We start from the raw sequence: 72,089 nt of genomic DNA on the forward strand, positions 1-72,089 counted from the left end.
GGTGGTGGGGGCGGGGGGGGGGGGGTGGTTGTTTGTGTTTGTGGGTTAGGGGCACTCAACAATGAGGTTATCATTGCCGTTGATGGTACTCGGAGCACTTGTAGGGCTCGCAACCTCTCGCGTATTCCGCTGCCAAAAAAATTTGAACATCCACCACCAGGAAAAACCGCTATTTACGGCACAGTAACAAGCCTAATTAATCATGATTACGTTATTGTTCTATAAAGAGCCACCGGTGACGGAAGTTCCCTTTGTACCAAAGCACTCATAACGTATCACTGAACAACCTCTGAAAGTTTTACGTTGGGGTTGTGGTTCACCGTGTACACTGCAGACATACCGAACATTCATTGAGCTACTGGTGCAGTCGCAACGCTAATACACATCGAAAGAGCTTGTCGCAAATTTATATCTGACTTGTTGTTTACCCATCCATAGCACAGGGCGTCCATCATTAAAAGTTCCAGTAGCAAGAGAACCACTAGCCAGAATGACGTCAAATTTGAACAAGATATTATTGACGCAGGGGGAAGCTTCATGGAACAAAAAGAAACACGAAAATTTGCCCAGCAGATGGCGCTATAATCGTCGGACACATCAAAGGGAGGGCGGCACACGCATTGTGATTGTCTCCATGAAGGATTTCGTATTGCTAGTAAAACTCTTTTACAATAATGGCCACTGTGTGTTAGTAGCCCTGCAGTTTCGGATACGCAGGGGTATGAGAAAGGGCACTGGCCCGATGTCTACTAAGGGTCTCAAAAAATGATTATTAAGTTCAAAAATACAGTTTCTTCTGAAGTGCAATGTGGCAGAGGGAGGAAAGCAGTTGATTCGAAGATGTGGCCACGGCACTGCATGAGGGGTCGAGCGGCGGTGTGCGAACATGCAGTGCACGGGGAGTTGCCCGGACGCTGGACGTGCCTAAAGAAATGAAATGAGCGTTTGGCGTCATTGGCCGGGAGGCCCCTTGCGGGGCAGGTCCGCCGCTTTGGTGCAAGTCTTATTACATTCGACGCCACATTGGGCGACCTGCGGGCGGGATGGGGATGAAATGATGATGAAGACAACACAATACCCAGTCCCTCAGCGGAGAAAATCCCCGACCCAGCCTGGAATCGAACCCGGGCCCTTACGACGACAGTCCGCTACTCTGACCATTAAGCTTTCGGGCCGGACCGACGTGCCTATGAGCACGTCTCATAAAATCCTAAGAAACATCTGGCATTACGAAATCACCCATGTTCAGTAGCTCCCTCCCTCTGACCTGCCAGCGAGACAAACAATGGCAATGGAATTTCTATTTGGCATGAAAGTGGACAGTGAATGGCCATGGAACATTCTGTGGACAGACGAAGCTACTTTCCATCCCCGAGGACATGTCAGTACGCAGAATGGGCAAGGGGAAGAACCGCATGCACTTCAGCCGGAACTATTAGTTTCTGTGGAGGCGTTTCTGTGGTGCGGGTTGACGGCATCGTTCCTCGCAGGGCAGTGTTTTTTCGAGGATATGAGTCCTGCGGGTCCTATTACCTCTACCGTCGCTTGTAAACACCATGTGAGTCTTTCGCGCACCAATGTCATTCCAGCAGCGCGGATGTGTGTGTAGGATCATTTTTATGCCATACGGCGCTCTCCCGCACACTACACAGCCCCTAAAACGATTGCTGCAGAGGTATTTCGGAAATGCTAGAATTATCAGCAGACATTTCCTTATAGTCTGGCTGTCCAGATCACGTGATCTTAATCCGCGTGACTTCTGACTGTGATGTTATCTGAAAAATGTTGCGTTACGTCCTCTAATTGAGCACGTAGCTGAATTGAAGGCACGTACTGAGCAGCGCGTTCTAAGGGTGATCCCCGAGACACTCCCATCTGTCGTCGAACATGCTGTTTCTCGATTTTACCTTGTGGCAGAAACCGGTGGACAACGTACTAAACATCTCTTCGTCCAGCCTCACTAAAATTAGAAACCGATGTCATTTTGCTTCTTATTCGTTCTTTCGCCTCGGGGCAGTTAAAAACTGATTTCACCCATCCGATGTGGTACGACCTTCCATGGTGAATGGGCTTATCTAACTAAAAGTGTCACAGTTGTTGACTACCGAAATTGTGCAATGATGTATGATGTACTGTGAAAGTGCGGATGGTGTAATGTGCAACTCAAACCATAGCCGTCATATTGTGATTCATCTGCTTTTTTCGCGTCGTTATGCCCTGTGCCAATAATATGCGTAAATAATATAAATTTGACGACCTTCGGAACAGTGGTTTCCTTCCTACTTGAAACTAGAACTTTAGTCATGGACATCCTGTATGTGTTCTAAGCAGATTCCATATAAATTAATGAGGCTGTACCGCAGAAGAACACGTGACAAGTTCGATGAGCAGAGACACTTTCGCCGATTTATGGAAGGTCATTCAAAATTATCTATACACTTAGTGATTATAAAAAATATACGTGTTGTGGTTAGGTACTGTATTAGTATATGAATGGAAATACCAACTCAAGAAGTTATTTGTGCCATGCTCACAAATGTCCAAGGTGTGAACCGTTAGTGACGCGTCCAGTCTGTTGTCCAATTCGGTACATGTTCGCCCAAAAGTTTCACAGATGGCCTGATATGTCCTTGAAAGTCAGCGATGTTGTGGGGAAGTGGATATATGAAACCAGTATCTCTGATGCAACCCACAGGTAAAAATTACACAGTGTCCGGTCCGGAGAACCTGAGAGCCACGCTAAAAACTAGTGTTTGTCAGCTGATACATGAACGATTCATCATCGTAGCAGGTCAATATACAAAAACTCATGAACATCATCCTACTGAAAAATGTAATTTTGTCTGTTCTTTTGCAGTGCAGTGCAGGGTGGTTCTTTTTAAAGCGCAGCTTCTCATGGAGGTCCAGTGTGGGCTCTAAGTGTCGTTTGACAGTAAAAACTGGTGATATACGTATGTGTTAACGGGGAACTGATTTACGCTCGAAAAAATTAGTTCCAGTTTTAGCCACCAGGTGCTAACCTGGCGCTGTGCAGCATCTCATCGGCGTCTCTGACGTTCATATCGACAAAAATGTATAAACGGTGGGTGATAATGAAATCAACCTATAAAGAAAATCAACATTATGCCTTAGTCACTTGTTTGTTCTTTTATAACTGGGTGCCATTCCTAACTCATTACATATGGGAGCGCTTCCAAAGGTCTTTCTAGCATTCATAGCTACAGATTTGCACCTGGTGGCCAAAATTGGAACAAATTTTTTTTCCAGCGTAAATGGGTTCTGCATTGATGTTTTGGAATACCTATCAAGTTTCTCTGTCTTACACTCCACACTTGACCTGTGCGAATAGCTTCACTTTAATTACAACCACCAAGTAGTTTTTGCTCTTCCTCTAATGAGCGTTTCTCTGTCTTGAAGTGTTTCGTTCAATCCAGGACACATCGGCGTTGCAGTTTCAAGCAGTTTAAACAATGAAACTGCTAATTCAGCACCTATTGCAATTAAACTATTTAATAAGGTGCTTTTGTGTATCTAGACATGCCTACAAGATGCTGCGACTCTTCATGGCGAAGGAACAGCGCATTCTCAATGGTTTCTGCCATCGATTCATTTTCGTAAATTGATCATACAGTTATTAGACTTCTCCTTCCACTAATATCACTTCCGAAAGGTCCGCACGGAGAATATACATAACTGGCCATTAAAATTGCTACACCAAGAAGAAATGCAGATGATAAACAGGTATTTATTGGACAAATATATTATACTAGAACTGACATGTCATTACATTGTCACGCAATTTGGAAACATAGATCCTGAGAAATCAGTATACAGAACAACCACCTCTGGCCGTAATAACGGCCTTGACCCGCCGGGGCATTAACTCAAACAGAGCTTGGATGGCGTGTACAGGTACAGCTGCCTATGAAGCTTCAACACGACACCACAGTTCATCAAGAGTAGTGACTGGAGTATTGTGACGAGCTAGTTGCTCGGCCACCATTGACCAGACGTTTTCAATTGGTGACACATCTGGAGAATGTGCTGGCCAGGACAGCAGTGGTACATTTTTTGTATCGAGAAAGGCCCGTACAATACTTGCAACATGCGGTCGTGCATTATCCTGCTCAAATGTAGGGTTTCGCAGGGATCGAATGAAGGGTAGAGCCACGGGCCGTAACAAATCTGAAATGTAACGTCCACTGTTCAAAGTGCCGCCAATGCCAATAAGAGGTGACCGAGACGTGTAACCAATGGCACACCATACCATCACGCCGGGTGATACACCAGTATGGCGATGACGAATACACACTTCCATTGTGCGATCACAGCGATGTCGCCAAACACGGATGCGACCATCATGATGCTGTAAAAGAACCTGGATTCATCCGAAAAAATGACGTTTTGCCATTCGTGCATCCAGGTTCGTCGTTGAGTACACCATCACAGGCGGTACTGTCTGTGATGCCGCGTGAAGGGTAACTGCAAACATGGTCTCCGAGCTGAGAGTCCATGCTGCTCCAAACGTCGTCGAACTGTTCGTGCAGATTGTTGTTGTCTTGCAAACATCCCCATCTGTTGACTCAGAGATCGAGACGTGGCTGCACGATGGGTTATAGCAATGAGGATAAGATGCCTGCTATCTCGACTGCTGGTGATACGAGGCCGTTGGGATCCAGCACAGCGTTGCGTATTAAACTCCTGAACGCACCGATTCCATATTCTGCTAACAGTCACCGCATCTCGACCAACGCGAGCAGCAATGTCGCGATACGATAAACCGAAATCGCGATAGGCTACAATCCGACCTTTGTGAAAGTCGTGATGGTACGCATTTCTCCTCCTTACACGAGGCATCACAACAACGCTTCGCCAGGCAACGCCGGTCAACTGCTGTTTGCGTATGAGAAATTGGTTGGAAACTTTCCTCATGTCAGCACGATGTAGGTGTCGCCACCGGCGACAACCTTGTGTGGATGCTCTGAAGAGCTAATCATTTGCATAACACAGCGTCTTCTTCCTGTGGGTTAAATTTCGCGTCTGTAGCACGTCATCTTAGTGGTGCAGCAATTTTAATTTTTTTATTTATTTACTTATTGTTCCATGGGACCAAATTAAGGAGAAATCTGCATGGTCATGGAACGAGCTAATACTTGAAATTATAATACGATAGTAGAAACTGATAAAATGAAATATAAAAAACATATTCAGGCGACAAGTTGTAAGTTTAAGTAAAGAGAATCAACAATGTAACGCTGGAATTTGCTTAATTTTTTAGCTCTTCCAGGAGCTCCTCGACAGAATAGAAGTAGTGAGCCATGAGGAAATTCTTCAGTTTAGACTTAAAAGACTTTTGGGTACTGCTAAGATTTTTGAGTTTTTGTGGTAGCTCATTGAAAATGGATGCAGCAGAATACTGCACTCCTTTCTGCACAAGAGTCAAGGAAGTGCATTCCAGATACAGATTTGATTTCTGCCTAGTATTATCTGAGTGAAAGCTGCTAACTCTTGGGAATAGGGTAATATTGCTAACAACATACGACACTAAAGAAATTATATACTGTGAGGGCAATGTCAGAATTCCCAGTTTATTGAATAGGAGTCGACAAGAGGTACTCAAACTTACACCACATACAGCTCGAACAGCCCGTTTTTGAGCCAAAATACCCTTTTTGAATCAGAATAATTACGCCAAAAAATAATACCATACGACATAAGCGTATGAAAATATGCGAAGTAGACTACTTTTCGTGTTGAACTGTCACTTATTTCAGATAATGGTAAATAGAGCAGCATTTAGTTCCTGAACAAGATCCTGCACATGGGCTTTCCACAACAGCTTACTATCTATCCGAACGCCTAGGAACTTGAACTCTTCTGTCTCGCTTATAATATGCCCATTCTGTCTGATCAAAATATCTGTTCTTGTTGAATTGTGAGTTAGGAACTGTAAAAACTGAGTCTTACTATGATTTAGCGTCAAATTGTTTTCCACAAGCCACGAACTTATTTCATGAACTAAATTATTTGATACTGTTTCAATATTACACACAAGATCCTTCACTACCAAGCTGGTGTCATCAGCAAACAAAAATATTTTTGAATTACCTGTAATAGTGGAAGGCATATCATTTATATAAATAAGAAACAGCAGTGGCCCCAGCACTGACCCTTAGGGAACGCCCCACTTAACAGTGCCCCATTGCGACTGAACATCACTACCACTCTCAATATTGCGGAGGATTATCTTCTGCTTTCTGTTCGTAATGTAAGAGGCGAACCAATTGTAAGCCACTCCCCTTACTCCATAATGGTCCAACTTTTGCAGTAATATTTTGTGGTCAACACAGTCAAAAGCCTTCGTTATATATATAAAAAAAGTGCAGTGTAAAACTGAACAAACAAAAAGCGTCTGTTCATAGGATTGTGATCGTCCCTGAGGCCGACACCGCTGCTAAGACGCTTCACAGCGGCAGTACGAGCCGTGGTTCCAGGCGCAGCTTGCAGGCCCGCCACGCGGGTCCCTCTCCGTCGGCGCCCACTCCACACCTCCGCCTCGTATCCTCGCCTCCTCCCATCTCCTGTCCGCCGTGCCCAGAGGCCACGCGGGCTGCGCGTGACGCGGCTTTGTATTGTAATGGTGGGTGCCTACAGTCCACCTGCCGGCACGCCAACTTTATGCCTTCCTGCGAGAGGCGTCCGCCAGTGTACCCCGCTGGTCCCGAGTGCCGGGCGTCGCGGTCATTGCCGTCAGCGCCCTAGTCACTCTCGGCGCTTTATTACTCCTCAGCAACTGAAATATCGCCGCCCGGCCCCTCGCTCAATTTTTCCGTCCCCGCTCAGAGTTTCCCCTCTCACCCCCACGTGTTCTAACAGGCACGGACAGGGTGTCACGCAGTTTACGGACGCCATTCTGTCGCACGACGCTACAGCCGTCTAGATTTACAGCGACAGATATCTCCTCTGTTAGGGTCGCATCTCTGCAGCGTGCCACGTTCGCAGGCAGATTGGGAGATGCGCAAGTCACGACTTCGTTTCACCCGTTGATGGTGTCTCTTATATTTTCAGATAATGTAAACTTTGACGGAAAGAGTGAGTGTTTATACTGTGCCGTACCTAAGATCTCGAACTAAAGCGATAGCAAATTATGTTTCGGAGACATATGTTGAAAGTCTCCTTGTCTCGTGTTTTCTACTGAAGATATCGTGCTTGTCCTCTTGTTAACTTTACTATTACAGAGATCGCCTAAACTTTTTTCTTTTTTAGTTGGTCATGCTGAGTGCAATGCATGTTCTGTATGGCGGCTCCTGCTGTTGCTGCGGCTGCAGCTGCTTACTACAACTACATATAATTCAAGAGAAAGGGTTTGGTCAAATCTGAACTCGATATATGATAACCCAAAGAAGTAATTCCTTTTTTCCAAAACTATATTCTGAAAGCGATTCTTTCTCATTCAGTTACCAAGATGCTAGAAGCTCTTTGAACAATCGCTTCGTATGTAAATCTGCCTCCAGTGGCATTAAAGCAATGTTACAAATCAATCAAACTCTTGAGATAGACTGAAATACTTCTCAATTAAATACGTAGTGAAACAATTCCCTGACAATTACAAAAGAAATCAATGACAAAAATCAATACTTAATCTATTGACGTAACAATGGTTTCTCTTAAGAATTCAACTCACATCAATATCAAAATTACCATGTGCTGCTACGCACATACACAAACCCTTAACATTAAATTAATAGCCGGCCGTAGTGGCCATGCTGTTCTAGGCGCTGCAGTCTGTAACCGCGAGACCGCTACGATCGCAGGTTCGAATCCTGCATCGGGCATGGACGTGTGTGATGGCCTTAGGTTAGTTAGGCTTAACTAGTTCGAAGTTCTAGCGGACTAATGATCTCAGAAGTTCAGTCCTATAGTGCTCCGACCCATTTTTTTTTTTAAATTAGTAAGTTGTTGTTGTTGTGGTCTTCAGTCCTGAGACTGGTTTGATGCAGCTCTCCATGCTACTCTATCCTGTGCAAGGTTCTTCATCTGCCAGTACCTACTGCAACCTACATCCTTCTGAATCTGCTTGGTATATACATCTCTTGGTCTCCTTATACGATTTTTACCCTCCACGCTGCCCTCCAATACTACATTGGTGATTCCTTGATGCCTCAGAACATGTCCCACCAACCGATCCCTTCTTCTGATTAAGTTGTTCCACAAACGTCTCTTTTCCTCAATCCTATTCAATACTTCCTCATTAGTTATGTGATCTACCCATTTAATCTTCAGCATTCTTCTGTAGCACCACATTTCGAAAGCTTCTATTCTCTTCTTGTCCAAACTATTTATCGTCCATGTTTCACTTCCATACATGCCAACACTCCATACAAATACTTTCAGAAAAGACTTCAAAAATGGTTCAAATGGCTCTGAGCACTATGGGACTCAACATCTTAGGTCATAAGTCCCCTAGAACTTAGAACTACTTAAACCTAACTAACCTAAGGACATCACACACACCCATGCCCGAGGCAGGATTCGAACCTGCGACCGTAGCAGTCCCGCGGTTCCGGACTGCAGCGCCAGAACCGCACGGCCACCGCGGCCGGCAGAAAAGGCTTCCTGACACTTAAATCTATACTCGATGTTAACAAATTTCTCTTCTTCAGAAACGCTTTCCTTGACATTGCTAATCTGCATTTCATATCATCTCTACTTCGACCATCATCAGTTATTTTGCTCCCCAAATAGCAAAACTCCTTTACTACTTTAAGTGTCTTATTTCCTAATCTAATTCCCTCGGCATCACCCGACTTAATTCGACTACATTCCATTATCCTCGTTTTGCTTTTGTTGATGTTCATCTTATATACTCCTTTCAAGACACTGTCCATTCCATTCAACTGCTCTTCCAAGTCCTTTGCTGTCTCTGACAGAATTACGATGTCATCGGCGAACCTCAAAGTTTTTATTTCTTCTCCATGGATTTTAACACCTACTCCGAGTTTTTCTTCTGTTTCCTTTACTGCTTGCTCAATATACAGATTGAATAACATCGGGGAGAGCCTACAACCCTGTCTTACTCCCTTCCCAACCACTGTTTCTCTTTCATGTCCCTCGACTCTTATAGCTGTCATCTGGTTTCTGTACAAATTGTAAATAGCCTTTCGCTCCCTGTATTTTACCCCTGCCACCTTTAAAATTTGAAAGAGAGTATTCCAGTCAACATTGTCAAAAGCTTTCTCTAAGTCTACAAATGCTAGAAACTTAGGTTTGCCTTTCCTTAATCTTTCTTCTAAGATAAGTCGTAAGGTCAGTATTGCCTCACGTGTTCCAGTATTTCTACGAAATCCAAACTGATCTTCTCCGAGGTCGGCTTCTACTAGTTCTTCCATTCGTCTGTAAAGAATTCGTGTTAGTATTTTGCAGCTATGGCTTATTGAACTGATTGTTCGGTAATTTTCACATCTGTCGACACCTGCTTTCTTTGAGATCGGAATTATTATTTTCTTCTTGAAGTCTGAGGGTATTTGGCCTGTTTTATACATCTTGCTCACCAAATGGTAGAGTTTTGTCAGGACTGGCTCTCCCAAGGCCGTCAGTAGTTCCAATGGAATGTTGTCTACTCCGGGGGCCTTCTTTCGACTCAGGTCTTTCAGTGCCCTTTCAAACTCTTCACGCAGTATCGTATCTCCCATTTCATCTTCATCTACCGCCTCCTGTCCTCAAGTACATCGCCCTTGTACAGACCCTCTATATACACCTTTCTGCTTTCCCTTCTTTGCTTAGAACTGGGTTTCCATCTGAGCTCTTGATGTTCATACAAGTGGTTCTCTTATCTCCAAAGGTCTCTTTAATTTTCCTGTAGGCAGTATCTATCTTACCCCTAGTGAGATAAGCCTCTACATTAGTAAGCGCGCTGCAAAATATAAAAAAATATCAACTCAATATCAAATCCTGTGTCGCTGCTGGCGGACACTGCAGTACGGCAGCTCGGCGACGACCCCACAGCAGGCGAACTCCTACACTGGCTTCCAAACTGCCACTAATAAATCTGTGCGTTGCGAAGCGCGACAACAATATCTTATATTACAGAGCTTGTGTATGCACGCTGTAACCAACCTTTAAATCCTAAGAGAGTATTGCCATCTCTCAATGTTCATGTCCTCGAAATAGGGTGCCTTTGATGCGCTACACTGCGCTGCCCAAGTTTACTTATGAATACGTCATTGTTTTTCTGACTTTACACCAGCGCAAGTGGCTACAATTTTCAAAAGTTAGTGTTCATCAGTGACGGCAAATTAGTCAAGCTCGCTGCCACAGATTACGTAACTCGTAGGCTTATGTACCAGTCGCGCTAACGTCCGAGGACTTTCCCGTAGTCATTACCTCTGCAGTTCTCCTCTTGCCACCTGTCACGGTCGCTCGCTGCTGCATGGGAATCGAGGATACGTTGACCCTGACACTTTCCTCATTCTTTTGAAGCTATTGTCCTGTTTGTGGATTTCTAAGGCTCCCCTGAACTACCTTGCATTGTAGCTCACCTCTACACCAAAAACTTCCGTGACGGGGAATTTTATTACTTGTTCGGTCTCTTATAGTGGGTGTATCCCCACTGCCGTTTTCTCGACTTGTCCTAACCTGCAACGCCGTTTTTGTTAGGCGATTTTGATACTGATTCACCGTTCGGTCATTCCAACATAGATTCTTCCACTTACAGGGAATGCAGTATAGCCTCAACATGGCAAGTCGGTCTCTCTTATCCTTTGCCCATCAAAGATAATGATCACCTTTGTCCGACTGAATTTGTAGGCCGTGTTTGCCCAACAGAGAAGCCCAATTCTAACCGTCGCTCTGGATATGCATGGCAGGAAGGCCGTACCAGACATTTCTTCTTCTGACGTATCGCTTCACCGAGTGCTAGATTTCGTGACACTTCTTAAGTAACTGGCAGTCTACCCAATGCAACTCAGAACGCTTTTCAGATATTACATCTCGCGCCCAAGGTACTTCAGCTCACATATTCATCTTGCGAGCGTCACGAGTATATTATTCATCTCTACTGGCTCTGGTGATTTGACAGCTTAAGCAGAACTCATTCTTCGTGTGTGGGTTTTGTGTCCCACGCGTAACCATCTATCGTAAACAACACATACAGAAAGGGTAGTAAATTTCATACTTGCATGGAGACTGTTCCTCACCATGGTTCCTCACAACAAATGTGTACTTGTACCAAACCTTAGGATTCTATGCTGCAACGTCCAGCACCCGTGTTTCGAAATGTTCCGTGAATAAATTCGCCACCACTGGTCTGTCTATGGCGACACCTTCCAGGTTTCGTAGAAGTCGCCATTCCACACGAAACAGTTCACGGTAAGACATGCATGAGAGAGCTTGGGTGTTTTATGCTGGAAAATGTAACCGATATGCTCCAGAGAATACTTTGGTAAACTAAAAGAAAACATTAAAGCGGACCATGGCGTCTTTTGATCCAAGTTTAGTTTCTTCCGGTCAGTCGCTGTAAGTCCCAGAAAAAGGCACTGTAGGTGAAGCGCAGCGCTCGACCTAGCAACAATTTGTCCAGAAAATTCATATCATCACAGAAATTGATAATCCATTATGGGTGATATCTGTTTTATGGACATTTGGTCATGATCCAAGGCATGGTTCTCTAAAATTTATCTTCCAATGCTGAAGACGTCATCAGAGGCCCTTAGCGACTCAAAAAACAGTATGAAGCAAGCTCAGCAAACCGAACTGTGTATATCTAATCAAGCAACAGCCGGTTCCTGACGTCGTGAGTGCGCTGCCTCAGGTCGCGGAGTGCAGCCGACGTTTGCTATGGAGCTTGTAGATGGGAAGAGTTGGCGCTGTTCGTTTTACTTTGCACTAAGGCGGAAAACTTGTTTAATTTCGGTCCTCCTCCTCTGTTAAAGCTTTTGTTTCTGTGGCCTCTATGTACTTTCTAGTATAGTGATGATTGAGTCTTGCTAAAACCACGGTAACGGAGAAACGAATTTGGTGCTTCTCTTGTAACTGCGCGTGATCTGCTATACTGATTTATCCGTACTGCCCAGGCTAAAATTGCTCTTGTGTTCTTTAAGGTGAGTGTTAATGCCTCTTTCTGTAGTTGCTGTTTTTTTACATGCAGCTGCCGTGGAAAGTAGCATGCTTAGGTATTTTGCGATGTTCAAATATTCGCGCATCTTTGTTGGTGGTTTGAACACCGTTGCGTGGTTGTGCATAAATATTTCGGTTTTCTGAGTTTGTTTGAGACTGCAACGGCTTTCTGAGTAGTTACAGCCTCTGATGATGTCTCCAGCATAGGAAGAACAAACGTTAGGCTAAGAATTATGCCTTGGACCACGGCTTTATGCCCATGAAAACGTATCGGCAATGACGGCCGTAAAAGCCTGCAGTCTGTAATTATGCATATATTTATTTATCATATGGCATACATAGTTATGTAACAGTCAGCGCTCCTCCATTGCTGAGTACTATTCCGCCGTACATATAATGATAGAACCAGGGCATTTACCTTACTTAATTACAAAACATAAAACTAAATGTATTACATTACCAAGTAGGATACAGTTATGCGAACACTTGCGCAAGATATTTAGTCTACAGAGTACATTATTCAGACTGCACTATTACAATGAAACAGATGCATTCCCGTTTACAAATGAGAATGTAATAGCAAAAACATTTGGCACCGTTCCTATTTATGGAACTATGAGCCATCTAAGAGAAATGTAATCCTCGATTTTTAAAATATTGTACTGTCTAATTTGTCTTGGATGACAGTTTTTAGCGCATACAGGTAGCACATACGTAATACCCTCTTGGGGCGTATTAATTTCAACGAATTTTTCGTTTTATTAGTATTCTTGTTACTCACTCTACGTATTTTAACAGAACCAATTCCTTTTCTCGTGAGGACCGAGCTGGCTCGAAATCTATTGCTGAACCGCCCGGAACTACACTATGTGATCAGAAGTATCCGGACACCCCCAATCACATTAGGTGCATTGTGCTTCCAATTACTGTCAGGTACTCCATATCAGCGACCTCAGTAGTCATTTAGACAACGTGAGAGAGTAGAATGGGCGCTCCGCGGAACTCACGGACTTCGAACGTGGTTAGGTGATTGGGTGTCGTGTCATACGTCTGTACGCGAGATTTGCACGCTCCTAAACATCCCTAGGTCTACCGTTTCTGATGTGATAGTGAAGTGGAAGCGTGAAGGGAGACGTACAGCACAAAACCGTACAGGCCGACCTCGACTGTTGACTGACAGAGACCGCCGATAGTTGAAGAGGGTAGCAAGGTGCAATAGGCAGACATCTATCCAGACCATCACACAGGAATTCCAAAAGGCGTCAGAATCCACTGCAAGTACTATGACAGACTGGAGGTGAGGAAACTTGGATTTCATGGTCGAACGGCTGCTCATAATCACACACCACACCGGTAAATGTCAAACGATGCCTCGCTGGGTGTAAGGAGCGTAAAAATTGGACGACTGAACAGTGGAAAAACAGTGTGTGGAGTGACGAATCACGGTACATAATTTGACGATCCGATAGCGCGGTGTGGGTATGGCGAATGATCGGTGAACGTCAGCCGCCAGCGCGTGTAGTGCCAACAGTAAAATTCGAAGGCCATGGTGTTATGGTGTGGTCGTGTGTTTCATGGAGGGGGCTTGCAACCCTTGTTTTGCGTGGCACTGTGACAGCACATGCGTACACTGATGTTTTAAGCACCTCCTTGCTTCCCCCCATCGAAGAACAATTCGAGGACGGCGATCGCATGTTTCAACACGATCGAGCATCTGCTCATAATGCACGGCCTGTGGTGGAGTGGTTACACGACAATAACGTCCCTGTAATGGACGGACCTGTACAGAGTCCTGACCCGAATCCTGTAGAACACCTTTGGGATCTTTTGGAACGCAGACTTCGTGCCAGGTCTCACCGACCAACATCGATTCCTCTCCTCAGTGCAGCACAACATTCGCCAAGAAACCTTCCAGCACCTGACTGAACGTATGCCTGCGACAGTGGGAGCTGTCATCAAGGCTAAGGGTGGGCCAACACCATACTGAATTCCAGCATTACCGATGGAGGGTGCAACGAGCTTGTAAGTCATTTTCAGCCAGGTGTCCGGATACTTTTGATCATGTTGTGTATGTGACTGATTTTACGGTCCGGGTTTCACTAAAATTTACCATTCCGTTTTCTCTTGGTTGGCGAGTATACTGTGAAAAATAATGTATGGCAATGGTATGCCATGGCAAGTAGATGCTGTAGCGATTTTCCCATTTCGTCTGCGTCTTCGTTACCCCTAATAACGTATCCCGGTATCCATTGCAGATGAATCATTATTGTTAAGCAAATCCACAGCAGCTGCTGAATAACCCTGTATTAGTATAAACGGTTTTGCAACATTAAAGTTGCATCAGCTGCATAGAAAAACAAAAACTGGAGGAAAACTTTAATGAAAGAAAAAAAGACAAGAGGTTCTTTGCAATCAGTGTGTAGCGAAATAGACAATAACCGTACGACCACGAGCTGCGGACACATTGGTCAAAGCAGTAGTAATTTTGAGGTTAGGTTTCGTGAGCACTTACACTAGAGATACTGGAAACCAGAGCACTAAGTACACACCTTCGTGAACACGGGCACACAATTACCAATCTGTCAAATAATTTAAAAATTTCGCCTTACCAGAATAACGGTCATATTTTAATTATGCTTGAGGATATCGAGATTCTGCTTTGTAGGAATCGCCATCTGCAACATCATTAAACAGCCAAACGGATCCAAGACACCGCAATATACTCGCTAATTTTGAAAGTCTACATAGTAATAAATAATTTTTTAGTTATTCAGTTCCATTTATTAACATTATTCTTTAATACGTTTTTATTATTTTTTAGTATAATACTGTGAGCCTAAGGACGCGGACCAGCACTTTTATTAAGGTTTTACTGTTTACGGTCTTTATTTAATTTTGCCCCACCGCCTACCTCCGAGTCTGCTTCGCGCTTCTGTGGCATCCTAACACTTGCCAGTTCGCTCAGTTTTCAGCCTATACTTGTTCTCGCCGTAATACGTTGGGTGCTTACGGTAACACCTACAATTGTTATCCTGTTTTATTTTCCTTGCCACTCGTTTTATCTTCAGTCCGTCTTATTTTCATTATGGGTTCCTGTATTTCACCGCAGTTTATACGATTTCAGTACTTATATTGTACTGCCCCTTTCATGCCCCTGCTTCCAAGTGAGCTTCATAGAACAGACTTTTATCCAGTCCTTCATTCGATTGCTACATATTTATTTTATCGTTCTCTCTCTTTTGTTTGCTTTTACAGACACTTACCGTATTCGTCCCCTTCATTCCGCCGCTACTATGTGGACTAGGTTTCCTGTAGACACGTTTTAATACTACATGATTGACAGTAATGGGTGCGGCCAATAACCTACGTTTCGTTGGAAACGATTTGAATGTGAGTATTCTACTCATTGTGTACCCCTATTGTCTTGAGAGATACTATAGCTTTTAAAATCATTGAAGTTACATATTAATTTCACTCTTCCTCTTGTCCATTTTTTTCTCCATTCTCAGTTTTTTCTATTCAGATGTAACTGACGATGCTACTTCAGTGTTGCAAAACCGGTAGTACTAATGAAGGGTTATTGAACAGCTGGTGCGGTTTTGCTTAACAAGGATGCATTCTCAGAACTGTGATTGTCATCAATACACACTGTGGGATACCTCCTAATACTGGCTCTGAGCACTATGGGGCTAAACGTCTGAGGTCATCAGTCCCGTAGAACTTAGGTGTCGGAACGCCTTTCTCGCGGCATAGTGCAGCAGCTCGACGGGCACAAACTCAACAAGTCGTTGGAAGTCCTCTGCACAAATACTGAGCCGTGCTGCATCTACAGCCGCCCATGATTACGGAAGTGTTGTGGGTGTAGGATTTTATGCACGAACTAACTTCCCTATGTGTTTCCTAAATGTCAGATGGGATTCGAGTTGGGCCATCTGACTGGCCATATCATTGACTCCGACTGTCCACAAAGCTCACCAAACCAATCTCGAACAGTTGCGACCCGGTGACAAGACGCATTGTCATCCAAAAAAATTCACTCCTTTTTTTAAGAAAATAAAAAATTGCGAATGACTGTAGATGGTCTCCAAGCAGCCAAAAACAGCCGTTACCTGTCAATGATCGGTCCAGTTGTATCAGAAAGGGCAGTCCATTCCATGTAAATACAGTCCAAGACATCATGGGCCACCACCAGCTTCCACAGTGCCGCGTTGACAATTTCTACCCACGGCTTCTTAGGATCTGCGCAACACTCGAACCCTACGATCAGATCTTACCAACAGAAATCAAGACTCATCTGACCAGGCCACGGAACTCAGGAGAGGCGCTGCAGGCGATGTCGTGCTATTAGCAAAGGCGCTCGCGTCGGTTATCTGGTGCCAAATTACGCCGCATTTTCCTAACAGATATATTCGTCGAACGTCCCACATTGATTTCTGCCGTCATTTCACGCTGTGTTGCCAGTCTGTTACCAATGACAACTGTAAGCAAACGCTGCTTCTCTCAGTCGTTAAGTGAACGCCTTCGACCACTGCGTTTTCCGTGGTGAGATTTAATGCCTGAAATTTAGTAATCTCGGCAAACGCTTAACTCTGTGAGTCTCGGAACACTGAATTCCCTAACGATTTCCTAAATGGAATGTTCCATGCGTCTAGCTCCTCCTTCCACTCCGTATTCAAAGCCTGTTAACACCCGTCGTGGGGCCACAGTCACGTTGGAAATCATTTCACATGGACCAACTGAGTACCTGTCCTTCCATACCTTGGGTATTTGATACTACCACTATCTCTGTAGGGGCGTATCGCTAGCTCATGACATCTGTCACCTCAGTGTGAAGTGTGTTGCAGATGAATCAGCAGTTTATTTTCTCTTTTGAGTACGCTCAGTCTATCGTGTACGAAGGGATTTAGTTTTTTCTTCGGTTGCCCTCGTAAGAGACAGTAGGGCACTCTCCAAGTCAATACACATTAGGATTTCGTCGACTTGTAATTCGACTGTATCAAGAACAGCCCGATAAATGGCATACAATTCAGCGACTACCAAGTCCTCTAAACAACTCGATAACGTGAACTCGTAGCTAGAACCGGCAGCAAACTCCTGCGTTCCGCTTCTCTAGTTTAACAGCTGCGAGAGCGCTGTCATCCGTGCATCACACTAAATGTATGCACGCAGCGCTCCGAGCGCTATTACCGTCAATATTTGTAGCGGCAGCTCCGCTGTCCGGGATTAAAAGCGCCGGCAAATGAAGCAGGCTTTGTTCATATTGGAACACACGCCAGCAATAAATTATCATTCTGCGAATGTACGTCATATTTCGTGAGCCGGGCGAGCCGTGTTAAACGATATTCGCACATGATCAGCCGCCGCGGTCTCACTGCGCGCGTGCTTTGCCCCGCTGCGAGTTAAATATGCGCGTGACCTATCGAGCAATAACGGGGGCGCGTGCAGTTGCCAGCTTGGGTCTGCAGGAGGGAGTGAGCACACAGTGGGTACCGCTGCCCTCGCTCTCGAGCCGGGAGGTCGGTCTCCGCGTCACTGAAGAATACTCGGAAGCCTGAGTAATACCGGTACGTAAAGCAAAGTTACAGAGGCTTTATGTTTTTAAGTGGGTTACTAAAAGGGTCCATAGAGTGGATGAGTTTTAATCAAGTACTGGTACAGCTGAGGAATTTTTTCCAGTGTTCAATCTTTTGACTGATTTGATAGAACCCGCAACGATTCCTTTATGTACTATTCTTCATCTCATAATAGTACTTCCATTCTACTTAATTATTTATTGCATGAATTAAAACTCTGTCTTCCTCTACAGTTTTTACCCTCTACAGTCCCCTCTGGTACCATGGAAGTTATTCAGTGATACCTTAACACATATCCTATCATCGTGCCCCATCATCATATCGGTGCTTTCCGTATATTACTTCCTTCGCCGACCCTAGGAAGAACCTCCTTGTTCCTTGCCTTATGTCCACCTAGTTTTCAACGTCCTTCTATCGCAGTGGTTCGCAGTCTGGGGGGTAATTACCCCTTCCCCCCTCCTCTAGGGGTAAAATGTAATAATTCCGAGAGGTGAAAAAGGGTACATTTTGTTTCGGTCACGAAACTAAATTATTTTTAAAATATTAGTGTAAGATTGCACCAGCATCAGCTCATGACATTGCTGTGGCGGTTACTACTTGCTATATGAATGTATGAAGATCTTACTCTTATAGTCCACCAACTACACACATACTTGGTACCATGCATCTACAACAGTGAAACCGAGCACTTACATAACATATGCTTAAATGCATCGTGAAAATGTATACTGCTACAGTCTCACGTTCGAATCCCGCTTCAGCCATGGATGTGTGTGATGTCCTTACATTGGTTAGGTTTAAGTAGTTCTAAGTTCTAGTGGACTGATGACCTCACAAGTTGAGTCTCATAGTGCTCATAGCCATTTGAACCATTATTATTATTATTATTATTAGTAGTAGTGGTAGTAGTAGTAGGCAGTGGTTAGACACAAAGTGTGTGCACCGTGAAGTCTTACAGTTTATGCCAGTTTAGAAGTAAGAAGTGCAGCAATCAAGTGATTTACAAACAGTAGGCCTAAGTTTCCAACTGAACATACAGGTCTTAAGGCTTTGTGTCATTTATTACATTCAACTTACAGTTATAAATGATATATCAAATGAAAGAGTAACTCAAATAATTTTTCTTCTAAGTGTTCAACCTGAGCACCTGTTGTCACCCATCGAGTCGAAAGGCGAGTTCTTATGAAACCTTGGTCAGCTTGTCTGGAGTACTTGTTGCAACAATGCGGCTGGTCCCGGCGAAGGTTCGAGTCCTCCCTCGGGCATGTGTGTGTGTGTGTGTGTGTGTGTGTGTGTGTGTGTGTGTGTGTGTGTGTGTGTGTGTGTGTGTTTGTCCTTAGGATAATTTAGGATAATTTACGTTCAGTAGTGTGTAAGCTTAGGGACGGATGAACTTAGCAGTTAAGTCCCATAAGGTTTCACAAACATTTTTTGTTGTTGCAACAATGCTGTTTCTAAAGTTTATGAAACCGCAAAGGTGATGTCAGATCGTGTGTAAACTTGATGGTCACACAAAACAAGCCCTGTCATCTAACTTCTTGCGGCCAATCCAGCCAGCATGTACAGTCACGTACTGAGTTGCGCTAGTGAGGCAGCACACCATCTTGCTGCCAAATAAAATTCTGTGGTTCATCTTCTTCCAGCTGAGGAAAGTGCCATAGCTCTAGCGCTTCAAGATAAGAAACACCAGTCACAGTTGCTTCACTGTAAAATAAACTCCCATAGATTTTACCCTGGAGTAACGCACAACAAACTTTCAATTTTGGGGAATCTCTTTGCAACTGTACCGTCTCCTGGGGATTTGCTGACCCCCAAGATGCACACATTATTTTTGGTCACATTACAACTTAAGCGAAATGTTAATTCATCACTGAAGACGAAACAACCCAGAAAATCTTCATCCTTACGCAAAAACATTTCATTTGCGCAGTTTCCACGTAAACCGCAGTTTGTAGGCTTTAGAGCTTGGAACTGCTAATTTCCGACTAGCCTTCCCAACTGATGTCTTGGGCCTACACGTAAAACAACCTACTCGTTCAGACCGTTCTTCAGTCACTATTGGGTGCAAATATACAGACTAAACTGTTCGACTTGCTCTTTCTTTTGATGTATTACTTATAATTGTAAGTTGAATGTAGTAAATGTTACAAAGCTTTAAAATCCATGTGTTCATTGTGAAACATCCTTTATAGTGCACAAATTTGAATATGGTTGATTCTGGTTTATGGCGCTGGGTGTGTGTGAGCCAAGTGTCGCTAAGATGCAGCACGTTTTGTAACGGGTGTCTACCCTCAATATCGACAGTTAGCTTTCTTTTCTGAGAAGTAGTTTTAGGTCACACTTGCAATGGTCTGAGAATTGATTCGTCTTTCTATAAAAAGGTTTTTAGAAGTAAGCCTTATCAGTTGTCTCTCTGAATCATTAGTTCGTGTTTTAAGAAAACACCAACAAAAACTAAGTATCATCTACCTTCATCATTTTAAAAAAATTGTTAAAAGAGAAGTTCTGTTTCACTATAAAGTTTCTTTAAGTGATGATGATAGTGGAGGGTGATAATGGCTAATATCTGACTGCAATCAGGAGCTATGGTCTCAGAAAGGTTGACAATCACAGTTCTATAGCACTACATCTCAAATGCTTTGATTCTCTTCGGTTCTGGTTTTCCCGCAGTCCACGTTGCACTAGCATACAATGCTATTATCCAAAAGTACATTCTTAGAAGTTCCGTCCCCAAATTAATGCCCACGATAGACTCTAGTACACTTTTCGTGGCCACGAAGCTATCATTGCTTGTGATAGACTACTTTTCATGTCCTCCTTGCTTTGTCCGTCATGGTTTATTTGCTTCCAAGGTATGAGATTTTCTTCAGTTTGCCCAGTCTGTGGCCCCGATTTTGATGTTACGATCCTCGCTACTTCAGCGTACTGTTTCAACCTATCCACTCTCTCCTCTGCGTTTATCAGTGGAATTTCCATTGCCCTCTTAATGCTGACGTCCTTCAATCAAATTTCATGGAAGATTGTTTTGACTTTTCTATTCATTGAATTACTCCTTCCGACGACCACTTTTATGATTTCTTCAAACTTTTTTGCTGCCATTTCGCCTTGGCTTTCCTCCTGTACCTATTGCTTTAATTCCTGATTTACATTGTTGTATCCTTGTCTCCCCTGAACATTTTGTACTTACTTCTTTTGTCTGTCACTTGAAGTATTTCTTTTCTTACTCGTGATTTCTTCGCAGTTACCTTCCTTGTAATTCTGTTTTCCTTTCCAACTTTTCTGATTGCTCTTTTTAGAGATGTCCAGTCTTCTCCAATTGAAATTCCTACTGATCTATTTATTATCGCAGTATTTACAGCCTTAGAGAGCAACAAACACATTTCGTCGTTTTGAGCACTTGAGTATCCCACATCTTTGCACATTGATTATTCCGGACGATTTTCTTGAACTTCAGTGCACTTTTCATCATCACTAAATTGTGATCCGAGTCTATATTCGCTCTCGGTATGCCTTACATTCCAATATCTGTTTTCGGAATCTCTGCCCCGCCAAGGTATAACCCAACTAGAATCTTGCCGTGTCTCCTAGCCTTTTCCAAGTATACTTCATCCTCTTGCGAATTTTAAACTGTGTATTTGCTATTAATAGCTGAAATCCATTGGAGAATTCAGTCCTCTTCCTCAAGCTTTCCTACTACCAAGACCATACTTACCATTAACTCTTTCTACTATTTATTTCTCTAGTACCGCGTTCCAGTGTTCAAGATTATCAGAATATTATTTCCGTTTACAGACTAAATTACCCTTCCAGCATCCTCATCTACTTTATCTCTTCGTCCTGTGCTTGTGACTTGGGCGTGTATAGCTGAGCTATTGTTGTTGGAGTTGATTTGCTGTCGTTTTACCTCCGATATGCCATTTTCTGCTGCTGTTCATATTACCCTGTATTCATCTGACCAGAGATGCTATCGTGTTTCCACTTCATTTCACTGATATCGTCTGTATCCAGAATGAGGCTTCTCTATCGTGCCGAAGTATGTCATTCGACGCTGCGACACGTAGAACATTACCGTGTCGTTGATTATTTAATCTTTTTGACATGGTCACTTTGCCCTTAGCTACTCTCCCGGAGGTCGAAATGGGGGTATAATACGGAATTTTGTCACGACAGTGAGATCATCAGGACACTTTCTCAACATTACAGTTTCCATGTCCTTCTAATACACCACATGTGTCTTTAATGCAGCGGTTTCCGTTGCCTGTTGCATTATCATGCCTTTGCTTTTTCTTCCGCCTTTTGGAGGTAAGAGTTGCCTCATTATCTGTGCACTGCTCTGCCTTGTTTAACAAGGCAACCGGAAGTCCTCGTCCGCTATCGCTGATGACTTTTACTCAAAATTTTAACAATGTCTGAAATCTAACCCGGCACCCACGACTGTTTGATTACTAGTCGGAGACGCTATCCATAGATCAAGCATTGAAAACTGTGTACTGAAAACTGTTTGGGTAAGAAAACAGGCGTAATAAGATCTTCTTTTTTTCAAACTTACGGAATACACCGAAGAGTTTGTTCTTAAAACACCTCTCCTGTTAGAGCATCAAATCTATAGGATGACTGAAATGTTTTTATGGCTTGCACTCAGTGATACCATAACTGAGAAGCGTAAATTATTTGCGTGAAGTATAAATGTTCCGCATAGATGATTGGTACTATAAAGGGAAGGTCTGATTACTGACATTGGGAAGCAGAAGCCTGTTCAACATTTCTGACGGAAATTTCTGAGTTTGTGAGAGTGGAGACCACGATGATAGTGAATTTTTGATGGTGCACACATATTATATTTAGAGACACTGTTAATGACTAGTTACTGGTGATCATGAGAGATTTCGTACTTTATGGGACTATCATAAAATCTGTGGATGTTGGTTGCAACGAAGGGAGGAGACAAATGTACCCAACCAGTACAGGTGTAAGGTGTCAGGCAAATCCAACACCTTCCCTGAAAACCCTGATATGATAAGCAAATCCGGCAGTATGTCACATAGCTCCGAATAAATCCTGACATTAAATTAACCAAAGTAATACGATCAAGAGTAAGCAAATGGAATACCACAGACACACAAGAACGCCTAAATGGATGTCATACCTTCCCACCGTGAAACAGCCGCAGTTCCGAGGGAAGAAAAAAGAACAGAAGCCGAGAGTAAAACCGTGTTAAGCTAGAAGGCCCTACGATAAGGGACAGACACCCACGTTTCCAGCCAACCACCAGGACCACCCCCCAGCCCATGTTAAAAAATGGAGCCCTCCAGAAGAACAGTATAGATCTTACGATAACGCTAAAAGGGCCACACCAGCTGCATGTTCTAGAGTGAGACTTTTTAGCGTCTCTGTTACGTTGCAAACGTTAAAAACATTGCCCCACCACGAAAAGTATAACGTTTCTCATTGGACAGACAGAATTGTTGTAGGCGGAGCTTAAGGTTAACATTGAGATCCTGATTGGTCAGATGAAAATACAGCCAAATAGTTTTTTTTAAACCAACTTCGATAAATTGTAGTATGGAAAAGTTAGGAGAGAGTTGCTTCCGGGACGTCGAAGTGCGTGGAGATGTGCCGCCCGCCGCCCCCTGACGAACTCCAGATAAGGTAATGAACGCACATGATGCCGCATTTTTGAGCGCATAAGGCTTCACTCAGAACTGCAGGAGTCTTATCTGTTACATCCCCTTTTTACGTAATACTAGTGTCGATTGTCAATTGAAGCTCATGGTATTCACATTTGCTACGTAAGTTAAAATCTGAAACGCGATGATTTTTCTGTTACATAATTATTGAGAAGCCACAACAGCCACTGTAATTTACGACAAGTTAGATAATTAAATAAAGATAATTGAGGGTCACTGTAGACCATTTTTATAGTTGTAGACCATTTTGATAGTTTTCTCTTTTGTGAAACTTAATTTAAACCTAGATTATAGATGTGATATGGCATACGTCATCCTTCGATCCATTGTAGGACTTGGAAACCCACTCAGGGAATATTTGTTCACATTTTTGGTGAACGCAGTTCGTTTTTACCATCCTGTATTGAAACATTTCCTTTTATCAATAGTGGAATTTATAAACAATGTTTTGTGAGTATGAAAAAATTTCCAATGGTAAACTAAACTGCTTTTTCGACGTTATTTTACCAGCTAACTAAAAATACGAAATCCTTGAACCCCTTCCACTAAATTTAGTTAGTATTAAGATTCTTTTACAGGGAATGCAGTGGAGATGACGCTGAAATCATTAAGTATTTGGTTATATCATCGCTAGTCTCACGGAACTCTTCTGAACTCTACATGTCATGTGTGGTCTGGCGTCTCCTTACCAGCAACAGGTCCCAGGTCCAAACTAGTCAATTCCCTAAAAAACACGCTCAGAGTGTCGTTGCGCGAAAGTGGTAGGGAGACACGACTTAGTACAAACAGACACCACGCGGAATGTTAGACAGGTCTGACTGTGTCTCCTAGCGTTTATGAAAATGTCTCTGCATTAAATAGTCGGTTGTAAAATCTAAGTCAATTTCTTGCCTTTCAGTTTCTTACCTTTCAGTTTCTTACCTTTCAGTTTCTTGTTCAAGTGTGTGTGAAATCTTATGGGACTTAACTGCTAAGGTCAACAGTCCCTAAGCTTACACACTACTTAACCTAAATTATCCTAAGGACAAACACACACACCCACGCCCTAGGGAGTACTTAAACCTTCCCAGGGACCAGCCGCACATTTCATGACGGCATCGCCTTAGACCGCTCGGCTTATCCTGCACGGTCTTTCGTTTTCTTACCTTTCAGTTTCTTACCTTTCAGTTTCCTGTTCAAATGTGTGTGAAATCTTATTGGACTTAACTGCTAAGGTCAACAGTCTATAAGCTTACACATTAATTAACCTAAATTATCCTAAGGTCAAACATACACACCCATGCCCTAGGGAGGACTCGAACCTCCGCCAGGATCAGCCGCACATTCTGTGACTGCAGCACCTTAGACCGCTCGGCTAATCCCACATGGCCTTACAGTTTCTTGCCTTTGTTTCTTGCCTTTCAGTTTCTTGCCTTTCAGTTTCTTGCCTTTCAGTTTCTTGCCTTTCAGTTTCTTGCCTTTCAGTTTCTTGCCTTTCAGTTTCTTGCCCCGCAGTTTGTTGCCGTTCAGTTTGTTGTCCTGCAGTTTGCTACCCTTCAGTTTGTTGCCCTGCAGTTTGTTGCCCTGCAGTTTCTAGCCTTCCAGTTTCTTTCCTTCCAGTTTCTTGCCTTGCTGTTTCTTGCCTTGCTGTTTCTTGCCTTGCTGTTTCTTGCCTTGCTGTTTCTTGCCTTGCTGTTTGTTGCCTTGCAGTTTGTTGCCTTGCAGTTTGTTCCCTTGCAGTTTGTTGCCTTGCAGTTTGTTGCCTTGCAGTTTCTTACCTTGTAGTTTCTTACCTTGCAGTTTCTTACCTTGCAGTTTCTTACCTTGCAGTTTCTTACCTTGCAGTTTCTTACCTTGCAGTTTCTTACCTTGCAGTTTCTTACCTTGCAGTTTCTTACCTTGCAGTTTCTTACCTTGCAGTTTCTTACCTTGCAGTTTCTTACCTTGCAGTTTCTTACCTTGCAGTTTGTTGCCCTTGCAGTTTGTTGCCTTGCGGTTTGTTGCCTTGCAGTTTGTTGCCTTGCAGTTTGTTGCCTTGCAGTTTGTTGCCTTGCAGTTTGTTGCCTTGCAGTTTGTTGCCTTGCAGTTTGTTGCCTTGCAGTTTGTTGCCTTGCAGTTTGTTGCCTTGCAGTTTGTTGCCTTGCAGTTTGTTGCCTTGCAGTTTGTTGCCTTGCAGTTTGTTGCCTTGCAGTTTGTTGCCTTGCAGTTTGTTGCCTTGCAGTTTGTTGCCTTGCAGTTTGTTACCTTGCAGTTTCCTACCTTGCAGTTTCCTACCTTTCAGTTTCCTACCTTTCAGTTTCCTACCTTTCAGTTTCCTACCTTTCAGTTTCCTACCTTTCAGTTTCCTACCTTTCAGTTTCCTACCTTTCAGTTTCCTACCTTTCAGTTTCCTACCTTTCAGTTTCCTACCTTTCAGTTTCCTACCTTTCAGTTTCCTACCTTTCAGTTTCCTACCTTTCAGTTTCCTACCTTTCAGTTTCCTACCTTTCAGTTTCCTACCTTTCAGTTTCCTACCTTTCAGTTTCCTACCTTTCATTTTCCTACCTTTCATTTTCCTACCTTTCATTTTCCTACCTTTCATTTTCCTACCTTTCATTTTCCTACCTTTCATTTTCCTACCTTTCATTTTCCTACCTTTCATTTTCCTACCTTTCATTTTCCTACCTTTCATTTTCCTACCTTTCATTTTCCTACCTTTCATTTTCCTACCTTTCATTTTCCTACCTTTCATTTTCCTACCTTTCATTTTCCTACCTTTCATTTTCCTACCTTTCATTTTCCTACCTTTCATTTTCCTACCTTACAGTTTCTTACCTTATAGTTTCTTGTTCAAATGTGTGTGAAATCTTATGGAACTTAACTGCTAAGGTCAACAGTCCCTAAGCTTACACACTACTTAATCTATATTATCATAAGGACAAACATAGACACCCATGCCAGAGGGAGCACTCGAACCTCCGCCGGGACCAGCCGCACACTCCATGGCTGCAGCGCCTGAGACTGCTCGGCTAATCCCTCACGGCCTTTCAGTTTCGTGCCTTTCAGTTTCTTGCCTTCATTCCCAAGAATTTAATATTATTTTGTGATAATATTTCTCTTGTGCCTGTGTTCTGTGTCAGTCACTATCTGCAGCTTGTTTTCGTATAGTTAAGCGGCTGTTTTCGGTAAGCCAGAAGTTATAAATTTATATTAAATATATTTTTTAAACACAGGTACCATGAAGATACGTTGTGTGATACTCACATAGGTTACAAATGAAGGGTCGTGATAATTATCACGCCTCAGTTTGTACTGAAATCCGTAACATCGTCCTAGTAGTACGCACTGCTGGTGGTGTCAAATGTTACACGATACGCTAAATTTGGGTTCATTATTCGAGCACTCTTATTAGCTATCCGCCTTTTCTAAGATCAAAGTTTTCGCCACACACCACAATGGAGTCCCCACTTACGGCGGTGGTCAGTGGAACACGCTAGTTGCAATGCACAATCCGACAATAGATAATCGTTGTCACATGGTTTCTTCTGTGACCTTTGTATATGTCATACCACATGCACTAAGCTTTCAGACAACTGTCCATCTGACCATAGCAGCTTATCCCAGTCAAGATAAAGAGAATATCCAAAGAAGAGCGGCGCGTTTCGTCACAGGGTTATTTGGTAACCGTGATAGCGGTACGGAGATGTTAACAGACTCAAGTGGCAAACTCTGCAAGAGAGGCGCTCTGCATCGCGGTGTAGCTTGCTCGCCAGGTTTCGAGAGGGTGCGTTTCTGGATGAGGTATCGAATATATTGCTTCCCCCTACTTATACCTCCCGTGGAGATCACGAATGTAAAATCAGAGAGATTAGAGCGCGCAAGGAGGCTTTCAGACAGTCGTTCTTCCCGCGAACCATACTCGACTGGAACAGGAAAGGGAGGTAATGACAGTGGCACGTAAAGTGCCCTCCGCCACTCACCGTTGAGTGGCTTGCGGAGTATAAATGTAGATGTAGATGTAGAAGATAACTTACACCTTGCCCGACACAGTATTCTCACTACGATGATGCCACTTCGACCCGTCTCAGGCAGACTATGATAGCTGTTTTTCAGCACCATTTTCTAACATCACATCTCAAATGCTTCGATTGAATTCTGTTTGGTTCTGAAGCAGTCCTCGATTCATTTACATACAGGTAGAAGCCAACATTCTCAGAAATTACTTCCTTATGTTAAGGTCTAAGTTACTAGTAAACATCTTTTGATTAAGAACATGCTTTGTGCTTGTGCTAGTCTGTTTATGATGTCCACTTTACTTCATATGTCACATGTTGGTTTGCTTCGAAGGCAGCGCAATTTTTTCACTTCGTCTGTTACATGGCGCAAAATTTCGCTGTTCAGTTTCTCCTTATTCTCATTCCTCCTGTTCCTCATTGCTTTCATCTTCGATTGGTTTGCTCTCAGTCCTTATTTTGTGATCAATGAAAACGTAATACTATAAAAAACGTTGCCTAATCTCGTAGACGCGCAGATGTTAAAAAGCCTTGGGTTGAGCAGTAAAATTGCTAAGAACAAAAAAAGAAGTTTCGCTGTAGTAATAACGCTAAAATCATGGTTTGCGACAAAGTATAACTGAATTCAGTTCATCATTTATCGTTTTAGAGTATGGAGCAAACGAAAGTAAAGAACAAAGTAATTGTAAGACCCGCCAAGACGAAGTACGGAAAAACATTGCGCATTTCAGATTTTTCCCGACTTCAAGCACCTATCGAAAAGTTTTCTGTTTGAAGGCAAGTCTGGCCGCTGAATGGGACTGTAACGAGCTCTTATCTTGTTTTGCAGGTAAGTGGGCTGGTGACGGACGGCGTCGTTGCGTGCCCACAGTTCATCCCGGAGGCTGCGCTGTGAGTACAAAGGTTATGGTGGGGGCGACGCCGGCTGGCATTTGCCGCTCGCTAGTTCCATCTCCTTCATTCGACCTGAATACCGTGTTTACCACACATTCCTTTGCTCAGCGATTCTGCGAAGAATTCCCTCATTTCCTACCGTACTATTCCATTTCATTTGCAACATCCTTATGCGAAACCACATCTCAGGTGACTCGAATATCTTCTTTTCCTGTTTTCTTTCAGTCCATACTATCGTCCAGAAGTACATTCTCAGAAATATCTAGAAGATTTATTTTAGCAAGGTATGCCCTCTTTTCCTGTACCTGTGCAGATACTCGTACATGCACCGACAGTTTCTGCTCTCTGCAGCCCGTCTAGCGCCATGGAAGCTATTCCCTGATTCTTAATAGAATGCTCATAACCCTGCTCTTTACCGTAGTAAGTGTTTCCCACACATTCCATTCCTCATCGATTCTGAGGAGAACCTACTCATTTATCAATCGATCTCTCTTTCACTAATCTTTAACATCTCAAACGTTCGATTCCCTTCTTTCTGAGGTTCCATGTTAAGAATTCTGAAGGGTAGAGATTAAAATCCGTGCCCCGCCATCCAGCTTTAAGTTTCCTGTGGTATCCGTAAGTCACTTACAGTAAAATCCTCGATGGTTCCTTTGCATGGGAATGGCTAATTTCCTTCTTCATAGTTATCCAGTCCCACGATGCACTCAGTTCATAAAGACCTCGTCGCCTACGGAATGTTACACACAAATATTCCTATTCATATTCGTTCAAAACCATTATTTTTATTTAATTTTTTTGTCACTACACAAAAGACGTAAATGGTCGCTGTATTGGAACCCTGGAATTTTGCTCCATTTGAAATTCCTAAAACCTTCTCTGAAATGGCGCCCTAAGACGTGGCTCTCGGGATCGGCGAAGCTTCAAACAGCTAGGTGTCGTTGCATGCATAAAAAGGCCAAAGCTCTGAAGTTCACGTGAAGTGTAAAAGTGGGTTAATGACGACTCACTGACACCAAATTTCACCAAAATTTTGCTCAACGCCGCCGTGGACAGGTCACCCCTTCTCTCGAACCTTCTGCGAAAGAGGTCAGAACCACAATAGCAAGAGATGAAATTACGCCCTTTTATTAAAAGTGGCCATGAGGAGCATTTCAGACACACATCTGAACAGATTAGACATTAAAACGCCTCAGAAGGACGCACAGAGGATGTCAATGAAACCGCCCCTTCCCTTGGTGCGTTCGTTTCTACACCTCTCGCAGGTTGCGACAATAACACATGCGTGAATAAAAGGGCAAAAATCCAAAGAGGGGCAGCACGATTAATGCCACCCACACGCCTTTGTTGATCACGTAAATGATCTACACAGACAACCCTTCCTTGGCCGATTTCTAGGCATCTATTGGAAGGCAACCCCTTTAACAAGATTCTGCATGCCCACAATCAGACACTGGACCAGCTGTGAAGCGTCACTCAGGTGTCAAGTATCGAAGATGTTGCTTCCCTCTAGGCGACTAGCAATCGGTCAAAGGTACAGGTACATGTTTAAAATGCTCAATGAAGGTGCGCACATCGCTCTGATAGCGTCCCTAACTGACGCTCTTTTCTATTTCATTCATGTAAACCTCAATGTCGGCACGCCTACCTCCCCCCTTCCCAGCCCCTCATCCTGTGATCACGCCTTACCCTACTTAACCTTTTTTGGCACCATTATTAATAGACACTCTTCATGTTACATACACGAAAAAGGAAACATGCACTACAAATGAATTATGCAAATGGGACAAAAATCGGTAGACATGATGTACATCTACACGTGTACAAACAAACAAATAATTACAATTTCAGAGAAACTAGATGATTTATTCCAGAGAAAGAGCTTCCTAAACTGAGCAGGTCAATAACGCATTGTTCCACCTCTGGCCCTTTTCAAACAGTTATTCAGCTTGGCACTGATTGACAGTGTTGTTGGATGTCTTCGTGAGATATTTCGCCAAATTTCGTCCAATTGACGAGTTCGAAAGTCAAAATCCTTAGCTGGTTACAGGGCCCTGCTGTAATGCTCGAAACGTTCTCAGCCGTTGAGAAATCCAAAGAACTTGCAGGCCAAGGAGAGGTTTGGCAAGCACAAAGACGAGGAGGAGTAACTGTCGCAGTGTGCAGGCGGGCGTTATCTTGCTGAAATGTAAGCCATGGAGGGCAACAAAACAGGGTTTGGAATATCGTGGATGTACCGCTGTGCTGTGCGAGTGCCTAGGATAACTACCAAAGTGGTTCCGCCATGAAACGAAATAACTCCTCATACCATCATTCCCGGTTGACGCACCGTAAGCCGGCCGCAGTGGCCGAGCGGTTCTAGGCACCGCTACGGTCGCAGGTTCGAATTCTGCCTCGGGCATGGATGTGTGTGATATCCTTAGGTTAGTTAGGTTTAAGAAGTTCTAAGTTCTAGGGGACTGATGACCACAGCAGGTAAGTCTCATAGTGCTCAGAGCCATTTGAACCATTTTGAACGCACCGTACGGAGGGAGACAGTAGAGTTGGTATCCCACCACTGACAGGTGCATCTCCAGACATGTCTTCGCTGTTCATCGGAACTCAGTCCGAAGCGGGACTCATCACTGAAGACAATTCTACTACAATTAATGTGATTACATGCTGAAGATGTGTCTGGAGACACTTCAGACAGCGGTAGCATATATACGTGACAGTCGCCCACCATACAGCCCCACACACCGAAGTGATGGTCTGGGGTGCCGTTTCATTTCGTTTTAGGACCGTTCAGTGTCATCCGCGGAACCGTTACAGCACAGCAGTACGTACACGATGTTCTAGGTTCCGGTTTTCCGCTTTCTAACCATCCTACATTTCAGCAAGATACTGCCCGCCCACACAAGATGAGAGATTCCACTGCTTGTATTCATGGTTGCTAAACCCTACATTGGGCAGTAAGTTCGCCGGATCCTCTCCAATTCATAAATTTTGGGGCATTCTTGACTGTACCTTCTAACCATCTCGGGAATTTAACGCACCAGTTCGACAGAATTCAGCACGGTACGGTGGATATCCAGCAACTCAATGACAAGCGGATTAACTGTCTGGCCAAGGACAAGATGTGGGCCAACACGTTATTAACATGTACAATTTGTAAAGATCTTTTTCTTGAATAAACCTTCCAATTTTTCTGAAATTGGAAGCATTTGTTTGTCTGTACCGCACCATTCTGATAATTCATTTGTCGTGCGTTGCTTTTTGGCTTAGAGTGTATTTTAAATAATATAATACAGACACGAATTTTTTAGCACATTATTTTATTTTGGCCCACCAACACGACCAGTCACGCGTTCTTCTGTGATTTCGTACAAACAAATTTCGTTTTCCCTCGCGAAAAGTGATAACGACACAGCCATAGAGTGTATATCCAACATCTTCAGCTATAAGATGAAGAAAGAGTATTCCATTATAACAGTTACATCTGAACTCTTAGCATATTCATCAGAAGTGTACGAAGGTAGAAAAAATAATTTTCATAACGGAAACTTTCCGGAGATGCATGTTTTTAAGCGAAACATCACGTCGAGAGATGGCGCAGGGTATGTCTCTATTTACGGTGCGTACTTTGTAAGTATAACCTTCTGGTGTCACAAAACGGCCGTAAAAAAGATACAGTTAGACACAAGATGTGAGTAGCTGTTATGAAAACTTTCCCCTCAGACAACTCGCACTCGACTGCCCGCCTATCTTTACGACGTGTGGCAGGTGCCCTACTTGCGCATGCGCAAGCATACAGTCGCCGAATTAGCGACTCCCAGACCGTCGGCCCCTGCTCCAAATTCAGGACTGCCGACCCGTCCCCTTCGTAACGAGTCATAACGACAGAGATACAGCCTACTCCGCAAGGAAAAAGAAAAAAAACTGTTTCTCCCCTGCTCAGAGGGTAACTTTTTGCTGCCGTTAATTCATCTTATGGCTCAACGCACCGTCTTCCTCGAACTTAAAGCGGCAGCATCTAGCAACGTGGTTTGAAGAAGTGAGAGAACTCTCAGATCGTTGACAGAGCGAGGTGGCGCAGTGGTTAGCACATTCGGGAGGACAACGGTTCAATCCCGCGTCCGGCCATCCTGATTCAGGTTTTCCGTGATTTCCCTTAATCGCTTCAGGCAAATGTCGGGATGGTTCATTTGAAAGGGCACGGCAGACCACCTTCCCCATCCTTCCTTAATCCGAAGAGGCCGCTGACCGCGCAGCTTAGTGTCCTCCACCCCCCGCCCCCCTTAACCCTCAGATCGTTGAAGTAAGGCAGTGGCCCCAACCTTCCTGATGTCGTGAGTACAAACGACATCAGATGTGACCAAACACTCCAATAAAATTATCACCTAACAAAACGTTTTTATGTACATGTTTTTAAAATAATGAAAGATAAAGAATATTTAATTTTTAAATTGGGCTTTATTGACAAGATAAATGTCATTTTTGTGCTTAAGCACCACAATACTGTGCAGTCTATCTTCATGTAGCAGATTTTAGAGTTTGAAATTATTATCTATCTAATGCAGACCAAATGAAACATACATGTGAAGGATGAACCAACAGTCATATCAACAAATATGCAACACCTGCCCTCCCCCCTCCCACCCTCACCCCCCATCCCCCGCCAATCACTCGCTGCAACGAAGGCGTCTATTCTCGAATGAAAATAATCAGCTAGTTGCTCCTAAACATCTTGCGCCCTTTGTTGCAATTCGGCAATGATTCGTGCAGTCTTTGCCGGAGCTTCATCGTGTCCTATACATTTTCAGTTGGTGAGGAATCTGGTGTTCTTGCAGGCCAGGACAGTTGTACACAACGAAGAGTATGTTGGCTTCACAACAGCTGTATGTCGACATGTAGCGCCCTCCTGAAAAAGCGCATCATCTTCCTGCCGAAGAAACAGCAGTAGCACGGGCGTAAAAGGTTGTGTAAAGTAGCAGGCATTAGCTAGCGGAAGCTTCAAATGCGACCGCGGATTGTAACTAATGCACCTCCGCCCCCCTCCCCCCCCCCCCGCCTCCCCCACCACCACCCACCCACCCACACACACAAACCATGAAGTTGGGTGGTACCTGTTTTGTGTTGTGCGCCTTAGCTCTCTGGAACAGGCAGTTCACCAGATCTTCGCATTACACGTGTACCTCCATCACTCGCCAACAGACAGAGCCAACTCTCATCACTGAAGACAACAGAGCTTCTTTCCGCTTTCGAGTCGACTCTTTAATAACATAGTGGCCGTGCCTGGCGGATAAAGGTGTCAGTGGAAGCCTGGCCAGGTCCACACGGATTCTTAATTCTTCTGAAATGAGACGGTTCCCAATGCTCCCTAATCGTACAGAAGGTACAGCTTTGCAATTTTTCCCAGATTTCGTCTCTGGATGACATGCGGTCAGTCAGCGCTGCTCACACAATTCGTCGATGTTGACGTGCATCTGTACCGTGCGAACGTCCAGAACCTGATCGACAGGTGTTGAGAATCTCCATACACCAGTGTTGAAGGCAGCGACACATCACCGATGCATTTTGACCAACATGTGCAGCAATCTGTCGATACATGTATACAGCTTCTCTCAGGCACACAGTGCGACTCCGTTAAAATGGCTTAATCTGTTTAACAGGAAATATGTACTCATCGGTGGGGAAAGGTTGTACTATAGAATGAATATTGTAAGCACTGTTCACTCCTACATTCAGCACATTACTGCCTGAAGATCCAAAACAGAGGGTGCAAAGACAGTCCTCATCCATCTGATCACCATTGACCATGACAGAAGAGTCACAAACTGTAGCTCGCATCTCGTGGTGGTGCGGTAGCGTTCCCGCTTCCGAAGCCCGGGTTCCCGGGTTCGATTCCCGGCGGGGTCAGGGATTTTCACTGCCTCGTGATGGCTGGGTGTTGTGTGCTGTCCTTAGCTTAGTTAGGTTTAAGGAGTTCTAAGTTCTAGGGGACTGATGACCATAGATGTTAAGTCCCATAGTTCTCAGAGCCATTTGAACCACAAACTGTACAACTCACTCAGTGTACACATATTATACACTTGTGACGCTCTGCACAGTCCTTGAGGCCGTCGCATTTTTTCCGTCAGTGTATTTGCAGAACGGTAAGGATTTAAGCTGGCCTGTGGTGGTTGTACAAAGTAATGTCAAAAATATTGGTCTACAGGAACGATGGTGGGATTCTCGGACACAGTGATTACAGGAAACCAGCGCATACGGATCTACATGCGAAGAGTTGCATTCAATGTGCCTACGCATGGCCGTCCTGAGAACATCGACAAGGAGTCCTTAATATCTCGTATGCGGAAGCCTTGATGCAGGAACATCTTGAGCTTGACAAAAAGATCCCCCTATCGACCTCAGCTTGAACCACATGCACGGAGCGTATGTTCAAAGATAGTAAGGATTTTAGAGAGATATAAGATAAGAGTCGTGCTTTCTCTCTCCAGCCTTTGCTCAGTTGAAGATGATATAGGACTACAGAAGTCCGGTGTAAATGCTTTGAGGTTGTGGGAAAATGTATATTAGCCCGTTGATTTGGACCGTTCCTGACAGATGTATTGAAAATATGCCTCACACATTACTACAACTTAAAAAAATCAGAGGTGGAGACGAACTGACTAATGAAGGGAGGCATAATGATGTATGATGAGACACAGATAGTGTCTCCTGTGTCTCCCTACTGGGACTTAGTCTTCGTACAATAGACTGAAATAAGACTCTAAAATAACGCGATGAACGCGACAAGGGTTAGTCAGTAATTTACTTACATGTTTCATCCATCATTTGACAATTTTTGTATCGAAATGACGTGGAACGAACTAGTTTACGGGATATGAGTACATGTTTCCTTTTAACGTTAATGAATATGCAACTCAACCTAAAATTACTTTTTTCTCCCGGTTACCTGCCTTTATGTAAAAGTTCGTCAGTAGAATTGTTGTCCAGAAGATATTATTTTAGGTCAGATTCAAAACTTGCTTTCCTACGCGTCAGTAATTTTATGTTAGGGGGTAAGCAATGAAAAGTTTTTGTTGACGCGTGTTGTACCCCTCTGAAGCCACTGGCATCTTCGATAACGGGCAATAAAGCTAATTTATTCTTCTGGTGTTGTATTAATTACAATGTGTGTTAATTACAATCAGTTTCATCAGTGAAGATATAGAAGGTGGTCAAAAACAGTCTGAAAAGCCTTATAAGGGTGTTGCAGCTTAACGATAAAATTTGGGCGGTATCCAACACGCTGTCTTACATTTGGGAAGAGTGCAGTTCAAATCTCCATCCTTCCCGATACGCATTTTCTGTTGTTTTTGTAAACCGATAAAGGTTTTACATGGAAGCTTTCTTTCCCAGCCCCGTCCAGTCCAAGCGTGGCCTCATTTCGTAACAAGATTACAGTCTTCCGTAGTATGTACGAGACGATGTCGATCCATTTTAGTCCGCATTTTTTCTGCGTTTCTGCAGTGCGGTCAGTATTTAAGAAATCACTCGTGTGTTCGTTGTGCGCTTGAGGGATGAACTTAGAGATAACGCCGCGTGGCATGCAAAATCCCCATGAAGACCTGATTTCTTCCCTATGTACGAAGTTTTTAAAATTTCTTCTTGCTTCCATTGGTTTGCATCTTTACTGTGTCTCCTCACAAAGAAAATAATACTAGTGTATGTGGTATGTACATACTCGCATCTAAGGGGTTATAAGTTCCTTGCACTCTGTGTGGTTCTTTAGTGGGTACAGAAGCGAGGAACAGATGACATTCATGAACAGGAAATTTGAAACGCCGCCTTAGAAAAATTATTGAATGACTGTGCTGGTAAGCCCCTACATTATTTGATTTTCAAACAGCTAAACAGAACTGAACGCACTCAGACATTTCGCTCTTTATCTATTCTGATCAACACTAAATTGACACACAATAGTTTTAGGGCAACGCAATCTGACTTTCAATAATCCCTACAAAAGAATGGCCCTGACTAACATTAAACTATACCTTTCACAATACTACTTACCTCACAAAAATCTTCGTTACTCAAGCTACTGCAATACAGCGAGCGCCACTACTGCCAGCTAAATAAAAGATTCAAACTACTGCAAGTACTAACTACTGATAGGCATAGTTAGCAAATGAAAGATTTTGATAGAGAACAAACAATGTATTTACCTTAATAGTGTTCAAAGGTCATAATATATAGCAGTTCATGACATCCAGTAATACAAATTTACTGTCTCTTATGGACACACGTCCAGATCATCCGCTCTCAAAACTCCGCCATCTCTCTCCCCACATCCAACACTGCTGGCGGCTCACCTCCAACGGCGCAACGCTACACGCTGTTAACAGCCAACTGCCCGACGCTACAATGGGGAGTATTACAACAATGCCAACCAGCCACAGACTGCACACGGCACAGCCAGTGATTTCCATACAGAGCGCTACGTGGCGGCGGGCGTTACCAATAATAATAAAAAAACTAAACAGCCTACTTACAAATTCAGATATTAATTTATTCTACATCTAATATCAAACGGTGAAAATAATACATAACTTCGCTGCTGTAGCTGTAGCATCAGACGCTAAAAGTAACTTTGAGTATTGACACACATACAGATACCGTTTATTTACAAACCAGTCTTCAATAGAATGAAACCACAAATATCCTCTGCATCTATTCATCTCCCAGGGTACACATTTCTTAGGGCAGACAGATCAAAAAAGCGAGGTGGCGGGGTCGGCGCATATATACGAACAGATCTCAAAGCGAAAGTCTTATGTACGTCAAATCCTGCTGAAGAAAAAGAGGCTGAATTCATGTTCATTGAAATAAATATACGAAGTCGGAAATTCTTGACTGGCGTCGTGTACAAGCCGCCAAAAATAAGCTCAATGAGTTCCTTCCAGTCGGAATTACATTCACTTCAGTGTCAATACGAACATGTCATCGTAATGGGTGACTTGAACATAGACCTGCTAAGAGACACACAATAAACCTAAGAAGATTGTTTAGTTGCAATAGCATGAACATTCTTCCATTACAACCTACACACCATACGGCGCACATTCATACTCTTATAGACGTGATCGCAACGAAACAGACTGACAAAGTAAGAGATGTTGGTCAATCACCGGCCCCTGGCCTCTCAGCACATGATGTAATATTCCTGGCCTACTCTGTGCAGCCCCCAAGGATCAAATCGCGTTACATAACTTGTAGGAACATGAAACGTATTGACCTTGACGCTCTAACAGCCGATTGTTCAGATATCTCATGGCATCAAATAATCAGAGAACCTACAATCGACGGCAAAATTAAACTCACTGCCCTCTATGACAAACATGCACCTGTGCGCACAGTCCGTGTAAGAAAATCTCCGGCTCCATGGCTGACAGCTGAATTACGTCAAAAAATGACTAATAGGGATGCTGCCCACAGGCGTTTCAAGGCAGATCCGAAACCCGAGCGTTTCGAAGAATATAGAAAGCTACGGAACAGAGTGAAACAATGCATTCGCAATGCCAAAATCAGGCACGCTCGCTCCCTTGTATGCAGCGATCTGACACCCAAGACTCTATGGAAGAATCTCCGTAGCTTGGGGGTCGGAAAGGCAAAATCGGAAACTACTTTCCATGTGTCAGCTAACGAATTAAATGAATTCTTCTCTGCACCTCTGAATACCAGCACGGCTGATAATTACCGTCCACAAGAATCCCCAAACAGGATAACTAACAACGTTACCTTCCATCTAAAACATGTAACAACAAATACGGCAAGAAAAGCAATAATGAGAATCTCTTCTGATGCAATAGGCAACGACAGTATCGGTATAACCATGATTAAGAATGTTGCCGATATCTTAGTACCTTTCTTAACTGACATATTTAATTTTTCCCTCGTGAACGGAATATACCCCACTGCATGGAAAAGAAGCATAATTCGACCCATCCCTAAGATCGAAAACCCACAACTGCCTAGTGATTACCGACCAATTAGCATACTGCCTGCTGTTTCCAAAGCACTTGAATATATTGTTCATGACCAAATCACTGAACACTTGCATGAATTCAGTCTATATGACAAATTTCAATCCTGTTTCCGTAAACATCACAGCACAAACACTGCTCTAATTAAAGTAACTGATGACCTGAAATATGCCATCGACAATCGAAAGGCAACAATATTGACGCTACTGGACTTCAGCAAAGCTTTTGACACTGTTAACTTTGACATATTACTCAGAAAAATGCAACAGCTTAACTTCTCTGATAGTGCAATGAGATGGTTTGAAAGCTACTTAAAAGACAGACAGCAATGTGTTGTCTGCGCAAATGAAAAATCTTCCTGGAAACATGTTTCTTCGGGAGTGCCACAAGGATCTGTCTTAGGACCACTTTTGTTTTCTTTATATGTCAAAGATATTTCGTCGGTTTTGTCCTCCTGTAAACATCATTTCTATGCCGACGACCTCCAGCTCTACCTAAGCGTCAGACCTGAAGACGTAAACACTGCAATCGCTCTGATGAATGATGATCTGTCTTCAGTAGTGACATGGGCGAAAAACCTGGGGCTTAAATTAAATGCAAAAAAGACGCAACTAATCTTAATAGCCCATCAGAAATTAATAAGTTCAGATTTCCGCGAACGGCTACCTCCTATTCAGCTCGAAGGTACTCCAATACCATATCAGAAAACAGTGAAGAACTTGGGTGTAACATTGGACGAGCATCTCAACTGGGCGGAGAATACAGTCGCAGTGTGCCGAAAGACGTCTGCTTGTCTCTATGCTCTCAAAAAGTTTCGGAACATATTCCCACAGGACTTGAAACGCCAGCTCGTGCAAGCACTCGTTCTACCGAACCTCCACTATTGTGATGTGATTCAACAAGGCATGAATAGTGAAAACAAAACACTGCTAAAGCTGACCATGAATGCCTGTGTGCGTTACACCTGCAACATTCGCCGATATGATCATGTTAGTGCTTCATACTCCGAGCTAGGGTGGCTGCGGCCGGACAAATTGCGTGACTACCACACTCTATGTCTACTTCACCGACTCCTCGTCGCGCAAGCACCCCAGTACCTAGCTTCAGAGATTAAAAACCTGTCATGCCATCATAATCGAAACACGAGGTCACTCTTATCTGGTATCCTAACTGTACCCACACACAAAACAAAAACTTTTGCAAACTCCTTCTCAGTTGCCGCTGTCCGCCTCTGGAACAAACTGCCCCTTACCTTGAGGAAAATTCAATCTACTGTTGCTTTTAAGAAGAAGTTGAAGCATTTCCTACTATCATCCGCATAAAATTCTCCACAAAATTAATGTGCAAGGCCAAACCTCTCATCTGTCAAATAGCAAAGCTAGCGTCTCCTATCTTGCTCCTGAGATGCCTTCCACTTCATCTATCTCTATTAGCCACGCAGTCTTCTTTTCCTTTATATTTTCCTTAATCATGTTTCATCATGTCTCTCTATTCTTCTCCTCCCTTCACCATGAGTCTCATTCATACTCCATACTGCTAGCACTCCTATCTAAAATCTTTCTCTTCAATAATGTATTTTTCGAGGTGTACCTTTCTAATTGTTTATCTCACTTTTTGTATTAGATGTAGTTTAACATGCCTACTAAAACATATGACTGTAAAATAAGTAGAATGCATGGTTAGATGTAAGAGAGGGCCTGATGGCCCTAATCTTGCAAGGTTAAATAAAATAAATAAATAAATATTCAGTAGATCACGAAACCTAGGTATTTTAAAAGCCTGTAACTGTTATTCAGATGGCAAATACCCAAAAAAAGGACTCAGTGCATGAATGTTCGGACTTAAGTACACCCGCCGCTGGAGCTCCGGAGAGGCGATGCATGCATCTCACTGGCAAAGGCGTAATCGTTCGTGGCAGCGCCCTAGTCGCTGCGGAGGCGGCTGTAAGAAACGTGGCGGCGTAACTGGCGGCGCGCGTATTTCAAATTGCGGCTGATCGGATAGCGGCCGATACCACTCCCCCCCCCCCCCCCCCCCTCAACTTTGAAGCTATGGAGAGAGACCTCCTCTGAGGATAGAGGTGACGCTGATGCTCCGCTGGGGGCAGAGCAGACCAAACTTCTTTCCGACATTGCGTTTGCGAGCACCAAAGTAGGACCAGAAGGTGTTGCAGAGGGTTCCGGCAGCTGGCTGACCGTGACTGCGTCGATGTCCATAAGATGGGCGACCTGCGGCATTGGCGGCAACGGCGGTGCAGGTGAGCAGGCGGACACTCCCATTGGTGAGATGGACACAGGTGGAGGCATTTACACCAGACTTCTGTAGTCCTATATCATCTTCAACTGAGCAAAGGCTGGAGAGAGAAAGCACGATTCTAATCTTATATCTCTCTAAAATCCTTAATATCCCTTAACATACGCTCCTTGCATGTGGTTCAAGTTGAGGTCGATAATGGGATCTTATTGTCAAGCTCAAGAAGTTCCTGTATCAAGGCTTCCGCATACGAGATATTAAGCACTCCTTGTCGGTGTTCACAGAAGGCCATGTGTTGGCACGTTGGATGCAACTCTTCGCATGTAGATCCGTATGAGTTGGTTTCCTGTAATCGCTGTGTCCTAGAATCCAATCATCGTAAGTTGCGCAGAAGGCTGCGTTGAGGCCGACGGATGTGGCTGCATCACGGCGGCCGTGCATCGTGCAGTGAAGAAATTTGAAATGGTTTGATCTACGGCAGAATCACCGAATTTACGGAGCCGTAGCTGATTTTGGTGGCGCTGATGCGTGTCTGTACTATTGTTGAGTAGTACAGTGCGCTCTGCGAGCAACGCCAGACGCCCATAAATTTGGGTCGATGCTGAGCTCTGACGCTCGAGTGAAACTCTGTGATGAAGCCTGAAGCTGCAGCAGACCAGTAAGGAAGAACCAAATGTAGCAAGGTCCAATGACGTATCCCATGCAAACGTTCTGCTGGCGAAATACAGCAGCAGACCAAGTATGACATGAACTCAGAAACATCACTAAGACATTTTCATGTGAATGTAAAGCTCTAATTTTGACATTTGCGCCTTGGACGTTCGTACGACCGATTGGATAGCGGCTGATACCGCACCCCTGCCCGTCCAACTTCGAAGGTACCAGGAGAGACAGACCCGTGCGTCGCTGTTTGAATGAGGCTAGGAAGGTGCTGTCCTGACATGCTGTAGTCCATTGCGTTTGCAAAACTGGAAGCTCTACATTAACATGCATACTCTGCAACTCACATTTAAGTGCCTCGATGAGGGTTCATCGAACTTCCTTCACAGTTCTCTATTATTCCAATTTCGTATAGCGCGCGGAAAGAATGAACACCTATATTTTTCCGTTCCAGCTCTGATTTCCCTAATTTTATCGTGGTGATCGTTCCTCCCTATGTAGGTTGGTGGTTACAAAATATTTTCACGCTCGAAGGAGAAAGCTGGTGAGAATATTAAGTAGCAACGAAAAACGCCTTTCATTTAATGCTTTCCAGCCCAAATCCTGTACCATTTTTGTGACACTCTCTCCCATATTTCGAGATAATACAAAACATGCTGCCTTTCTTTGAAGTTTTTCGATGTACTCCGTCAGTCCTATCTGGTAAGGATCCCACACCGCGCAACAGTATTCTAAAAGTGGGCGGACAAGCGTAGTGTAGGCAGTCTCCTTAGTAGATCTGTTACATTTTCGAAGTGTCCTGCCAATGAAACACAGCCTTTGGTTAGCCTTCCCCACAACATTTTCTATGTGTTCTTTCCAATTTATGTTGTTCGTAATTGTAATACCTAGGTATTTAGTTCAATTAACGGCTTTTAGATTAGACTGATTTATCGTGTAACCGAAGTTTAACGAGTTCCTTTTAGCAGTCATGTGGATGACCTCACACTTTTCGTTATTTAGGATCAACTGCCACTTGTCGCACCATTCAGATAATTTTTCTAAATCGTTTTGCAGTTTGTTTTGGTCTTCTGATGACTTTATTAGTCGGTAAGCGACAGCGCCATCTGCAAACAACCGAAGACGGCTGCTCAGATTTCTCAAAAATCGTTTATATAGAAAAGGAACAGCAAAGGGCCTATAACACTACCTTGGGGAACGCCTGAAATCACTTCTGTTTCACTCTATGACTTTCCGTCAGTTACTACGAACTGTGACTTCTCTGACAGGAAATCGCAAATCCAGTCACATAACTCAGACGATATTCCATAAGCACGTAATTTCACTACTAGCCGCTTGTGTGGTACAGTCAAAAGCCTTCCGGAAATCCAGAAATACAGAATCGATCTGAAATCCCTTGTCAATAGTACTGAACACTTCATGTGAATAAAGAGCTAGTTGTGTTTCACAGGAACGATGTTTTCTAAACGCATGTTGACTGTGTGTCAATAGACCGTTTCCTTCGAGGTAATTGATAATGTTCGAACACAGTATATGTTCTAAACTCCTCTACATATCGACGTTAACGATATGGGCCTGTAATATAGTGGATTACTCCTACCACCTTTCTTGAATATTGGTGTGACCTGTGCAACTTTCCCGTCTTTGGGAAAGGATCTTTCGTCGAGCTAACGGTTGTATATGATTGTTAAGTATGGAGCTAATGCACCAGATTACTGCGAAAGGAACCTAATTGGTGTACAGTCTGCACCAGAAGACTTGCTTTTATTAAATGATTTAAGTTGCTTCACTACTCTGAGGGTATTTACTTCTACGTTACTCATGTTGGCAGCTGTTCTAGATTCGAATTCTGGAATATTTTCTTCGTCTTCTTTTGTGAAGGCATTTCGGAAGGATGTGTCTAGTAACTCTGCTTTGGCAGCACTGTCTTCGATAGTATCTCCATTTCTATCGCGCGGAGAAGGCATTGATGGTTTCTTGCCGCTAACATACTTCACATACGACCAGAATCTCTTTGGATTTTCTGCCACGTTTCGACACAAAGTTTCGTATTGGAAACTGTTGTAGGCGTCTCGCATTGAACTCCGCGCTAAATTTCGAGCTTCTGTAAAGAATTGCCAATCTTGGGGATTTTGCATCCGTTTAAATTTGGCATATTTGTTTCGTTGTTTCTGCAACAGTTTTCTAACCCGTTAGCAGGTCAATTGTCAGAAACAACTGCTTGTGGCAAGGAGAGAAAATACAGAAGCGGGCGCCTTCATAGTGCGTTCGTCGAATGCATTAGGAATGGTGGTGATTAGTGTTTATGGTCCCGTCGACAACGAGGTCATTAGAGACGGAGCGCAGGCTCGGGTTAGGGAAGGATTGGAAAGGAAATCGGCCGTGCCCTTTCAAACGAACCATCCCGGCATTTGCCTGATGCATTAGGATAACAAAAGTGTATTTACAGTAGGCATCGACGATAATCAACCAAGGGCGCCAGCGAAGTCTACATGGAGATACTGCCATGGAGTATCAGAATGTGGCCTGGCGCAGAGCGGCCCCATTGTCCGCGGAGGAGTGACACTGTGCTGTCACACGTTCTGTTTGCTTAGCTAAGCCAAGCCACTTAGAATGTTGGCACGCCACCTGCCTATTGTGAACTGTTTCCAAATGATTTCCATGTGGAAGACTTAACACCTGTTATGGCAACGAAGTGGGGACTAACACTCTTGTCTGTACGTTAGGCATGTGAAGCAAAATTACATAATTTAGAAGAGATAAACTGTTGTGGTGCACAAAGTACCTTCGCACTAAGGGATGGGGAACATATTTCTGGGAGCACGGCCAACATTTGCGAATGTAGCTGTTTTAGCAATCGTAGCGACTAGTCACTCTGCGTGGCTTGTGCGATCTGCCGTGAATCAGTAGGGAAATAATCCAGTGCTTGCGAATCAGAAAAGTAAGTATGTAAACTCGAAGCTTCCAATGTAACGAGTGCTGCAGCTGTGCCGACAGGCAAACGAGACAATGCGTTGGCGTTTCCGTGTTGTGCCGTCGGGCAATACAGAATTTCATATTGGTAATTTGACAATGCCAGCGTCCAGCAGTGAAGTTTTTGCTCCGTGCCCTCGGAAAACCATTTCATCAGTTGAAACAAGGCAGTCGGAGGCTTATGGCGCGTGACCGGTAAAAAATTTTTACCATACGGGTAACGATGAAATCTGGTGACATTATATATTGTAGCCAGGGCTTTCTTCTTCGGCTGACTATCATTAATCTGAGCACTGTTTAAAGTTTTGTAAGGAATAGCGATGGGGCGTTCTGTTTTGCAAATTTTGCGGAATAAAACAACCGCGATGCCATGAGACGAGACATCGACTGCTAGCACAAGTGATTTGAGCGGATCGTAGTAAATAAGGCAAGGCTGACTAAGCAATGCATTTTTCTGACTGTGAAAAGCTTGTGGTCACGGTCTTTTGTTCAATGGAACGGAACGTTTTTAAGTCCGGGCAGTTCAGCGGCGCGGCAATTTGCGCCGCAGTAGAAATGAACTTTATTTAGTAAGTCAGTTCGCCAAAAACAGCTTGCAGTTCTTAGGAGACAGCAATTGAATTGTTTGTAATTGATCGTGGCAGCGCATGATGCTGTAGTGGCGACTGCGGGAAACGTGGAGGCGTAATTGGCGGCGGGAGTATTTGAAAGTGTGACTGACCGGATAACGGTCGATACAGCATGACGAAGTCTCTTTGAAATTGCTCACTGCCGCAGAACGTTTCATCGTTTTTATATCGTCAGGAAGGAGAGCATTTTACGTCACTCGCGATGAAGCCATTTGAGACGAATCAGAAGACTAGCCAGAGTATGATTTGGGAAAGGGAACACCCGTGGCATTCACACGGGAAACTGAGGATAACGTAAAATTAGTTTGGTCGTTGAGGTGGGTTGACTAAACCGTTTCTTTCGGTTTTTATCATCACAACTGTGTGGTCTCCCGTTCCAGGAATATTTTGAAGCAGTTTCAATATAAATCTGTTCTGTGTGATGCTCTTCATTTCTGCTTAACTATTGCAACCTACATTTACTTGAACGTTTACCGTAGGCAAGGTTTGACATCACAAATTGGACCCCCTCAGCTCCTCTTCCTCTCTCTCTCTCTCTCTCTCTCTCTCTCTCTCTCTCACACACACACACACACACACACACACACACACACACATACAGACGCACACAATCTGTCTTTTCTTCGATATCTGAGGTTGTGCCCCATGAATCAACATTAGTTATTTAATCTATCCGTTTAATCTTCACCGTACATTTGCAGGACCTCGTTTCAAATAATCTCTTGTTTGTCTCAGTTGTTTGTAGCCCGCATTTCAGTTCCGTAATTGTTTAAAATTCCAGGCAAATACCTCCATAAAAGACTAGGCAACACATGAATTCGTATTTAATATTATCGAGTTTCTCTTTTTGAGAAATGCTTTTCTTGTCGTTATGTCTCCTTTTTTTTGTTATCTCCCTATGTCGTGCTCTTTTCAGAGGCTGGTGGATCGCCTCTTACCATCCAGCGAGAACTCCTTTTGGTGCGTCATGTATAAAAATTGCACTCCATCTCCGACGATCCTGTTGCCGGTGTTGGAGTTCATCAATCTATACTATGTAGATTTACCGGTCTCACAAGTGCTAACCAATTTTCTGTTCGTGCCAAGAAATATCTTGAGCAACTTGATGCGATAGACATACAAGTCCATCAACACGGTTGGAGCAAACCTCCTCCCTAGACGACTATCAGCCCCTTCTTAACTTGGACATGACGGAGCGCAACGAGCTCTCACTCCATCTGCATGTGTAAAACGAGTTTTTAACGGCGTTTTAGCGGAGTATCTTGAGCAGATACGGGAGGATCGAAGGAAGAGAACACTATTAGGTGTCCTGTTAACTTCTCACATTTTTTTCATCAAACGCCGCTACTAAGCCACTTCACAGTGGACTATGCATATGGGCAGTCAAGAAGGCACTGGAGCACACGAAACCTCTAGTTGGAAGGAAATTTCTTTTCTGTGCTGACTCTCTTTGAGCTCTGCGAGCTATCTGGCATATTTTCCCAGCAGATGGGATAATTCAGGTGGTTCAGGACACTACCCACCTCTTGCACTGGTGGAAGAAAGAGGTGGCCTTCTCCTGCCTTCATGGAAACATGGGACTCCCGGGGAATAAGGAAGCTGATAAAGCAGCCGAAGCAGCCTGCCAGGCCGACTGGTGTGGCCCAGCGTTTCTAGGCGCTTCAGTCTGGAACCGCAAGACCGCTAAGGTCGCAGTTTCGAATCAACAAGCTACTGTCGGTCAAATATCAAGAAGCTACGATCGGTCAAACTGACTGTTCAATTCCTTCCGAACTCCACGACGGGATGAAGTGATACTCGCCTTCATATGAACCATTACGCAGTGACCCATGCTTATCTTTGGCGACAAGGAGACCCATCGGAATACAGTGTTTCAGTGCCACATTCACAGTGCACTGTGTTTTAACGGCCTGTGAGTTGTATGCTGATAGGAGAGAAAACTTTGGTTTACTCTCCATTTCAGGCGATGACAAAACAAGGACACTACAGTTGAGATTTTGTGTGGCGTCAGGCCTCCAGCCCCTTTTAATTGGACGGACGTTTTAAAGTGTTTTTAGCGTCTGATTCATTATTTTTATTCCATGACCAACCAACCTTCTTGTAACTTCCATTGTTTTATTAACTCTTTTTACATGGGGCAACGATATGACTAGGTCTACACGAATTTGCATGTGACATCAGTGGCTATCATTATATGATCCCCCTTTTCGTTTTAAGAAGAGTACTCATCATTCCCGTCTTCTGAAAGGGCGCTGATGCCGAAGCTGTTTACCGCCCAACAGTATTAAATGCATCCATCCATCTTGCTGCTCACATAACAAAACTCTTCTACCACTTTTAATGTCTTATTATTTTATTTCCTAATCTAATTCCCTCAGCCTTACCTGGTCTAACTTCACCATACTCCATTACAATTGTTCTCCTTTTGCTAACGTTCAGCTTACGTCCTCTTTCGAAGACATAAATCATGCTGTTCAACTGATTCCGAGTCCTTTGCCATCTCTGCCATACAGTGTCATCCTCAAACATTAAAATTTTGATCTTGCCCTCGAACCTTAATTGCTTTTGCAAGTTTCTACCTCGCTGTCCTCACTGCGTGCCCAATGCACAGACAAAAAGAATGGGAGTAAAACACAACCATATCTCACTCTCTTTTCAATTTCTGCATCTAATATTTACGTTGTGATAGACAAGAAATTCCCATCCTGATATCAAAATGGACAAAGAGGAAACAATATAGTTGTTTTACCCGTATGCAAATAGAAACTGATAGTGATGGTATAAAATTTTATAAGTTGTTATGCTTTTATCTTTATTTTGTCAACAAAACCGTCTTCACTGGTTAGAACTACGCCAAACTTACTGGTCTTCTTTTCTGAGGTATAAGGGACACTCAAATGAAAACGAGACACACGGGAAGAATGTACCAGGTGATCAAAAAGTCAGTATAAATTTGAAAACTTAATAAACCAAGGAATAATGTAGATAGAGAGGTAAAAATTGACACACATGCTTGGAATGAAATGTGATTATATTAGAACAAAAAAAAATAACACTCCATATTGCTAGACGAGTAAAAGAACTCTTGCGCGCGTCGTTTGGTGATGATCGTGTGCTCAGCCGCCACTTCCGTTATGCTTGACCTCCCAGGTCCCCAGACCTAGGGTTACCTGAAGTCGCAAGTGTATCGTGATCGACCGACAACTCTAGGGATGCTGAAAGACCACATCCGATACCAATGCCTCAACATAGTTCCGGACATGATTTACAGTGCTGTTCACAACATTATTCCTCGACTACTGCTATTGTTGAGGAATGATGGTGGACATATTGAGCATTTCCTGTAAAGAACATTATCTTTGCTTTGTCTTACTTTGTTATGCTAATTATTGCTATTCTGATCAGATGAAGCGCCATCTGTCGGACATTTATTGAAATTTTTTGTCACTCGGTAAGTAAACTGTTCATTATTTGTAAAGTAGTCGCCTGAAATGTTAACATATTCATCACACTGTGAGACAAGGTGGTCAGTGCCTTCATGGAAATTTATTTGTGGTTGTCTACGGCACCATGATTGTTCCAGGCCACGAATGTTTCTCTACAGGGTTCCAAAAACATCGACACACCTCGGGAGAGATCGGGACTCTAGGAGGACGTGTAAGGGCTTCCGAGCGAAACTTCTACAGCGCAATCGAAATCACTTGCAGGCTAATGTCCACCCTTATGTTGCCAAGGTTGTATCGACTACGCTGCAAAAGTTTCTCTGAGAAGTCCTTACTCATTCTCTATACAGTTTCTACCTCTCGCCATGAGATTTCGATAATTTTGGAGCCCTAAATTGACAGTCTCTCTGCTTCGACCGAAGTGGTATATACACACATCGACAAAAGTTTTGCGTCAACTCGGTTCCGAGAGTTCCGGAACCTGTACAGAGTATTGGAATAGAGACCAACATAAACATCATTTCCGCCCTTTTTATTGCTCATGAAAAATACAGATTGCATGTTGTACCGCCATACTGAGAGACCTTCAGAGGTGGTGGTCCAGATTGCTATACACACCGGTATCTCTAATGGCCAGTAGCTCGTCCTCTTGCATTGATGCATGCCTGTATTCGTCGTGACACACTATCCACAAGTTCATCAAGACACTGTTGGTCCAGATTTTCCCACTCCTCAACGGCGATTTGGCGCAGATCCCACAGAGTGGTTGGTGGGTCACGTCGTCCGTAAAGAGCCCTTTTCAATCTATCCCAGGCATGTTCGATAGGGTACATGTCTGGTGAACATGCTCGCCTCTCTAGTCGAGCGATATCGCTATCCTGAAGGAAGTGATTCACAAGATGTGCAAGATGGGGCCGTGAATTGTCGTCCATGAAGACGAATGCCTCGCCAATATGCTGCCGATACTATTGGTCGGAGGATGGCATTCACGTATCGTACAGCCGTTGCGGCGCCTTCCACGACCGCCAGCGGCGTACGTCGGCCCCACATAATACCACCACAAAACAGCAGGGAACCTCGTCCTTGATAGACAGTGTGTCTAAGGCGTTCAGGCTGACCGGGTTGCACCCAAACACGTCTCTGACGATTGTCTGGTTGAAGGCAAATGCGACACCCATCGCTGAAAGCGTGATACCAATCTTGAGCGGTCCATTGGCCATGTTGTCGTGGTTGCAAATACGGACGTCGCCATGGACGTCGGGAGTGTAATTGTGCGTCATGCACCCTATTGGGCACAGTTTTAGTCGTAACACGTCATGTGGCTGCACGGAAAGCATTATTCAAACTGGTGGCACTGCGTCAGGGTTCCTCCGAGCCATAATCCGTAGGTAGCGGTCATCCACTGAAGTTAGCCCTTGGTGGGCCTGAACGAGGCATGTCATCGGCGGTTCCTCCATGTCCGAACAACATCGCTTCGCTTCAATCCGAGACGCCTGGACACTTCACTTGTTGAGAGCCCCTCCTGGCACGAAGTAACAATGCGGACTCGATCTAACGGCGGTATTGGCCGTCTAGGCATGGTTGAACTACAGATAACAAGAGCCGTGTACCATCTTCCTGGTGTAATGACTGGAAGTGATCGGTTTTCGGACCCCATCTAATAGGTGCTGCTGATGCATGGTTGTTTACATCTTTGAGCGGGTTTAGTGCATCTGATATGTCTGAACAGTCAAAGGGTCTGTGTCTGTGTTACAATATCCACAGTCAACGTCTGTCTTCAGGGGTTCTGCGAACTGGGTTGATGTAAGACCTTTTTTATGCATGTACATAGGTGCAGTCATAGACCCATAGGCAACCGCAAACACTTTCCCATGAAGGCATTACCACTTGTCTCACAGTGGGATAAATGTTTTAAGAGTTACTTTTGAAATAGTGAACCGTTTACTTACTTTTCCCATTAGTCTCGTTTCATTTGAATGCCCCTTGTACAAAGGTTCACTTTCCTTTTTATTTTGTTATTACGCGTGTGTGTGTGCGCAACGTGCTGGTCAAAACAGCACACAGTAGTGTTCTTAAAAACAAGGATGTACCAGTTAAATGTATGAGGTATTAAGAATATTACTAAGCTCTCAAGTTATATTTTGTCGGAAGAAGACCACATGCTGGAGAAAGTTTGGCTATTTTCAGACACAGAATTTCTATATGTGTTGTGCGTTACAGCTACTACCCACCCCTTGTGGGAGATGAAAAAATTAATACAAAATAGTTAGCGATCAGCAGTCGTGTTTGAATGCTCAGTACGTTGCACGAGGATCTGTGTTTTATCCCACTTTGATGTTAATTCACAGTCGATCCTTGGTTTCACGGATTTTCTGAATGTTGTAGTATTTTACTGATACAGAAAACCAAAATTTTCGAGGATTTTACATCACTCGTACTTTTCCCCGCGTTGTTTGGATTAAACACCAGTCACCTGCTTTCATTTAATTACTGTGGTTCGTAACGCGTTTTATGCGTGGCACTGCATCATCAACAATTAGACGTTAAAAGCCTCGTGCAAACTCGAAATTGCTTTGTAATCAGTTTGAAAACCTGTAATTGCTGACGAAGTACTGATGAGCCAGAAATTCTATGGCAAATAAACAGCGTACGTAATGACAGCGTTAACTAAAAGAACATGCAACACGGGAAAATCACAGAAACAGGCAAAAGTCACACCTTCAATGGGTTACCGAAACGAATAATAAATTAAATTCTTTTCCCCTGAACAATACACACAGCGTTGTCAGTATTTAGATTAGCATTCAGGAAATTTCCAACAATTGTTGAACGAACAGTGTTAAACTGTTATTTAGTTATAAAAAGTTCGTAAAAGATAATCGGGTGGAAGTGAAATGACAGCCACAATACAATATGCAGTGATAATGAGTGACATTTCTATATCTGAGATACAGGGCATTGAATACGTTGCTTTAATGCCACTAGATGGATGTATTTGACATGTAAATTTATAGCGGCGTCCATTGTCAGAATAGGCCCGTTTTGAGTTGCTAAATGCTTAAAACATGTTGCAAGAAATTTTTGTATTTTATTTCCATTTCTTCTTATCAATTATGCAATCCTGTGTTGGTAATATTTCACTTTGCAGTTTGAAACAGCTTGGCCCTATGTCACATAAACTACGGGAGAATGTTGTACCTTAGTACACTTTCCTGACTTTAATATATATTCTTACGTCATTTCTAAATGATGACATTTACCTTTCTCGCTTCGAATGATCGTTCTTCTCATATCCTTGAATGTTGACCATTCCTCCTAGGACAGTCTGTATGCCCTTCGAGGCCTGGTAACAACACTAAACTCTAACGACACTAATGTACTCTGCTGACCACTCTAATTCAGATTATTTATATAGCCGCTGATGGTGTGTGCGTGTACGCATTTACCAAGCCACACTGACATGCAACCATGTCTTTACTTTTATCCTCAGGCAGCGTACGTAAGAATATAGCCACGTTTAGTAAAATGTTTTGTGATGGGAGGTCCATGCCTCCCATGAACACCACTCCCTCTGCCCCCCCCCCCCCCCCCCACCCCAAATAATTACATCCATGCCCGGAACCAACGAATACGCTATAACAAAAACATAAAAAAGAATAAATGGGAGATAAAGAATAAATGGGAGTAGGAACTGTCCGAGTGGGACAGAATGCGGTAGACGTGATTTACATGTACACACAAACAAATGATCACAGTTTCAGAAAAAAATTGGTTGACAGATTCAAGAAAAAGAGCTACACAAATTGAGCAAGTCAGTGACCCATTTGTCTTCCTCTGGTATTGGTGCAAGCTGTTATTCGCCTTGAGATTGATTGACAGAGTTGTTGGATATCTTCTTGAAAGGTATCGTACCAAATTCTATCGGACTAATATGTTAGATCGGCAAAATCCGGAACTGGTTGAAGAGCTCTGCCCGTATTGCTCCAAACGTTCACAATTGCAGAGAGATTCAGTGACGTTTCTGGCCGAGGTACGGTTAGGCAAGAACGAAGGCAAGTAACAGAAACTCTCGCCGCGTGAGGGCGGACAGTATCTTAAAGAAATGTAGCCCGAGGATGACTTGCCATGAAGGTAAGAAAACGGGGCGTAGAATATCATCGACGTACCGCTGTGTTGTAAGGCTCCCGCGGATGACAACCAAAGCGAGCCCCCATGAACAATGACGCCGTGTCTGGAGACCACCCGAGCAGTGGTGGTGAACCAATCTGTAACCCGCCGCACGGCGCCACAACCAGGCGTGGGTCGTCATTTCATTTCATAGTATGACCCTTTTGGTTAATACTCGCGGCACTCTTTCAACACTGTGTCATGTCGACGATATCGAAGATAACGGTCATCCTGGGCTTACAAGATAACGCCCGCCCGCGCACAGCAAGTGTTTCTACTGCTTGTCATCACGCTTGCCACACCCTACCTTGGCAAGCAAGATCGCCGGATCTCTCCCTAATGATGAACACCGAAACTTTTTAGGCAGGACCCTCCCTCAAACCAGCTTGGGATTTTGCCGATCTGACGCATCATCTCGGCAGAATTTCAGAATTTGGCACTATATTCCTAAGCTAGACATGGAAAAACTCCAGCAATCAGTGCCAAGCCGGTAACTGCTTGAATAAGGCCCAGAGGTGGATCAACAATTTATTGATTTGTTCCATTTGCGAAGAACTCTCTTTTTTTAATCTTTTTCTGAAATGGCGATGATTAGTATGCCAATACATTTACATCACATCTACCACTTTCCGTCCCATTCGGGTAATTCCTTCGTGGTGTGTCTTTTTTCTTTCCTTTGACTGCACTTAGTACACAACTGGCTATAAAAATTGCTACGCCAAGAAGAAATGCAGATGATAAACGAGTATTCATTAGACAAATATATTATACTAGAACTGACATGTGAATACATATTCACGCAGTTAGGGTGCATACATCCTGAGAAATAAGTACCCAGAACAACCACCTCTGGCCGTAATAACGGCCTTGATACGCCTGGGCATTGAGTGAAACAGAGCTTGGATGGCTTGTACAGGTACAGCTGCCCTTGCAGCTTAAACACGACTCCACAGTTCATCAAGAGTAGTGACTGACGTATTGTGACGAGCCAGTTGCTCGGCCACCATTGACCAGACGTTTTCAGTTGGTGAGAGATCTGGAGAATGTGCTTTCCAGGGCAGCAGTCGAACATTTTCTGTATCCAGAAAGGCCCGTACAGGACCTGCAACATGCGGTCGGGTATTATCCTGCTGAAATGTAGGGTTTCGCAGGGATGGAATGAGGGGGAGAGCCACGGGTCGTAACACATCTGAAATGTAACGTCCACTGTTCAAAGTGCCGTCAATGCGAACAAGAGGTGACCGAGACGTGTAACCAATGGCACTCCATCCCACCACGACGGGTGATACGCCAGTATGGCGATGACGAATACACGTTTCCAATGTGCGTTCACACACGGATGCGACCATAATGATGCTGTAAACAAAACCTGGATTAATCCGAAAACATGACGTTTTGCCATTCGTGCACTCAGGTTCGTAGTTGAGTACACATTCGCAGGTACTCCTGTCTGTGATGCAGCGTCAAGGGTAACCGCAGCCATGGTCTCCGAACTGATAGTCCATGCTGCTGCAAACGTCGTCGAACTGTTCGTGCAGATGGTTGTTGTCTTGCAAACGTCTTGCAAAAATCTGTTGACTCAGGAGTCGAGACGTGGCTGCACGATCCGTTACAGCCATGCGAATAAGATGCCTGTCATCTCGACAGCTAACCATACGAGGCCGTATGGATGCTGCACGGCGTTCCGTATTACCCTCCTGAACCCACCGAGTCCATATTCTGCTAATAGTCTTTCGATCTCGACCAACGCGAGCAGCAATGTCGCGATACGATAAACCGAATCGCGATAGGCTGCAATCCGACCTGTATCAAAGTCGGAAACGTGATTGTACGCATTTCTCCTCCTTACACGAGGCATCACAACATTCCACCAGGGAATGCACGGTCAACTGCTGCTTGTGTATTGGAAATCGGTTGGAAACTTTCCTCATGTCAGCACGTTGTAGATGTCGCCACCGGCGTCTACCTTGTGTGAATGCACTGAAAAGCTAATCATTTGCATATAACAGCATCTTCTTCCTATCGGTTAAATTTCGCGTCTGTAGCACGTCATTTTCGTGATGTACCGATTTTAGTGGCCAGTGGTGTAATTAGGTGTGGGCCCTGACACTTACTCTATACGCGTTTCATGAGGCAGCTGCTCTACCCTGCCGTCTTGAGTTCGTCTTCGGACTGGGATACACAGCAGTTATCACCTGGAGCACTTGATGCGCTGGCGCGATTGTTGACATCCCTGTTCTCCTGAGACAGTCCGAAGACCACCGCCCGACTTGTGGTGGTAGCGGTGGAATCTCCGTCTTTGGTGGGTGGCCGAGCGCGGCGGTCCCGCTCGGCGGCCAATAAGAGCGGCGCCCGAGGGCTCTGCGTAACGAGCCGCTCCCAGCAGCCGCGGCAGCCGCAGCCGAGAGTGCTCCAGCGTTCCCCGGCGCGGCGTGCCGTCGCCACGGCGACAGGCCGGCCGCCGGCGACGCTAATGAGCGCAGCCGGGCCGGCGCGCCGACCTACCCGACTCCCGGCGACCGCTAATAATCAGGGGCGCGGCACGCTGGTCCCATTCAGGCCGGGCCAACTTCCCGAGCGCACGTCGTGCTCGCGAGTAGCGCATAGGAACTCGCGTAGTAGTGCCAGCCATGAGGGATATTTATTCGCTTCAAGAAGTGATTTTGAAAGAATGGCAATTTTTTTAAAAGTACCTTAAGTTTCAAGTGTCAGAATCTATCAGGTCTTTAGAAGTTCAATCAAAGGATGATTCGTATTTTTGCAGACTTAATATTAGAATTTATAGATGAAGTCTCAATTCTCGTGACGAGTTCGGCAGCAAGTGTTTGGTGGTATTTATTTTTTGCCGACACTTAAGATAAAATACTGTTTCGCACCTATGTGTAATTGTAAGCTGTAGAAATACCAATATGGGCTTTAGTGACATTTGAGGATGTTATCTTCTTGATTTACGCAACGGCCTTGCCGCAGTGGTTACACCGGTTCCCGTGAGATCACCAAAGTTAAGCGCTGTCGGGCGTGGTCGGTAGGCACTTGGATGGGTGCCCATCCAGGCCGCCATGCACTGTTGCCATTTTTTGGGGTGCACTAAGCCTCGTGATGCCAATTGAGGAGCTACTCGGCCGAATAGTAGCGGCTTCGGTCAAGAATTCCATCATTACTGGGAGAGCGGTGTGCTGACCCCACGCCCCTCCTATCCGCATCCTCCACTGAGGATGACACGGCGGTCGGATGGTCCCGGTAGGCCACTCGTGGCCTGAAGACAGAGTGTAAAATCTTCTTCATTTGTGTGGCCGTATTGTCCGTTGATTCAAAAATGGTTCAAATGGCTCTGAATACTATAGCACTTAACATCTCAGGTCATCAGAACTTGAACTACTTAAACCTAACTAACCTACGGACATCACACACAACCATGCCCGAGGCACCTGCAACCGTAGCGGCAGCGCGTTTCCAGACTGAAGCGCCCAGAACCACTCGACCACAGCGACCGGCAGTAATATACATAAGAATGAAAAAGAAAATTTGGGATGCGCTAGATAACGATCAATTTGGCTTTAAGAAACGTAAAGGCACAAGAGAGGCAATTCTGACTTTGCGGTTAATAATGAAAGCAAGCCTAAAGAAAAATCAAGACACGTTCATAGGATTTGTCGACCAGAAAAAAGCGTTCGACAATGTAAAATGTTGCAAGATGTTCGATATTCTGAAAGAAGTAGGGGTAAGCTATAGGAAGAGGCGCTTCATATACAATATGTACAATAGCCTAGACGGAACAGTAAGAGTCGACGACCAAGAACGAAGAGCTCGTATTAAAAAGGCGTGTAAGACAGGGATGTAGTCTTTCGCAGCTACAGTTCAATCTGTACATCGAAGAAGCAGTGATTGAAATAAAAGAAAGTTTCAGGAGTGGAATCAGAATTCAGGGTGAAAGGATATCAATGATACGATTCGCTGATGGCTTTGCTATAGTGAGTGAAAGTGAGGAAGAATTACATAATCTGCTGAACGGAATGAACAGTCTAATGAGTACAGAGCATGGGTTGAGAGTAAATCGAAGAAAGACGAAGGTAATGAGAAGTAGTAGAAATGAAAACAGCGATGAACTTAACATCAGGATTGATGGTCACGAACCAGACGAAGTTAATGAATTCTGTTACCTAGGCGAAACCGCGCGATTTCTACGGTCGCAGGTTCGAATCCTGCCTCGGTCATGGATGTGAGATGTCCTTAGGTTACTTAGGTTGAAGTAGTAGTAAGTTCCAGCGGACTGATGACCACAGATGTTAAGTCCCAAAGTGCTCAGAGCCATTTGAACCATTTTTTGCTACCTAGGCAGTAAAATAACCAATGACGGGCGGGGCAAGGAGGACATCAAAAGCAGACAGGCACTGGCAGAAAGGGCATTCCTGGCCAAGAGAAGTCGACTAATATCAAATATCGGCCTTAAACTGAGGAACAAATTTCTGAGAATGTACGTCAGGAGTACAGCTTTGTATGGTAGTGAAACTTGGGCTGTCGGAGAACCGAAACAGAAGTGAATCTAAGCACTTGAGATGTGGTGCTACAGGTGAATGTTGAAAATTAGGTGGACTGATAAGGTAAGGAATGAGGAGGTTTTGCGCAGAATCGGAGAGGAAAGGAATATGTGGAAAAATCTAATAAGGAGAAGGGACAGGATGATAGGACATCTGTTCAGACATCAGGGAATGAGTTCCATGGTACTAGAGGGTGCTGTAGATGGCAAAAACTGTGGTAGAAGAGAAAGACTGGAATACATCCAGCAAATAATTGAGGACGTGGGTTGCAAGTCCTACTCTTAGATGACGAGGTTAGCACAGGTTAGAAATTCGTGGCGGGCCGCATCAAACCAGTCAGAAGACTGATGACCAAAGAAGAGCTCAGGCTTTTAGGCTTAACTCATAAACAGTATGTCATCACACTGTCAATGCACAACCGCACCAGCTACCAGTATACCTGTATTACTACACGGCTAACCCTGCACAAGTTCCAATTGCGGGATGCTTTCCTAATTGCTTCCAGGGGAAACAAAACTGTGACTTTCTATATTTCATGCAGTTATGGACAAAATTTAAAATGCTGTCATAATCTATTCATCAACAAGCATAATCTTATGTTAAAGACTTAACACAACTAAGTATTACCGTTTGAAATAGTGTAAATGTATTGAGACAGTGTAGCTAACTGCACTCAGACAATATTCATCCACTATTTGAGAATGGGAGTAGATAGCGACTCTCAACAAACTTCACACATTATTTCGTACCTTGTGTTACCTCTGTCACCTCGCATAAAATGATCAAAGTTAAAAAGCTTATCGCTCACAATATTTTTGCTGTTCATGCAGTAAACTTTAGCATCAGGCATAATTTATTTTACTTCTTTATTATTATTATCTGTATTCGCAACATATTTTGCAGACAGAATCCACATTGTGTCACTGTACGACGAATAGTTCAGGAGACATCATACCCACTGAGATGCGTAGAATAGCTCTTGCTTAAAACGTAGCGCAAATTGCACAGACTATTCTCATCCAGTATTTGACGATGAGAGCACTTAGCGACTACCAATAAATTTTAAAGCAAATTTCAAATCTTTTCCAACTGTTTTCTTACTTATATGCTTACGTCAAGTGTTTAACACATTAATTCATTTGTAACATTATTAGACATTTGAAGAATTTTTTATACGTGGCAGTTCGATTCTTTGAAGAACCGAGGGTTTATTCTTAATTAGAATGGAGTGGCACATTAAAGCAGAGAAAGCTGCGTAGTCCCTTCACTTAGGGGTGTGCCTACTCTCGCTGCCTGGAACCTTCTGTTGTTACCAACGACAGTGGCGTAGGTTTGTCTTAGCGTAGGGTATATTGGTGATAGGTTCTGATGGGTTAGATTTTAGTTCGTAGTTATCTTTGATTTTCTTTCAACACTGGTCTGTCTACACCCACCTACCCTGTGGCAGAGGATGCCTTGTGTACCAGTGTCATTTCCTCCTTTTCTTCTTCCAGTCGCGTAAGCTCCGTCTAAGGTCGAATCTATTTAAATTTATCTTCATGGTGTCTTCGAGAGACGTCTTAAGAGGAGGCAATCAATTGACTGACTCCTTTTTAAAAACGTATGCTCTCGAAATTTTAACAGTGACCGTACCGTGATGTAGAACGCTTCTCTTGAAACGTCTGTAATGGGAGTTGGCGTGACGCTTTCGCGCTTACTGAATAACACTAAAACTAAACGTGCTGTTCTTGTTTGGATCTTCTCCATTTCCTCTATCAGCCCTATGTGCTACGGATCCCAAACTGAAGAGCAATATTCAAGTACTTGTCGAACGAGAATTATAAGTTACTTCTTTTTTCATGGGATACATTTCTTGACGATTCTTCCAGTGGTGATAGTTATGAAATTGTATGATCATACAGTAAAGCTCTTTTGGTCTTACCTGTTGTTTAGTAAAGGACTCCTGCTGTAGTCTCAAGCTGGTGTATCAGTGTACACACATATACTTTTCTAATTAATTCACATCCCGAATTTTTGACCACAACTGCTCCTTCCCGTGCCAAGTTAACAATCAGTGGACATTTTTACGTACACTCTAAGACAAAAAATAAAATAAAATAAAAACTATGCACCACGAAAGAATTACTCAAATGGACCGAAATCGTTAGATGTGACGTTCATCTAACGACAAACAAATGATTATAATTTCATAAACATAGGATGATTTATTTAAGAGAAAGAACTTCACAAACTGAGCAAGGTAATAACGCACTGGTCCACCTCTGGCCCTTATGCAAGGACTTGTTCGTCTTGGCAAATATTGGTAGGAATGTTGGGTGTTCTCCTGGTGGATATCGTGCCAAATTCTGTCCAACAGGCGAGTTACACCGTCAAAATTCGCAGTTGGTTAGAGGGCCCTGCTCATAATGCTCCAAACGTTCTCAATTGAGTAGAGACTCGGTGAAATTGCTGGCCGAAGTAGGATTTGGCAAGCACGAAGACATTCAATGAAAACTCTCACCGTGGGCGATCGGGAATTATCTTGCTGACATGTAAGCTCAGGATGGTTTTTATGAAGGGCAATAGAACTGGGTGTAGACTATAGTCAACCATCCGTTGTGCTGAAGGGATGTCGCGAGTGAGAACAAAACGGGTCCTGCTGTGAAATGAAATGGCACCCCAGACCATCACTCCTGGTTATCGGATGACAGTCTCTTTGGCATCCCAACGCAGTTTTCGATGGTTATTTGGGGTGGAATTCGGTGCGGGACTCATCACTGCAGACAATTCCACTCAATCAATGACATTCCAATCTGGAGAGGCTCCGGACAGTGGCGGAATGTCTCCGAAATGTCTCCGAAACTGTAACAGTTTCTTTTTTTTTGTATATGTACATAACATCTACCGATTTCCGTCCCGTTTGGACAATTCCTTCTGTATTGTCTTAAGAGTATGTGTCCCATTCACCACTCACTCTTCTGCTAACAATTTCCGTTATTCACAGGTGATGTCAGTGTCTGTGTACTTTCTGAAGCCCAAACTGTACGACAAGCAGCTGAGTCTACTGTGTTCGGGGGTGCAGGTTACGGGTAGTCGCGGGCCGAGCGCATTCCGGCTGGATGCCTGCTGGCGAGGTGCGGCCAGGTGCGCGCGGCTCGCACGCTGCGAACCTCTTGCGCACGTGCCGGCGATATTAATGCATTCCGCGGATTCAGCCGGCGACCCGCTGGCCAGAGTGCGAAGCCCTGTACACCGAGGAATCGATTCGCGCCGACGGGCGGCCACATCCAACGCTGGCCCGCGGTCGCGACGTCCCACCTGTGGTCGGCCAGCAGAGCGGAGCCGTCACAGGCAGCGTCCGCTGCCGGGCAGTGGGGAGGAAACGCGGCGTTTATTGGGGACTGTCGGAAGGTGGATGCACACGGGCGTTACATACTCTGCATATGTCCCGGAAATGGACCCCATACGCTGAGTGTGAGTCGATAGTATGCGATAGTGTGTTCACCAGAAAATACTGAAGCGCGAATGCAGGGTACGAAAAGCAGAGGAGGAGACGGCGGGGGAGCATGGGCGCTCTCCCGCCCCTCCCCCCCCCCTACTACCGAAACCTAACTTGACGTCGACATCATTTGTAAACTACTTTGCGATAATAATAATAATAATAATAATAATAATAATAATTTAACCAGACTGAGCCACAGGAACGCTTGTTAGGGAATTATTATTATTATTATTAAAATAGTTCTTCACTACGAAGCGTTCCTGTGGCTCAGTCTGGTTAAATGGAATAGAGAGAAAGAACAGAAAGCACACTTCTGAATTTGTTTTAAAAAGATTCATTAGTATTTTAATTAGAAAGTACACGTTTCTAACATGTATTGGAACTGGATATATGTTCTAATATGCTCCTGGCCACTGTCTCCTTCCATCTCATCCTCCCATTTTCCCCATTGCTCCTCTTTCCCCCTCTCTCGATCCGCAACCAGCCCCCACCCTTTCTCTGTCCATCTACTCCCCCCCTCCCACTCCATCTTTTCCTCCCCCTCTCTCTGTCCATCACCTCCTTCCAGCTTCCTACTTCCTCCCGCTCCCCGAGCGGTTCTAGGTGCTACAGTCTCGAACCGAGCAACCGCTACGGTCGCAAGTTCGAATCCTGCCTCGGGCATGGCTCTATGTGATGTCCTTAGGTTACTTAGGTTTAAGTAGTTCTAAGTTCTAGGGGACTGATGACCACTGCAGATAAGTCCCATAGGGCTCAGAGCCATTTGAACCTCCCGCCCCTCTGTCCACCTCCTCTTTCCTCCTCTCTCTTACCTTTAGCCTACTTTATTGTTGGTGCATATCCAGTATCTGCAGTAGTATTCTAATCATAAGCCGATAAGCCATAAATACCGCTTTCCTGTTGCCTAACATGTGTCCTCTGGTGCACCAGCGTACAGCTCTGGTGTGAATTCCTGGCCGAGTGATGATTTATACGTGGCGTGAATGGCTATTTCATAGCACCATTTGAAAATCACTCTGGCGAAAGTTTGAGAAATGTGTGTCTCACTCAATCTATTTAATTAAGAAAATAAGGCCAAACTTCAAAACTTACAAAAATGGCTCTGAGCACTATGAGACTTGACTTCTGTGGTCATCAGTCCACTAGAACTTAATACCATTTAAACGTAACTAACCTAAGAACATCACACACTTCCATGCCAGAGGCAGAATTCAAAGCTCCGACCGCTGCGGTCTCTCGGTTCCAGACTGTAGCGCCTAGAATCGCTCGGCCACTTCGGCCGGCTCAAAACTTACAACTTCATAATTTACACAATACAAATTCGAAGTGGGCATTCACCATAATCAGTTTTTCAGGTAGTACTCGATTTGGAACGCACTCGTAAGTCCTGATAGTATGGTAATTCGAGACGTAAATGAGGAATTACGGGAGTAAGTTCAGTTATTTTCTTCTTAGTGGAAGTTTGAATGGAAGGGGGTGAGTCTTTTCTGTCTTTGATCTGCCTGATTCCACTTCCAGTAATCCTGCGATACTACTAGTTGCAGTGAATTTGTTGTCAGGAAGTACAGTGGGCTGAGGTCGTGCGCATTTACCTGGTTGGAGTGTTCTCCTCGGGCGGTCGGGACGCAAGTCTATCCACGAGGACTAGCAAGTGAAAAGTATCCTGTGCCAAACATGGCTTGTCATTTCTGTAATTTTGTGTATCTAATTCTATGGAAGTCAGCCGAAAGATGTAACGCGTTTACTGTGTATATGTGGGAGGTTGAAGGTGGATTGTGAACATAATTCCACCAGTATCCGTCTCTCACAAGTTTTTTACATGCTGATTATTGTGTTCGCAGATTCAACCATCTCAAATTGTCACTAGGGAGGATCCCGTGCCCCAGTACCAGAATATGACAATCCTGGGACAGTCTTGCATTCTAGTAAAAAGGAAGTGAAATCTTCCGGAAAAGCTCCTTCTTCGGAAGAGAGAGGAGAGGTGAAGGGGTGACGTCTGTGACTTACGATGTCTCTTTGTACGTGGTGTGCTAGTTGAGGCAATCGTCGTAGATAGTGTGAAGAAACATGTCTGGTAAACTCTGTGCCCTAATCTGCGAAGAACTGTCGCACATCCCGCTCCACCTCTGCAGTAGTTTGGAAGTGACGTCCCGAGAATGCAGCTTTCAGTACAGGAAAGAGGTGAAAACCAAATCGGGCAAGCGGGGAAAGATCGACCGAGCGATCCAATCTCTTCCATCCGAAGTGACGAATCTGATCCTGTGTGAGCCTTGCTATGTGTGGTTTTGCATTGTCGTCCAAGAGCATAACACCTTCACTAAAGAAACAGCCCTGGTCTTTTGTCAAGTAGTGTACCTGATTTAGATGAGGGTGTTGCAACAACGTGGTGCGTTGATGGTCCCTTGCTGGAGGAACTCAAGGAGAATCACACCTTTCGTATCCCGGAACACTATGACCAAACCTTCCTGCAAGGGGTAGCGTTTTCCTTTTTTTTTTCTCACTGGTTAACTGGTATGCTTCCACGTCATCGAGGCGCCCTTGGATTCTTTGTTAACTGATGCATCCTTATCTCTTCGCCTTCGATGATTCTGAACTGCAATTCATTTCCCTCTCTCGTGATTCGCATCAAGTGATCGAGGATGATTTCCATCCTTGCATTTTTGTGACGCGGTATCATGTTTCTCGGCATCCATCTTGCAGACGCTTTTCGGTAACCCAATGCATCACGGTGCATGCGATGGGCCTCAGCATTACCAATACGCAGTGTAGAAGCTTACCGTACTTTTCAGATTAGTGAAGTGTATAATATGGATTCTGGTACATTTTACTTTTGTTCTCACATGGCTTCTTGTTGATAAGACAAGTCTAGACACGCCGTATTGTTAGCTCAAGGTGTGAGATTGTTGCATTCCTCCATATTTCGTCTTCGTACTCCAGGGTCGATCCGAGCACAGCTGCTGGTACAAGATGAAACCCAGGCTTTCGTGTAACGATGATGTTAGTCTCACTAACCGATAGCAGTGTCTCCGGTCAGCACCTTTCACAGCAGCTGATGCACTTGCTGGCACCACATTACTAAGTCTTCCGTCATGTCCTTTTACAGGGTGTTGAAAAAAATATTGCATATTTTGAAAGCTGAGAGTATAAACCGAAATAAGACAAAAACATCCAGTATACATGGGCTCTAAAATGCATACCTTAAGAGGTATGAATACTAGATTATCTTCGCTACTCTGCCCAGGTATGAAATTTGAACCCAATTATGAGAGGTGTTCCGAAAGAAAGTTTCATCATCGTTTATAATAAAGAAGATGGTATACCAGGTGCCTCAAGCAAACGCCATACGAATCCAGACCCGTTTTTGGTCAACAAAGGAGGAAGATTGATGCATGCTAAGAGCAGCAGACCGGCATGCCCGAGGTTTCTCGAGTACACATCATGATGGCAGATGGACGTGCATTGACAGTGTGGTGCCATAGTGCCAGTGAAAGTGCTTGCTGTTACCCGGTGTGAATGGGCACGTGAGACTAGTGTGTTCGTCATCCGTGTACTTCTACAGACCGTGTATGATGAAGAGTTCATGCCTCGTCAGTTGGTTCGTCGCTGGTGTTGCACGTTCTGAGAAGGAAGGTAGGGTGTGGAGGGTGAAGACTGAAGTGGGCACAACATTGCTAGAGTACAGGATATGGTGCTGATGGACAGGTGCATAATGGTGTCACATGCGGCTTCCACACTGCGTATTGGCCAAGTTCGGGCCCATCACATGCTCCATGATGTGTTGGATTACCTAAAAGTGTCTGCAAGATCGATGACGAGAAATCTGATCTCGGATCCCAAGAATACAAATATGGAAATCAATCTCGATCACTTAGTGCGGTACGACCGAGAGGGAAAAAGAGTTCCTATTCAGAATCATGACAGGCTACGAGATATAGATACACAACTTAATCCCAGAATTCAAAGTCGCATCAGTGACGTCGAAGCACTCTACTTCACCAGTGTGAAAAAAATTTTAAACGTCATTCTCTGCAGGAAAGTGTTTGAGACGCGAAAGGTGTGATCCTCCATGTTTTCCTCCAGCAAGGGACAATAGACGCGGCACGCTACTGTAACACCCTCCCTAAAATCAGGTCCGACACCAAGGCTCTTGAGAGAAGGTATTGTGCTCTTGGACAACAACGCAAAACCAAGGCTCACACAGGATCAGATCCATCTCTTCAGATGGGAGAGATTGGGTCGCCCGGACGAACTTGCCCTATCGGACTTTCACCCCTGCGTTGAAAGACAACGCTGAGGTGAAGCAGGATGTGCGAAAATTCCTTGCATCGTAGGACATGGAGTTATACCCTAGTGTTTTCCTCAAACTGACTCTACGCTTGGACAAATAAAGTTTCTGGTGCAAGTTGTGGTTAATTCAGTTTTAGCTTTTTTCCAGGTGAGACATAAAACTGATTAAAATATTTCATATAGCTTGAATAGTTCGGTGACATATATTCCCGAAGCATCTACTTTAAACCTTTAATGGTTCAAAAATGGCTCTGAGAACTATGCGACTTAACTTCTGAGGTCATCAGTCGCCTAGAATTTAGAACTAATTAAACCTAACTAACCTAAGGACATCACACATATCCATGCCCGAGGCAGGATTCGAACCCGCGGCCGCAGCGGTCGCTCGGTTCCAGACTGTAGCACCTAGAACCGCAAGGCCACCCCGGCCGGTCTAAAGCTTTAATGCCTGGGGACGTATTTACATTTTGGGCACAACAGACATCTGAGAATTTGTTTGTATGTCTAACATCTCAAGTAGTGATTCAGAAAGCTGATTTCCTCATTTGCACTTTTTTTCCAGTCGATTCATCATGCAGACATAAGTGTGCTCTCTCATGCGTGGCTCTATGGACACACAAGTTATACACGCAAGGCTGACAGCTGTAAAATGTATCAGTAGATGGTACCTTATGTGGTGTATGTTCCGCTGCTACTTCAAAGATACAACTCTCTCAATTGCAAGTTTAGTCTTTTCTTCCTCAGCTGTAGTACTTTTCAATCGATTTGCTATTGTCACATATTCTGCAGGTGTCCATTCGAGAACTCCCAAACAATTAAAGACTTGTTGAAGTACCTGTAGTAGAAATCATAAGACACAATAGGTTTATAGTATTTTGCACTCTGCCTTCAAATTATGCTAGTCTCGCTCATATTTTTCCAAATACATTTCACACGTCTTGCTCATATTTAACTAAGGAGAAAAACAACAATTATTACTTTGTTTCCTGCAGCAGTAAGAGGACTGTTTTGGAAACCTTTTAATGTGCCTGTCTGTCTGTTGTTTAATGATTTCTGGAATGACACAGAGCCTGATTTCATGTTTTCCTTTCTTGTCCTGTGGAGGTGTTGTTTGATGCTGTGTAGCTTGCAATCCGCTCCACACGCATTTTGCTCATTCGAAGTATTAGGCTGAATCCTATCTCGCATAGCTTAAATTACTTTGGTCCCATTCTGACCTCAAAAGAAACAACATAATGTGAAATTCCCACTACTCTACACAGAAAAATATGAACAGAAATATACACTCAAGTATGAATCTTAATTTTCTGTTTCTGTAAGTAGTGACAAGAAGTTTCTCTTCCATTTGCAGTCTTTGACAAGTTTCCTGCTTCGTACAACTTTTCCAGTAACACCTAATATTCTTCACGCCTAGCACGTTTCAACTTCCTCAAGATTCCTTTTCCACTTCATTCAATTTTTAAATCGTTTTCGACCACTTTGACGACTAGTGTTTATATTTTCCCATGAAGATTCACTTCCTGTATCGTCACTGGCGTTATATCGCTGCCTGAATCTGAACATGCCTCACTCACATCATTATCTTCCACCATTTCTCCAAGTAACAGCTGGAGAAAGCAAAGTAATATGCATAGGAATCGGAGAGCGGTTCTCCCTACCGAGCGATTGCTGAACCACTTTGGGGAAAGAGAGAGGTACATCCTGGAGATGACTCTCTCTCTCACCCGACATACTAGAGGTAGTAAAGTTTTAATCACATGTATTACCGTCAGTTCCCAGCGGATCTGCCTCATTCCAGCATCAAAGATGTAAATAATTTTGCTCCACACATAGGTGCGATAAACAGTTTTTCGTGAATGTTGGAGCTATCCCCTCCAGTACAAAACCATTTTCTTGTCTCAATGTCAGTGGCGGCTATGTTGAAAAATGGTGCAAGGGGCATAGCTTTTGATATACAGTAATTTTCTTGGCAACAAAGTTTCAGAGTGAAAAAAACCTTACTTTCGGAGTATCCCTAGTAGGTAGGGAATTAATCGAGAAGTCTACCTTTCGAACAAAATTTTATTAACTATGACAGTATTTCACAATGAACCCAGAGGCAGCATGTAAGCAAACATTCGCAATTTCCTCGCAAACCGTTCACCGGAAGGTTATTGATTCTGTTGTCCAATTCTCAGATTTCGCTATTAAATATGACACACTCTGAACTTACATCTGCACTTTCTGGTGCTCCCTTGAAAACTCTGTGGATTACTGAGTCGCTTTTTCATTTCAGTCAGTGATGCTGATAACTTTGTTTCGGACGCGCACTTTGCATGTACGAAGCGGTTGTAAGGAGCGGTCGGCTACGTGCGGTAATCAGAGGCTGCCAGCTGCATCACGTAGTGCCAGCAAACGGTTTCGTCTACTTCCTGCTTGACTTCCTCGAGGCAAAGATTTACGCACAACCGGTCTCGGGGCCAAGTTCCTCGGCGATCAGATGCTACTGTCAAGATGGTGGTAGCACGTACCGGGAAAGTCCGCCATGATTCATGCGCCACCTGCACGATAAGCATCCCCAAGTTATGGGCAGAGAAAGAAGTTTCTCAGGACTGACTAACGATGACCTCCTCTGCAGTAGGAAGCAAAAACCGTGATTAATAAACTCTTTAGATTTACTGCCTGGACAGAGCACAGCTTTATGCACAATGGTCCTAAAACGTGATTACATCTTCTACTAAAAAAAATAGACTCTTAGATTCATTCGACAGAACAGCGAGACTTTCCAAAAGAAATACAGAAACGAATGGTTGTTGTTAGACGTACTTGCTCAGCAGTTCATCAACATTTTTTGCTGCCCTTCGTGAAGCAATGACGCAAAACACCATGGCCGAATGATTTTAATTATTCACAATAATTACCTCCTCTGTCACGTGACGCGAAATACCGAACTGTCCCACTCTCACAGCCATAGTAGCTATACAACGCTTTTCGGGTGGGAAGGAGCGCCTGTCCCCGGCACGAATCCGCCCGACAGATTTTGTCGAGGTCCGGTGAGTCGGTCAGTCTGTGGATCGTTTTTAGGCGGTTTTCCATCTGCCTCGGCTAACGCGGGCTGGTTCCCCTTATTCCATCTCAGCTACACTATGTCAACGACTGCTGCGCAAACAAGTTCTCCACGTACGCGTACACCACCATTACCCTACCACGCAAACATAGGGGTTACACTCGTCTGGTGTGAGACGTTACCGGGAGGGGGGGGGGGGGGGGGGGTCCACCTCTGGCCAAACCGCACAATAACCCTGGGTTCGGTGTAGGGCGGCGAAGGAGTGAAGTGGACTGCGGTAGTCGTCGTGGGGTTGCGGACCACTGCGGCTGCAGCCGGGACGGAGCCTCTCCGTCATTTCTAGGTCCCCGGTTAACGTAACATAAGCTAAACAATTCACACACAACTACTGTAAAGTATTCATAAGTTTTTGGTTGCGGGTGAATCTTTTGATTGCATTGACTTAGAAGCTTAATTTTTTTTACTCCGCCAAGGGACTGTGTGCTTTAATATGTGACATAGAACTGCACTTGATGCGCCAACCGGTTCCAGAGAAAAGGGACTCAACAGATGAATAGAAAACGACAAAAAATACCTTTTTCTTATAATATAACTACACATTAACGGCTTCTGGATTTTTTTTCCCTTACTTTTTGTGTGAAATGTTATTTCTTGCCAACTTTCACGATTCTAGATTATCGGGAAACCTATAGATTTTGACGAGTGAGTTTACTATGTTTCGAAATGCGACATATATGGTCGAATCTTTTCATCTCCTTGACTTAGAAGCTTAAACTTTTTCATCACCAAACGCTTTAATATGTGATTTAAATCTGAACATAATACTCCAAACTGTTCCAGAGAAAAAGGGACCTCAACAGACGAAACGATAGACAGATGGATAAATAATGAAAACAAATTATCTTTTCATATAATTAAAAATTAACAATTTCCAAATTTTTACGTTACTTGTGCTATGAAATCTTGATTCTTACTAAATTTCATGATTCTAGGTCAATGGGAAGCGTCCTATTGCTTTTAATGGGTTAGTTTGCGAACATCAAAATATGACATAAATGGCCGTTTCTTTTGATTACGTGGATTTAGAGGCTGAAATTCTTAGAACGCCAGTGGGTCGTATACCGTAGTATGTGTTTAAAATTCACCCTGATACTTCTGCCCGTTCCTGAGAAAAAGGGTTTTCAACAGTCGGACAACAAAGTAATCCCGTAAGGATTCCGTATTTACTGGTTGAGTACGGAATCCGAAAAATGGTGAAATTTACCGTCGGTTATTCAGTAAATGTTTGAATCTTTGCGTGTAAGTACATTAGTGTCAGTGTTGCGTCAATCTAATTCTCACTGAATAATAGTGATGAAAACTGCTATCCGCTGACGGAATCATAGTGTCAGGATCTTTTGTGTTAAATGTTTACTGAAGTTATGAGTAAATATCCTCTGTAATCAACTTAGTCCGCTAATGTGCATACCAGCACGCCACACCACCTCCTGTGATCATTAACCTCTTGTAACGTGCAAGGGAAATATGCTAGAAAGTATTTAGTAAATTTGGTTCCTCAGCGGTCTATCTGAAGTCTGGTACATAGTTTCTAGTGACAGAACGAGGATCTAAATCCAGTTAATGGTTATATGACTTCAGATGGCTGTCCGTTCAGGGAAAGTTAGAGAATTATAAGCAGTTCAAAATGGCTCTGAGCACTATGGGACATAATATCTGAGCTCATCTGTCCCCTAGAACTTAGGACTACTTAAATCTAACTAACCTAAGGACATCACACACATCCATGCCCGAGGCAGGATTCGAACCTGTGACCGTAGCGGTCGCGCGGTTCCACACTGAAGCGCCGAGAACCGATCAGCCACACCGGCTGGCAATTATAAGCAGTGATTTTCTCAATAGGCAGCTCGCGGCCACAAAAAAAGTTCGTGTTATATGGCAAAAGCGCCTCCCACTGCAGAACCAGTTACCAATATTTAGATGTTTTGGATATTTTATAAACAGTGGGTAGCTGTTTACTTACGTAGGTACTGTATACGTAATGAATATGCATTGGACCTAATGCAGTGGAGATTGCTGGATTACTTTAAGTTATCTGTATCACTTTCAAGACTGTTATTGAAGACATGTTTCGCATTGGACGTGCTATTCGTTTTACTCGATTTTACTTTGTTATAACCATGACAAATCAATGAAACTACATTTGTAAACTCAACTTGTTACGATATTATTGTAGCATCTTCGTTGCTTTATTTGACTGATATCGTTTTTGATATAAGTTCTTTGACTTTTTATTATAAGCAAGTGCAGAGGGATGTGTGCAGTCAGTTGTGGTACAGGCGCCTATCAGTGGTATTGTTCCAAGAGTTTACAAGTCTCCACAAGCTGGAAGCGGTGTAGTACCATATTACTAATATACTGGCTGTGTTGAAAAATGTTCAGTTTCTATGTATTAAATTCTTTTGCTCAATTGGTGGTTTTGGAGTTATGCAGAGCGAGATAAAAAGAGATGCTATAATTGAAAAACTTCTTACAAGTACATTTTTCGATTTCATAAGATGGTACAACTTTTGTTCATACTATTTTCACACAGATTTATGTAGCAGGGGGTTGTAATTAAACTTACGGTGTTCCGGGCGCTGCAGTGTAGGCTGTATGCGTCGCAGGATGCTGAAACATCGTAGGAATGTTCAGTTCCACTTTCTGCCACTAGGTGAAAACATGACGCTGTAAACAGCCAGAATGCGGTGTCGATGCACTAAAGGGGAGCGACGATGAAACACATATTAAAAGTGCTTCTGGAACGTTTATTAGGACATGGTCACGAGTTACAACACCTGTTCAGTACAGTCTCCCGACTCAGCAATATGTTGCATCCGTAACACAGCATGGTCGACAGTTGTTCATAGCATATCCGGAGCAATGAGAGCGATATGTCGTCGTATGCTCTTCTTCAGATAAGAAGAGTTCGGATGTATCACTGACAGACATGATATTTCAAATATCCCCACAACATGGATTTTGCCTGGGGGATCAGGAACGCCACACATCTTGAAATTGCCTTGAGATGATGGGGTCGTTACCGAAAGTGCTTCGAAGCAAATCGTTCACCTATAAAACAACTTGTGGCCTTGCCTCCTCGTGTATAAAAGTAGTGGTGTCTACACGGCAGCGTTCTTGCACAGTACTTGCCTCATCGTGTATAAAAGTAGTGGTGTCTACATGGCCGCGTTCTTGCACAGTAAGAAACACCTGTTGTACGAGGAGATCCTTGTCAAGTGCAGATGTCATTGTATACCTAACAGGCCCGCGAGCTGTCATCTCCTCGAAGAAAAACGGACCGAGAATGGATATTGAGAAACCACGATACACAGTCACATAAACTGAGTGAAAACGATGTTCCTGCACAACATGAGGTAGAGTGTAAACCCACAAGTGACAATACTGTGCATTCACTGCACAATGCAATGTGCCTCATCCATCCAAAGAATATTCCTCGGCCGCATGTCATCCCTTTCCATGCAATCCAACAAACAAGGGCCAAGTCACAGCATTGTAGCTTATCTCGGGGGCTTCATTTGATGCCAGGGCAAAATGCGCCGCAAAATTTTCGGAGATATTGACCCGTGACACGGTTCCAGCACTGGTTGCGTGCAGAATCTGAGGCATGTGATGCGCGGTCGGGTATGGCTACAGCAACTTCAACTACTAGCACGGGACTGAGCCATCTCCCTCTTCCTGCCATCTTATCGACCAGTTCCTTATATTTATTGATCACATTCTTTGGAAAATTTATTGTCATGAGCACTCTTTTGAGCTATTTCTGTCGGCGATATTCCAACAATGCAGCGCTGCTATTATTGCCGTTCTCTTAAAACAACTTTACCCGCAGTGCACGCACTTTCTTCTCACTTTCGTACGGAAAATTTCAACCTTCTTCATCCTTTACACCAACAGTCACTTCAAAACAGAAATTACCACGCATCGCCAAACGACAAACAGCATGCTGCCGTCAAAACAGAAGCAATTCACGTCCTGACTGCCTACAGCATTGGCAGAAAGTGTAACAATTTTTTCAACATATTCCGCGTGTGCAATGATTAATGGACACAACTACATCGTTTCAGCGACCTGGGATGTATACACACCGCAGTGCAGCACTCGCAAAAATGCCAGTTTAATTAAAACTACCCGGTACGTAACCAAAGAAAGTGTCTGGTGATCAGTAACTGTCGCAACTGGTAGCAATGATAAGGATTTCATAGCAACTGACGGTAATCAAATGTGGTTTTCGATAAGTATAGATCTGTTTGCTTTTGAGTGTATAAAAACAATGGACACGGTACTGTTTATTGGTGACCTCACTGTT

This window comes from Schistocerca gregaria, chromosome 7 (assembly GCF_023897955.1).
Source record: "Schistocerca gregaria isolate iqSchGreg1 chromosome 7, iqSchGreg1.2, whole genome shotgun sequence".
Classification (NCBI taxonomy): Eukaryota; Metazoa; Arthropoda; class Insecta; order Orthoptera; family Acrididae; genus Schistocerca; species Schistocerca gregaria.